A 72,089-nucleotide genomic window follows, 5' to 3' on the forward strand; every position below is an offset into this window, starting at 1 on the left:
ATCCACACGCCAGCTTGTAAACATTTTTGGGCATTTTGCCATGGCACCCCTAATCAGACCTCGTGGCACCCTGGTTTTAAAAGCTTGACCTAGATGACATCTCTCCTTGTCCAGTAGCTGTAATACACTGCACACTAGGAATGCAATTCTATAGCAGCTTTACAGACACTATCTATAATACTACATTGCAGAACAAACTTCTCTTATACAAATGTAATTCCCTCCACACACCCAGCCACTCACTCTCTACGTTCCACTTGTCCGGGAGGAGAAAAAACTTCCTGCACCCGGCGCTCTACGTCATCAGAGAGCGCCCGTGTATTATGGGCGGGGCATGATGTGTCAGCGGGTTTGTTAGCTGCACTCCTGGCCTCTCGTTAGCGATGATAAAGCAAAGGGGCGTGTCTTCTTCCAAGTTGTGATTGTTGCCCCGTGGTGAACGTGGGCTGGAAGGTTAGCTGTACCTGTGATTGGCTAGGAGCACCGCAGTGGGCGTGCCGCGAACAGTGAGATCTGTCCGTGTTTCTGGGCTGTCATCCAGAGGTCCCTTGGATTGGTGAGAGAACAGCTCTGGCATGGAGTCCGCTCAGGGTTGTCACTCCGTCCGGTTGTACGTGTACGATCTATCCCGCGGCTTGGCTCGGCGCCTCAGTCCTGTCATGCTCGGTAAAGTTGATTTCATAGAACTGTATGCTGGGAGTTATTGGTGATAGACAGGTTACACTGACATGTCAGTGCTGTATGTGTATATAGATGACTTGCTTGTCTCCTATGACTTTGTAGGCCCAATGCTGCCACCCACAAGGATCAATGATATACACTACACTCTACATACAGTGTAAGCTCATGGGAATCCATTATTATTCCCAGTAAATGTCAGTGGATTATTCTAGTAGAATGTTCAGAAGGAAGGGCCAGCTGTGGCAGAATTCTCTCAGCACAGGTTTTTATTAAAGAAGAACTAAAGGCAAAACTTTTTTATTTGGATACAGTGGAGAGCGAATTGAACCCCTGTCATGTTTTTATTTCACGGTCTGTGCCTTTGTGGGAGATTCACCCTCTCTACCCACTTGCTGACCCACCATAGAACATATACTGTGGCATGTGCAGGCGCAATCTGGTACATGGACCTTATTGTGTCTGCTCTTGTTTAGGAGGGCATTGCGCCCCCCCCTGGGCAGCAGCAGGTATGCTGTGTCCAATGAACAAAGCGGATCCCCGTACCCAGTCACCTTTGGTGGCCAGGGGATGATCAAAGCCAGAGAATAGGTGCAGGAACTCCTCCCTTCTGAGTCCCCCTTAACTCCACCCCCTACCCACCTCCGAGCACCCTTCCTTGGTTCCATCCCTTACCCACCTCCCAGTACCACCCTTTTTAGAGAATACAGAACCAAGTATCATTTTGCGGTGCTAAGTATTTTGTATGGAATTTGTTCATGATAATAAGAAAGGCAGTAAAATAGATTGAACAACAATGGACACCCCAGCGACAATAGTTCCAGCCCAGCATCAATAGACTCCCAATAGTCAGCATCAATAGACCCTTCAGCAGCCAGCAACATCAGACCCCTCCCTCAATAGTAGATCCCTTTCAGCAATAATTGACCCCCTGCAACATAAGACCCACCACCAGCAACAATAGATCACCCACCAATAACAATAGACCTCCCCAGCAACAATCGAACCCCGTGCAAAAACAGATCCAGTCCAGCAACAATAGATTCCTCAACAGCCAGCAACAAAGACTGCTCCCTCAACAGTAAATCCTCCCAAGCAATAACTGACCCCCCAACAACAAAAATCCAACCCTGGCAACAATAGATCCCACACGAGCAACAGAAGACCTTCCTAGAAACAATAGACCTCCTTCCTCCGCAAAAATAGCCTCCAGCAACAATAGATTCCCCAGCAGCCAGCATCAATAGACCCTCCAGCACCCCTTGCCAACACATACATTCAGTTCAGGAGGTGCCGGAACTGCGTTCCCCCGCGTTCCCACTGAAAAAAAGCCCTGATCAAAGCATTATAAATTCATTATAAATGAATGTCATTCATAACTGCTCTCCTTTCAATGCCAGTGAGCTGTGATTGGCCCACAGCTATCACATGGTTCTTGGGCCAATCACAGCACCCTTTTCCATGTAATTAGCTGTATTCAATCTCAGATCACTAGTGATCACAGCTGTGATGGATGTAATGCATTCGTGACAGTTGAAACCATTTCTGTTTACAATGATCATTATTTTGACAAAGAGTTAAAAAAAAAATCCCTGATAAACCCCTATAATATTACTGTGTTACTTTGAGACTTAACCGCTCTAAAAATTAGTAAGACATATTTAATGGGAAAAAAAATTAAATAGAACATTTTTATTATTTTTTATGGAACATACTGCTGTCACCAGTGTCCCTGATCACCACCACCCCAGTTATATGATGATGGTGTACTGCGCTGATGGCAGTGGGCTTCATTCACAGAACCAGATCGCATGCGGTATTTAGTGCATTTACCGCATAAAGCAAAATCGCTCAGTAAATACCGTATAAAACAGGAGTAAAATTGCATGCGATAAATAAGTTGTGGAGTGATCCCGGCATGCGATATTTAACCACTTAAGCCCCGGAGGATTTGGCTGCTAAACGACCAGAGGGTATTTTGCGATTCGGCACTGCGTGACTTTAACGGACAATTGCGCGGTCGTGCGACGCTGTACCTAAACGAATTTGGCGTCCTTTTTTTCCCACAAACAGAGCTTTCTTTTGGCGGTATTTTATCACCTGTGCGATTTTTTGATCACGCGCTATAAACAAAAAAAGAGCGTAAATTTTGCAAAAATAGCAATATTTTTCCCTTTTTTTTATATGAAATTCCCCCAAAAAAAAATGTAAAAATCAAAATTTTTTAATATTTTCGGCCAATTTGTTTTATGCTACCTATGTTTGGTAAAAAAAATCGCAAAAAGCGTATTTTGATTGGTTTGCGCAAAAGTTATTGTGTTTACTAACAAAGGGAAAGATTTTTGTCATTTTTGTTGTTTTTTTTTTTAACGCGTAATGGCGGCGATCTGCGATTTTTTTTTTGCGGTACTGCGACATTGCGGCGGACAGATCGGACCCTTGACTGACATTTTTGACACTTTTGGGGTTACCAGTGACATTTCTACAGTAATCAGTGCTATATATATGCACTGTTACTGTAAAAATACACTGGTAGTGAAGGGGTTAACTTTATTTGAGAGGGAGGGGCTGTGTGTGTCCCTAGGGGCGTGATTCTAACTGTGATTGGCTGTGGCTTCAACTGTATGCAGAGTGATCAATGGATCTACATAGTAGATCCATGTGATCATCTCTCATACAGAGAGGAGAATGACAGGCAGCTTGTTTACACAAGCTGCCTGACTTTCTCCCTCTCCCCCGCCGATCGCAGAGTGGCCGGCGGCGATCGGGTCCGCCGGTCACACGCGCGGGGGGGTCCGTGACCACGCGGGAGCGGGAGCGCGCCTCCGGCGGCGCGCGCTCGCTCCCTAAACCCTCACAGGCGAGTGACGTAGACCTACGTCACTTTGCCTGTGAGGGGCTGACCGCCGCCGTAGATAGTCGTGCGGCGGTCGGCAAGTGGTTAAGGAACCGACAGCCGCCAGCATCCTTAACAACCAGTAAACAAACTGGTTCTTAAGGAGCGAGTGGCTGAGAGCTGAACTTAAACAACAAAAAAAAACTGCCGGCAATTAAAAAAATCAGGGGGTGGGGGGGGTGGAAACTAATGTGGGGTTCTCTCCTCAAATTCATACCAGGCCCTTCGGGTATAGATTTGGAAGGGAACCCCCACGCCAAAAAAAAAAATGGTGTATGACCCTCTCCAACATCTATACCAGACCCTTATTCAAGCATGCAACCCCCCCTGTTGAACCATACCAGGCCACATGCTCTAAACATGGGGTGGTGGTTGCTTTCAGGCTGATGGTTGTGGAGGTCTGCAGGTGGGGGGAGGGTCTTATCTGAATCTGGAAACCCCCTTTAGCAAGGGGCCCCCAGATCCTGCCCCCCCCCCCCTTGCGAACGAGTAGGGTACATAGCATTTACTTACATTGTAGGAAAGTGTTTTCTCCAGCGTTGGCGCATAAAAAATATAACAAAATTTAGAGAGAGAGAGAGATCAGCCGTTACCCCAGAGAGCAGGAGAGGACCTCCGGCCGCTCTGCACGGGTCTCCCGTCCCACCGGGAGACCTGAGCAACCAGCCGGCACTTCAACCACCTGGTTGGAGTCCGATCAAAGCTGGATTCGGGGTCTCCAATGTAGTAACCCGGAAGCGGCAGGATGACATCACGTTTGGGTTACTTGACGGATAAAGGCGCCAAATTTAAAAAAGTGATAGTATTCAAGAATGCCAATTTCGGCATTTTGAATACATTGAAATCCAGTGGAGGGGTATGGGGTCTTTTAGACCCCCAATCCCTCCATAAAGAGTACCTGTCACTGCCTATTGCTGTCACAAGGGATGTTTACATTGCTTTTGACAGCAATTCAAGTGATCAGATTATTTTTTCTTTTAAACTGTGCTAAAATTAAAAAATAAATAAAATAAGTAGGGGGGGAAAAAATGTTAAAGAGCCCCCATCGCCGTGAGCTCACACACAAAAGAAAACTCCTACGGAAATCCCGCCCGCAAATCAAAGTGCTGTTTAAACCACACATGTGGGGTATCGCCGCGATCGCCAGAGCAAGAGCAATAATTCTAAAAAAACAAGCTACACTGTAACTCTAAACTGGTAACTGTTACATTTTTTTAAATCGTCGCCTATGGAGATTTTTAGTGACCGTAGTTGGTCGCCATTCCGCAGATGTGTGCAATTTTAAACGGTAACATGTTGGGTATCTATTTGCTCGGCGTGACATCATCTTTCACAATATACAAAAAAGAATGGGCTAACTTTACTGTTCAGTTTTTTTTAAGTGCAGTGAAATGTTTGTTTGTTTTTTTCCAAAAAAGTGGCGTTTGAAAGACTGCTGCGCAAATACCGTGTGACAAAAAATATTGCAACGACTGCCATTTTATTTTCCAGAGCCTTTGCTAAAAAATATATATATAATGTTTGTTTTATGTGGAAATTTTTTTTTTTTTTGTTTACCAAGGATATTTAGCAGCATACATTTTGGTCTAAATTTGATGAAATTTTATTGGATATTTATTATAACAGAAAGTAGAAAAAAATGATTATTTTCCAAAATTTTCGGTCTTTTATTTTGTTTATTTCTAAAAAGATGCTCAAATGGATGAAACAATCTACCAAGCGCGCATGGGCAGGAAGTCCTCTAATTGCTGTTACAACAAACGAAATACGGCGGCCGCTATGAAATACTCATTCAATGCAAGTGTCACAAACATTTCTACAATCTCCACAGCTCTCCGTGAGTGAAAAATGGAGTGGTGCATACACGCACACAACACTTATGGTGGTTTGTGTTCATATAAAGTCCAACATGTGTATAAAATCGCCAGTCTTTCAATGAGTAACCTCTGTGAGGTATTCACCAATGAATAAATAAGACATCCCCTAATGCGTCTTTTGTAGCCACAATTTATATAAGACCGCGTCTTCTTTTCGGGGAAACGCTGTAGTAGTCAGATGCTTCGTGACACCAGTCACCTGCACCACACCGCGTGCGTCCCACTCCCTTCAGGCTGCATTCACATGTCAGCGTATGGATCGCGGGCAGAATCGCCGCGATTCCGCCCGCGATCCGGAGATCATTGCAAATTGCGGGATGCCTGTGCGTTGCCCGTGATTTGCAAAAGCACCCCAAACGCTGAGCGATGTTGCCGCGATTTCCGCCTGCCGAATCGCGGGAACATCGCGCAAAAAAAAATCGCGGGACGCAATACGCTCCAAAGAAGCTCTTGTACTTTTTTGGGCGTAATGCGTCCCGCGATTTTTTTTTTGCGTGATGTTACCGCGATTCGGCAGGCGGAAGTTGCGGCAACATCGCTCAGCGTTTGGGGTGCTATTGCAAATCACGGGCAATGCAAAGGCATCCCGCAATTTGCAATGATCTCCAGATCGCGGGCAGAATCGCAGTGATTCTGCCCGCGATCCATACGCTGACATGTGAATGCAGCCTCAGACTCCACAGTCACCAGACTGCAGTATCAATAAGCCTATGTTCAGTGTCCTATAGAGCTTCTACCAAGACAAGGTAGATGCACTTCCAGGTACTGCATCAAGCGCTGTAAATCTTTATCAAAAGACAAAGCCACACTCCATAGCGTAATCCTGTTCAAACCGTTTATTGATTTAAAAAAGAAAAAAAACTTTCCTCTTAAAAAGGTAAACCTAGGAAGAAATCCCATTATAACAAAATCAGATAACCGCCGGATGTCTCACCCCTCACTACTAAACTCGGTAGCGGTGCTCATCACTTCTGGCTGCTTACTGACCTCCCTTCCAATCACCGTATGGTCCCTCCCTACGTGTTTCCTCATTATGACTTTGTCTGTGACCATAGGGCGCGACACACCAGCATTTGTCGGGCGCCTCTCGGAGCGCTTAACCCTCTATTGCCCACAGATTCCAATTGATCTGACTGGCTCAAGCCACAACCAACAGGAAGCTGGGCAATTTAAACATGTTTTTTTAAAAATCATTTGGTTGTACCTCACAAGATTTCCTTCTTGGGAATAAATGTTTATCTCAATCTATATCATTAATTGCAAGAATAAAAGAACTGTAATATTTCATATAAATATTTCCTACACATAAAAAAAACATTCAATTCTAATTTATATAGAATTGCAAAAACCATTCCTGTTTTGGGGGTCATCTCATTGTTGCCCATCTAGTGCACCTTTAATTTGTTAACACCAATGCAGCTGAAACTGATTAACAACCCCCTCTGCTACTTCACTGTCCAGATCAATATCCCATTAGTTTAACTGATTTTTTTTTAAAACTTACCAGGAAAGGTTAAAGGACCTTAACATGTATAGCTTGTAAGAAAGAAGAGACAGAGGGGATATGATAGAAACTTTTAAATACATAAAGGGAATCAACTCGGTAAAGGAGGAGAGCATATTTAAAAGAAGAAAAACTACCACAAGAGGACACAGTTTTAAATTAGAGGGGCAAAGGTTTAAAAGTAATATGAGGAAGTATTACTTTACTGAGAGAGTAGTGGATGCATGGAATAACCTTCCTGCAGAAGTGGTAGCTGCAAATACAGTGAAGGAGTTTAAGCATGCATGGGATAGGCATAAGGCTATCCTTCATACAAGATAGGGCCAGGGACTATTCATAGGATTCAGATATATTGGGCAGACTAGATGGGCCAAATGGTTCTTATCTGCCGACACATTCTATGTTTCTATGTGTGTGTGTGTGTGTGTGTGTGTGTGTGTGTGTGTGTGTATGTGTGTGTGTGTGTGTGTGTGTATATACACTTTTATTAGGATTTTATGTAATAGACTAACACAAAGTTTTACAAATATCTAGACTATAGGGTTATGCTCCTTCCATCAGGAATGTACTACATACATTTCATTTATGTAATTAATGATCTAGATTGAGATAAAAATGTACTCTAAGAAGGAAATCTTCTCATGTATAACCAAATTATTTTTAAAATGCATGTTAAATTGCCCAGTTTCCTGTTGGTTGCAACGGGAGTTGGATCAATTGGACTCACCGTATGGTCACACGCTCAGACAAAGTCCTAATGACAAAATGCATCGGGCGGAACCATATGGCGTTCGGAAGGGACGTCAATATGTTGCTGGAAGTGACGAGCACAACTACCGAGTTTAGCAGCAAGGGGTGAGATGCTATTGCAGACAGTTATCTGATTTTTTTATGATGATATTGCTGCCTATTGCCTCGTACACACGTACCGATCGGCCGTCTTTTGTCCAGGGCTGTCCTGTCCGCTGAAATTGCAAAAGACTGTACAAGAATTTTGTCCGCCGACTGCAGAAGTGATGTCATGTGATGGTTAACTTTCCCTGTGTTTTTTCTTCTCTGAGCATGCTCAGTCTTGCAAATCTGCTGATTGTCGGCCGAATTCTGTACTGACTGGCGAACAATCGGCTGTTCTGGTGTTGGCCAACAAAAATTTTAATGCTTGCACGACAGATTCTTTTCGGCCGAAAGTGCGCTGTCGGAAGAATCATACTAACAAGCCTACAATCGGTAGTCGGCCGAATCTTTACGGCCGACAATCGGTACGTGTGTACGGGGCTTTAGTTTACTGTTTGCAAGTGGGATTTTTAAGGGGGAGGTTATTTTTTTTTTTTTTTTTTTACAGTGAATGGGATTATGCTATGAAGCATTGTCTTTTGATAAAGATTTACAGCGCTTGACGCAATGCCCAGAAGTGTATCTACTTTCTCTTGGAGGAAGCTCTATGTTACACTGCAAACATATGCTTGTTGATACTGCAGTCTGGTGATTGTTGATTCTAAAGGGAGTGCGACTCACGCAGTGTGGTGCAGGTGACTGGTATCACGGAACATCTGCGTACTAGCTCACGGAGGTCGCTTAATTTTTTTTATTCACACGGTGGACTTTATGTGAACACAATCACCATTGGTGTTGTGCTGCTGAGATTGTTAAAAAAAGATTTCCTTTTCATTTATATCAAATATCACCAAAAAAAAAAAAAAAAGCTTTGTATGTTTCCTTTATAAATAAATAAAATATATAATAAATTTAATTTGGGTACAGTGTTGCATGATCGCACTATTGCTAGTTAAAGCAACCAATGACCTTGTCATGAAGTGGTTTTTAGGACGCCGGCTCCTTAACAACCAGTGATTCATCCCTACTGGCTGACAGCAGGGACTAGCCGCAGTAGTATAAACCCACATTAAAAACATATTAAACCTTGCACTACAAATTCTCATTGAAAACTGAATAAAAATGGCACTACACTATTCACACTACTTGTGAATTAAAGTGGCTGTGTACATCAGATATGAAATGTGAACAAAGCACCTACTTCTGTACTACGTACTTGTCTATATCCAAAACACTGGGAGTGTGATTTCTGGCCGTTTTTCTTGTTCCTCTGTTATTTGCATGAGTGACTTCTGACAGCTTTTCCTGTCTTCAAGAGATAATTGTTGCTAGGGGTGATTGACAGACACAGCTCTGCATGTTCTCACACAATCATTCTCCTCGCTGAGCTCTGCAGTGTGAGACTTCAGATCCCCGCCAAACTGCCTTCTGGAGCTCAGAAATGCCCAAAAAAGTGTAAAATGTGTGTTTTGGAAAGCTGTGCAGGACAGGTCTCTGCAGATAAATAGGTACAACTTATGTAGCAGGATTTGTTACATTTTCTGTGTATCACCTAATGTTTGCTGCTTCAATTGGTAAATGTATGTGTTTTCAACCACTTTAACCTCTTCCCGACCACCCGCCGGCTTTTTACTGCGGCAGGGTGGCTCTCCTGCGCAAACAGACGTAGCCCTACGTCGGTCGCGCGTGGGAAGCTAGGGGGCGAGCACGTGGCGGAACGCTTCCGCCCCCACTCGGCAGCGGGGAAGCTGATGCATGGGTCAGGCAGCTTCAATTGCCGTCTGACACCCACGATCGCTCCCCGCTGAGAGAGAACGGTCAGCTGTTGTAAGCACAGCTGACCATTCTTCTTCCTGGAACTATCATAGAGCCCCTGTGATCCTTCTTTATAGGATCACATGTTTCTATGGTCATTTCAGAAGCCACGCCCCCCCCCCAGTTAGAATCCCTCCCCTAGGCTCACATTTAACCCCTTGATCACCCACAAGGTTAACCCCTTCACTGCCAATGGCATTATTACAGTAATAGTGCATATTTTTAGCACTGATTACTGTAGTAATGTCGCTGATCCCCCCCCCCCAATAGTGTCAAAAATGTCAGGGGTCTGATCTGTCCGCCGCAATGTCACAGTCCCTCAAAAAATCGCAGATCGCCGCCATTACTAGTAAAAAAGAATAAACCAATAAAAATGACATAAATCTTTCCCGTAGTTAGGAGATGCAATGACTTTTGCGCAAACCAATCAAACACTTATTGCAATTTTTTTTTTTTGTCCTTTTTTTTACCAAAAATATGTAGCAGAAAACAAATTGGCCTAAAATGTTAAAATTAGATATATATTTTTTTTTTTAAATTTCATATAGCAGAATGTGAAAAATATTATTATTTATTTTTTTTATCAAAACTGTCGCTCTTTTTTTGTTTATAGCGCAAAAAATAAAAATCACACAGGTGATCAAATACCCCCAAAAGAAAGCTCTGTTTTGTGGGGAAAAAAAGGACATCAATTTTATTTGGGTACAACTTTGCACGACTGCCCAATTGTCCATTAAAGTAACACCGTACCGAATTGCAAAATAGGGCCTGGTCAGGAAGGGGACAAATCCTTTCGATCTTAGGGCTCTTTCACACGGGCGATCCGATCAGATCCACCTGTCAGTTTTTTAGGCGGATCTGATCGGATCCTCCATGCAGCTCTATGGGGCAGCGGATGTCAGCGGAGACTTGTCCGCTGACACCCGCTGCCATCCGTATCCGATCCTGTCCGTGAAATCCGGACGGATGGAAACCCTATTTTTCTATCCGTCCAGGGATCGGATCGGATGAGGGCGGACAGGCGGTCCGCTCTCATCCGTTCCCCCATAGAGAGCAGCGGGAGCTGTGACACCTCCCTCTCCGCACTGCAAGCGGAGACGGAGCTGTCATCCGCCGGCTCAGCGGGGATCGGCGGATCGATCCTCGCTGAGCAGCACAGATCCGCCTACGGAGGCGGACCGTGTGAAAGAGCCCTTAAAGTGGTTAAATTGATCCTAATTCCACTTTGAGCTGCTAATGCAAAGGAAAATGGTTATTTTAAAGTGACTGTCACTGCGGGAGCATATGCAAAAAAAGACCAGCATGTGAAAGAAAAGGCACTATGCTTTTTTAGTGGCCTGTGTCTTTAAACACCGCCACTTCAGTGATCTCCAGCTTCTGCAAGTATGTGACTGGTCGGACAGGTTGAATACCTGCTCCCCCTGCCACATATATTATATATATATTGGATTTTTCCACCATCAGTAATGACATACGAATCGGTGAGAGAAACTGCAGCATTTGTTGGTAGAGGCAGAACACACCAGAAATGTTTCCAGAAATGGGCCACCAGAAAGAAATCCTAGTACTGCTTCTTTTATAGGGCTGGTCTTTCTTTGTAAGTGATCCTGTGGTGACTGGGTCACTTTCAAATTCTAAACACTTCCATATTTATATTGTGCTTTAGTATTTCCTAATATTCACCAATGCCAAAATAACCTTGAGAACAAATCAGAGAATACAGTAATGGGTTTTCCACTGGGATAAAAACATGCCCTGCTTTTAAATTGCTACTTTATTTTTAGCATATGCAGCATGTAAAAAAAAAAATTCAAAAAGAACAACTAAATTTCTTACATTTAGCAGCAATACAAAACCAGGTGTATTTCAGCCGTTTGAAAATCACAACCTCCAACATTAAAAATCTCTACATATGGCCTGTCCATTTTATATCATTATTAGCATGCATTTTCGTTGTAAAAGACTGCCACCTACTGTATATCTTTGGTGTTACTGTCTTCAGGGTTCTCAAGTGTAGCAAACAGCAGCTACTGACTAATAGCACAGAGGAGCTCCTCCTCTTAATCCCCGTTCACATTTGAGCGTTTGTCATCTCAGGTAGAATCGCCACGATCCCAAAACGCTGTGCACAAATGACAAATTGCATCATGCCTGTTTGGGTCCTATTGATTGTCAGTGGCACCCAAACAGTTCGGTTTTGCTGTGATTGTCGCTGCAAACTGCATCGCGCAAAGCTTGTTGCCCAAAATAAGCTCCTGCTCGTTATTTTAATGACAATCTTCGCACGATGGCCGTGATTGCTGTGCAATTTATCTCGCCAGAACCACACTGTGTTTTGATGCCATTAAAAATGAATGTCACATGAAGAAGCATGGTGCAATTTGTCATTTGTACAGAGTTATGGGATCATGGGCAGAATTGGTAACAAATAGGAGCCAGTCCCAATTTGCTTCACTGATTTTTAGACCAGCACAGAATGAATTCTCATTGGTAACTCTGGGTACTGCACTTTGTATTTTTGCTGCTTCTACTCTTTCATTGAATGAGCCTATCAGTGTGCTTTACAAAGGACTGTGATTCTCTGATTTATTTACTGAAGCAAAAATGTCAGGCAAACTTCTCTTCAGTGTATTTATTAGAAATTGTGTAAAAACAATTTGATTCCCAATTGTAACTAATTGTTTTTTTTTTTATTTATTTTAACAGGCTAATGTTAAGTTCTTCCGTGCAGTAGAGTTAAAAAAAAAAAAAGAATAAAATTAGGGGCACTGTTGTATTGATAACTTGTCTAATTTGTATTATTAGGGAAATATACTTTTTAGAAGACATTTCTTATCTGAACTTTTCATGTTTTTCTTCCTCAGGTAAGCAGCTTGAAGGAATTTGGTAAGTTGTTGGTTGTTCTTTTATTTAACAGTCGTGTCGTTGATTTTATCATACTTAAACCCTGATTGGATGATATTTAGAGGGTCATTTATATCAAAGCCTGCTCTTCAGAGTGGGCCCCATTTTATGACCTATATATAAAATGCAGGCTGCAGTGGAGAGCCTCTCCAGGTTATCTCATTTGTTAGTGCACCATGATTGCATGAGAGCCGGTTATATTATTTTGACAGGTCACATGACCAGGCTTGGTTTTAAGGCCTTTGTTTTGTCTCCATTTTGCCATGTGCAACAATCTGAAACTAGAGGATCAGCCTGTTCCTTTTTCCAGTATTTGCTCCTTAAAGCGGAGTTCCACCCTGGGACATTTTCTTTTAAATAAAAATACCCCCGGGACAGTCAGGGCTAGTGCATTCCACAATGGCTAGCCTCTGATCTGTCCCGGGTCGCACTTACCTGCAAGAAGAAATAATTACTTTGAAAATTGTCCAGCGCTGCCATCTCAGGTGTGGGCAGCTTGAAGCCAGCGCAATCCCCTTCCGTCTTCTTCGGTCCCACGATGCACTGCACTGGCCCCGCCGTCACTTCCGGTGCCGCAGCGTCATCCCTGCACAGCTTCTGGGCATGCCCAGAAGCTGTTTAGAAGGGAATGACGCGCGCGCACCGGAAGTGACGTCGGGGCCGTGCAGGCGCATTGATTCCTGGGAGCGATGACGTTCAGCTCCCAGGAATCATTGCAAAGCCAGGAAGTGACGCCAAGGGGAGGAAGAGGAAGTAAGGTAAGTATATTTTCTTCTAAATCAGGTAAGTTAAAAAAAAAAAATGCGATTATCCATTTGTTTTTCAGGTGACCCGGAGCGAGAAGATGGAGGTAAGTTTAATTTTAAGGTGGAACTCCGCTTTAAGGCAGCGTGTACACTAGCCTACACTTGCAGCTCCTAAACTCGAGTTTAGGAGCTTTTTGGCGTTTTTTTTTTTTTTTTTTTTCAAAAAGCCTGTGTCAATGTACACCTAGGCTTTTAGCAACGTTTAGGCTCTGCCGCATTTGGGTGGGCTTTAACCTCCCTCTCCTGAACAAGAGAGAATCTCGTTCAGGATAGGAATCTTTTTGACTGCCGGTCGTAGGAAAACATGGGGCTTAGGTCCATGCACACTGGGCATAAATGCTACTTTTACAGGCTTTTTTTTTTTTTTTTTCTTCAGCCTGGGTAAGCAGCTCGATGTTCGTCTGTTTGTCAATGCACATTTAGGTAGTTTAGTCATTTTCATAATATTTAAATTATTTTTTATCTATTCTATGGTACCCTAAACATTAAATTCATCCCCAACCCCAATTGCTTGTCCCTCCTGGACCGTTATGGGGAGTTTAGGTCCTGGTTTTCCTTTCCCCAGTTTAACCATCAGAATCCTGTTTTTTGACAGCTGGTAAAGAAGCCCGTAAAGGGCTAATAAATAATAAGTAATATTAAATAATCCTTCACCAAAAAATGACAGTAAATAAAAATAGGTAGGTGAATAAGTAAATGAGGGGACCACAAACTCCCACCAATGGGAAATGGAGCTCAAAACTTGTATACATCTCCGACAGGTGGTAAGCGCTCATCTGTCACAAACAGCCAGTAGAATCCCTGCAGCCTAAAATGTGCTAGAAAATAAACACATATAAAAATAAGAAAATGTGCTGGAAGTAAGCTAGGACAAAAAGCACAAGAAAACATTGTTCATACTGGCAAAATAGCGGGTCAGAGTACTCACCTTTTGGATAACAATAAACCATGGTCAGCCAGTCCATTCATGTGACTCCATAGTCCCCAATAAAAAGCAACTGCATCTAGACTAAAAATATTCCCTATAGGGGACAAAAAGATGGCCGCCACAAATAGGCCCTTCCCCAAGCCTGCCACGTTAATGTAAGACATTGGCAGGAAGTGGGCGGGTATCTCCGGGCATGCGTGGCCTCGCTCATGTCTGGAAATGGTGGGGTGGAGCTCCAAAACTCCACGGCCAAGCACCCGCATGGACTGGCAAGAAACCGGAAGTGACGCATGCGGATGTGCGCGCACTACCCTCCACCCCAAAAAAATCTGGACGAAGGGAAAGGCTGCAAAAGAGGGACCCTGTTCCACCAAGGACTGGTTTTGCTACAATTTCTGGAGGTGGTAGGGGTTATCCTGTGCTGGACTGCAGTTTGCCAATGTTCAATTCTCCTGTAGATGGCAGTATAACCTAATTTTCTCTAAATCCTTCCTCCCACAATGGGCTCCAAAAAATAGATTTTTTTGGAGGGTGCAAGATCCGGTATATTTCCGCAGGATTTTCTTTTATTTCCTGGATGAAAACTTGTTGTTAGGATGTTTACGAAGTCTAAAATGTAAACTGACAATGAAATATAGACCTTAACAAAAGCATTTACTATAAATTGTGAAGGCTTTTTAATGCGTTTTTTAATTTTGGGCATCCTAGTGTGAGAAGTGGGAGCTGGGTACCTGTAAAAAAAAAAACTAGGTACCCCCCCCAAAAAAAAAAAGTGTAATGTAAGAGAATGAGGAGTCCTTAAAGCGTAACTTCACTTTTTGGGTGGAATTCCGCTTTATCCAAAGATCTATAATTGTTGACATTATTGAGAAATATCATTGGTGGAAGCTGTATTAAAGCAAGCATTTATCCAGAGCAGTGTCTCACTAATACTGGAGGTGTGTTACTAGCCAGATCACCAAGAGAAAACAGGGAAAGAAGCCACATAAATAAATAAAAAAAAACAATGCTGCAATAGAATACACTTTTGGTTTGGAGTTTAATACTGCTTTAATTCTTCATCTTATGAGATAAAACAGATGTTTTTTTTTTTTTTTTTTTTTTTAAAGATGTTATATGTAAGTGTTTTACAAAGTTCATACCATATTTTTAAACATGCCTTAATTCTATCATTTTATTTTTTTACGCTCTTCCCACTCGCCTCCATCAGATAAATTATCTAGTACTTTGGGTTCGATTCACAAAGCTTTTCCGCATACGATAAGGGTATCCTGTTACTCATCTGCATGAATAATTGCATGCGGTAAATTAAGCCCAATTCACAACAAAACGCGGTAATCGCAGGGGGAAAAAATTTGCCGGTAAATATTTCTTAAAGCTCTTAAGCCCAATTCAGACAGACCAGAGAATAAAAAAGCAAGCAAGAATTACCACCAGTATTTTGCTGGCTGTATCACATGCAGTATTTGTCAAAAAAAAAAATAAAATGCCTGGGGGTCAGGGCTGTTTTTTTAGACAAATAGGTTTACAGGTTGAACTGGATGGATTATTGTCTTTATTCAAACTCAACTACTATGTAACCATGTATGTAGCTAGTTGCTAAGCTGTGGGCCGGAAAGGCGACCACGATTCCTTAATAACCGATGACTCCTCAGCTGTCAGCAGGCTTCCCCGCTAACCGATAATTGTAAAAAATAAAACAGCAGACCATTACCGATTGAGAAAAAAAAAACTGCCAAAGTAAAAAAAACGGCGTGATCCCCCAACCCCACCAAAATCTATACCAGACCCTTATCTGAGCATGCAGGTCAGGAAAGGGGGGGATGCTTGCTCCAGAACCATACCAGGCCACATGTCTTCAATATGGGGGGGTGTTGGGGTGGGTATTTGAATCTTGTAGCCCCCTTTAGCCCCCAGATCCTGCCCCCCATGTTAATGAGTTTGGAAGAACCCAACGACCGTTTTTGACAAATCCTTTTATTAAAAATTTAAATAGAAAAAGTGTCCCTGATGTAAATCCATCGTACATCACAATGCCCCCGCACCGTTCGAACCCGGGGGAAAAAAAAAAATATCTCCGCTCCAGAGGACGGCTGCCTGCAGAATGCCTCCTTCGCTCTTCACAGTTCCTATAGAAGTAAGGGTGGGGCCACCTGGTTGACACTGCCTCTGGGCCTTGTGATGCCCTTACCTCTATAAGAACACTTAAGAGGCGAAGGAGGCATTCGGCAGCCAGCCGTCCTCAGTAGCTTAGCTCTTTTTTTTAATTTGTTTTTTGGGTTTCCGGCGGTGCGGCAGGCATCGTGATTGACAATGGATTTACATTGGGGTACACTTTTAAGATTCTGATAAGCCCCCCCCCCCCCCCTTGCCCGCAGACCCACCTACAATCCCGGCCACCATTGAGGATGAGGCCTTGTCCCCATCAACATGAAGACAAGGTGCTTTGGGGTGGCCTGGTATTCAGGAGGGGGGGGGGCGCTCCTTTCACCCCACCCCCCCTTTCTGACCTTTTTGGAAGGGGACCCCAGGCTGTGTTGTGTCTTTTCTCTCTCTCCCCCCCCCCCCCCCTCTTTTCATAATTATTTATTTATTTTTTACAATCGGCTGCTAGCAGGAAACCCCGCTGACAGCTGATGTTATCGGTTGTTAAGGACGCAACACCCGGCTTCCCTGTTTGCTTCTTAGCAGCCAACATTGTCAAAAGAAAAATCCCTGCCAACTCCGTAGCTTAGCTCCTTAAATATTGTGGTAATTACTGCTGAATCTAACAAATCCTGCATCTGGTATTTAACGGTGAATTTAACTTTTACAACCGATTTACCGCATGTGGTATTTTACCGCATTTTATTTAACGCTTAGTGAATCAACCCCTACGTGCGTCCTAAGTGTAGTTATGAAATCCAATAGAGCTCACGTAAATGAGAACCACTCAGCCCTAGAGTACTGTGAACTGTACACCTACAGTCGGCGATTGTGAAATTTTTGGCTTGGAGGAATAGGGTAGAATAGCAGAAGAGGAGGAAGCTGTGGACAATGTTGGAGGAAGATGCCAAAAATAATATATACTAGAGACTTTAGAGCTGGTTTATTGCTTGGCAAACAATCATAGCCAAAAATATTGGCACCCCTGCATTTCTGTCAGATAATGCACTGTTTCGCCCAGGAAATTGTTGCAATTACAAATGTTTTGGCATTCCCATGTTTATTCTTTCTTTTTTTTGTTTGTATTGGTATGAAACAAAAAGCCAAATCTGACAAATTCTCGCAAAGCTTAAAAAATTGACCAAAATTATTGGCACCTTCTCAAAATTGTTAGAAATAATTGATACAGGCGAGCTTAATTTAAAAATTACAGGAGCTTCAGAAACATGGAATGCAATCAACAGGTGCAGACAAAATAGAAATCACACCAGCAACCAGTTAAAATGGTGAAACATTCACTCAACCTTTCTGTTGTGTGTCTGTGTGCCACACAGAGCATGGAGAAGAGAAAGAGCAGCAAATAATAGTCTGAGGATTTGAGAACAAAAATTGTGGAAAAGCATGAGCAAGCTCAAATTTACAAGCCAGTCTCCAGAGATCCTTCCTGTGTCCAGTGTGCGCAACATTGTAAAGAAGTTTACAGCCCATGGCACTGGAGCTAATCTCCCTGGATGTGGAGGAAAGAAAAACTCATCAAAGATTGCAACCAAGGATTGTTCGAATGGTGGATAAAGAGAGAACCTCGATCAACTTCCAGACAAATTCAAGCTGACCCTCAGGCACAGGGTACAATGTGTCATCTCACAATGGAACGCTATGGTAGGAGACCCAAGATGACCCCACTGCTGACACAGAAACATAAAGCCAGATTGGAGTTTGCCAAAACATACCTAAGGAAGTTTTGGGAGAAAGTGCTGTGGACAGACAAAACAAAAAAATGTAGCTTTTTGTTTAAAGCCCATCGTTCTACTTTTTTCAGAAAAAGAGGCCTTTAACCACTGGCTTACAGGGCACTTTCCTACTCAGGCCAATTTTCAGCTTTCAGCGCTGTCTCACTTTGACAATTGCACAGTCATGCAGCGATGTACTAAAATAAATTTTTTATCAACTAGAGCTTTATTTTGGCTTTTTATTTTTTTGCTAAAAAGATTTAAAAAAAGACCAAAAACTTTGAAGAAAAAAAAAAAGTTTTTCTGTCAAAATATTTGTAAAGTAATTTTCTCACTGATGTGTGCTGAGGCAGCACAGATGGGCATTGATAGGTGGCACTGATAAACAGGCACTGACTTCATTAATGATGGGCACAAATTGGTGTCACTGATGGGTACAGACTGGCATCACTGCTGGGCACTGTTGGTGCTGCAGTGATAATCAGTGCCCTGATTATCTGTATAGGTCTCCCCTGTTAGATGCTGCTGATCAGCTCTCCTCACATGGTCAGTGTGAGGCAAGGAGAGCCGATAAATGGCACTTCCTTGTTTACATGTGATCAGCTGTGATTGAACACAGCTGATCACATGGGTAATGAGCCGCGACATCAGCTCTTTACCGAGATTGGGGTTGCGCCGTGTCCCAGGGATGCAGTGCCCCTGCAATTGCCGTGGTTGCGGTGAGACTGGGTGATGTCATATGACGTTAGCCCAGAACAAGAAGATCCCACCCGCCGTCATTTGTCTATACGGCAGGCAGGAAGCGGTTAAAGAAAAGAATACAGTCAAACATGTTGGAGATTCAATGATATTTTGGGGTTGTTTTGCTGCTTCAGGCACTGGATGTTTTGACCATGTGCATGGCATTATGAAATCTGAAGACTACCAAAGAATTCTGGGGTGCAATGAAGGGTCCACTGTCAGAAAGCTGGGCCTCCGTCAGAGGTCATGGGTCTTAGAGAAGGAGAACCCAAAACACCCAGAAATGGTTTAAGACAAGGCGCTGGAGAATACTGAACTTGCCAGCAATGAGTCCAGATCTAATGTAAATTCCATAAAGCACCCGTGGAGAGATCTCAAAACAGTAGCTGGGAAAAGGAACCCTTCCAATCCTGTGGAGAGACCGGGAGCAGTTGGCGAAAGAAGAGTGGTCCAGAATTCCAATAGAAACTCATTCCTAGTTACAGGAAGCAATTGATTTCAGTTATTTTTTTACAAGGGTTATGCTACCAAATATTAAATCCGAAGGTGGCAATTTTTGTCCAGTCCATTTCTTTAGAGTTTTTTGTGTGGTTTTGTGTTTCTCCACTACTTCCTTTATTTCTTTGTCAAACAAACCAGGAGAATGCCTAAATAAAATATTTGTTAATTGCAACAATTTTCTGGGTGAAGTAGTGCATATCTAACAGAAATACAAGGGTACCAATATTTTTACAATATATACAGGCGAACTATTTAAGCGTGATATTACCTTATTTGCTAAATGGGTTTGTGTATGTACAGCTTAGCTATAAGGTAACTACTTGGCAGTTAGTTTGTGAATGAATACACGTTTGGTAGCTCGTGCATTACGTCTTTTTTTTTTTTTTCTTTTTTTTTTACTATACAGTATATGATTCTAATATGCCACTTACCATCAAGAATTTAAATTGCCATCATTTTGCATTCCTTTTGAACATATTCCTTTTTTGCTAACATATTTTGTTTACTCTATGATTTCAGGCATACTTCTATTATTGTATTTGACGAAGAATTCTTCTATGGAGGAGGTGGCATCACTAGCTGTCCACCGGTAAATACAATGATTTCAAGCTCTCTAGGTCATTTTTTGTTTTTGAGCAACTCTAATTTACTGTTAGAAATTGAATCACTTGGAGAGTCCAAAAGATATTAATCAATCTGGTAGACTGTCTCATGTTTAATGATCCTTTCACTTTTCTAAAGGAACACTGATGTGCTCACTGCTGTGCACTCTAGTGTTCGGTTATAACTGAAGGGTAAGTATTCATGAATGGCATGTTTTTATTATCTCTACTGTTTTTCTTATCATTGCTGAGTATTCACCACTTCCATATTCGGTATGGGCAGCAGGGGAAAAGGAGCTTGTGCCCGCAAGCTTTTTATATTTCAAATGGGGAACATTGGGGGCAATTTTAAGACCCCCTGATAATTTCCTAAAGCAATCACTGGTAAAAATGAATAGTAATAAAAAATAAAAACCAGAACAACACACACTACACATAAAGACCGCACTTCGCACGCGCACTTCCCACGTGTACTTCATATTTTACATGGGTTCAGAGGATTCACACCACCAGAATTCAGTGTAGTTCTGCACCCATGAGTGACAGGTGTTTGCATACAGTTGCAGCCAGCATGTCAAGTTGATAGACATTGCTGCTGTGCAGATGTGACCCCCACATCGGAGCAGTTACATGGGTACCGGTATAGATGACCCGTCCTTGATCCAGAGCCATTTGCCTGTCCCTGTATGCAGGTAACCTCTTGGACGTGCATACAGCCATGTTGTTTGTCATTGATCTGTACAGACTGCTGGCCACGGCTGTATGCAAACACTTGTGACTCCCAGGTGCAAACTTGTGCTGAATTCTATAGTGTATGGCCCTCTGTCCCCATGTGAATGAGCACAAAACATCTGTATGTGCACTACACACATTGTGGTAATGCACTTTACGTGTGTTGGTGCACTCCACACTTATGGCTTGTTCACACAGCTGGCATGTCTTAGGTGTGCATAACTCACACATGATTGCGTGAATTGTGCACTTCAGTGCCTTGTTTCAATGCATTGCAGTGCTCTTCTTTTTTTTTTTTTTTTTTTTCCCTTTTTAATTAATAAAAAAATAATTTCTCTATCGTCCATTGACAGACGCAGCTCTCATGCTAATCCATTGGGTTATGCTACCCCCTGAAGGAGTAGTACTAGAAAGGAAAAAAAAATTCACCACTGCCATGGGGCTGTCCCTATAGACATAACCCCACACACCCTGCTCCAGCCAAACAGTTAGTTTCTACCTAGTGAAGGAATAGGACCTAGGTTTCCTGCTGGGACTTCAGTCTGTTTTTTTTTTCTTCTTTTAAGAATATTTTTTTTTAATCTATCTTTACTTACTTTGCTAGTTAGTGTTCAGGGGGATCCTTCTGGTGATCTACAAGCAATGCCGGCTGTGGTTTTGCACTGCATAATCTAGATCCTTAAGGTCTCCCAGCCTGGCCTAAGAGTGTGAGCAGGTTCTAGTCCCGCACTAGGCCTCGCCACGATGGAGCTCCTTTTTGGATGGGGCGAGCCTGCAAGTGGATGTCTCGCCGGGACGCGTTGACCTGGAACGTCCTGAGTCGCAGCATACCCCTCAGCTGGCAACACCCCCACTCTGGGTGGGAGGTGGTCTGTCCGGAACAGAGCCCATACAGTCCATGGTATGATGAGTAAATGCAGCCCCCCTTGTCTCTTGGTGGTCTTGGGAGGGATGTGGGCCCTCTCCTGGCCTGTCGGGCTACCCGGTCCTGTACCCTGCCCCCTGGGGGGCGCTATTGTTGCGGCGCCCTGGGGGGGGGGGTTGTAAGTGGTACCTTTTTCCTCCTGAGTCTGGTTGTAGATCCCTTGTGTTCTTCATATTGGGGGTCCCTGACCACATAACGCCGTGGGCGCCACCATCTTTAGTATGGGCAATAGAACTTTTTTTTTTTTTCCCATTGACTTGTGACTTGTATGAGGCAGCCGTTTTTCCTGTGCTTCCCATAGACTTGCATTGGCAGCCATTGTTGTGTAGCCCTATGGAGCTACACAGGCAGCGTGACCTTTCACATACCAGGCTGATGTCATATCCTGTGTCTCTCACTTGCCTGCTGCATGGACTGATTTCAGGAGGTTTTCTCTGAAGGTGGAAAAGTACTGGGGTCTCTTGTAGGCATATCTCTGCGCACTCTATCTGTGTATATTTAAAGGGGACTCCGCAGTCCGAAGTGATAGGCGCTTTTAAAGTGACAGTACTACTTTTTTTATTTTTTATTTTTTTCTGTTGAATTACTATGAAGTCCCAGGTAGTGATTTCACCCTCAGACCCCCTTAGTGCGACTACCGATTTCAGCAGCGCTGGAAAGCCTGGCGACCAAGGTCGATTTTGTTATCAAAAAGGTTACTAGCCGCAAACGGGCGCTGCCTTCACCATCATTGGTGGGGTCCTCTGATTCAGAGGCTGACATGGTCACCACAGACGCCCCCCTACCTGAGGGGTCGCAGTCCTCCCAATCGGATGGGGTGTGGGGAATGCCTGCGCTTCTTTCAGGAACCCTGGATTTCTTTCGTTCAAGACAAATGGCTTCACAAACTGATTTGTGCCGGGTACAAGATCGAATTTCGGTCCCAGCCAGCGGACAGGTTCTTTCAGTCAAATCTTCGCCTGTCTCCAGATCGTGTGCAGGATCTCCTTGCTCAAGGAGTGATTGTGTCAGTTCCTCCGCAGGAACGCTTTCAAGGTTTCTATTCAAACCTGTTTGCGGTGCCCAGAAAGGAGGGCAAGGTGTGTCCAATCCTGGATCTCAAGGCTCTGAACCGCTTTGTGCGGGTGCAGAAGTTTCAAATGGAGTCCATTCGGTCGGTGGTGACATCTTTGAATCAGGGGGATTTTCTGGCCTCCATTGATATCAAGAATGCGTATTTGCACGTTCCCATCTTCGAGGGACACCAGCGTTTCCCTCGCTTTGTGGTGGCATAGGAGCATTTTCAATTTGTGGCATTACCCTTTGGTCTCGCCTCCCACAGTTTTTACCAAGGTCCTGGCCCCAGTGTTGGCCTTGTTATGTCCTCCTGTTACGAGCACACTCTCGCTCAAATCTGTTGGGTGACCTCTCAATTACGGTTCAGACCCTTCAGGAATTCGAGTTGACGATCAATTTCAAAAAGTCTGCTCCAACACCAGCTGTACGGGTGACTTATCTGGGGCTGACTCTAGACTCCGCCTTGGCGAAGGTCTTTCTTCCATTGGAAAAACTTCAGAAGTTGCAAGGGGCGATCAGGTTGTTGTTGGAAACCGATCGATCTTCCCTACCGACGTGCATGAGGGCCCTGGGTCTGATGGTATCCACCTTTTTGAGGCGGTCCCATTTGCTTAGTCTCACTCGAGGCCTCTGCAAAAAGAGATTCTTGCAAAATGGAACAGGGACCCTCGGTCATTGGACCAGAAGATACGTTTGAGCCATCTCACAAGGTCAGCTCTATCCTCGTGGCTCCAGTCACCAGCTTTGTGTCAGGGCATGTCCTTCCTGCCGCTGTTCTGGACGGTGGTCACCACGAAAGCCAGCCTGTCAGGCTGGGGTGTAGTGCTGGAGAAGCTCTGTGCCCAGGGGACTTGGTCGACAGTGGAGTCTTCCTTGCCGATCAATACTCTGGAGCTCAGAGCGATCAAGCTTTGCCTGTTCCACTGCACGAGTCGGATACAATCGGACGATGCCACGGCCGTGGCTTTCATCAAGGGGGCACCAACAGTGTCTTGGAGGCCAAGGAGGTGGCCGAAATTCTGGTATGGGCGAAAGACCATGTTCCGGCTCTTTCCGCAGTCCACATTCCGGGTGCAGAGAATTGGCAAGCGGATTACCTAAGCCGTCAGGTGCTGGATCAAGGCGAATGGTCCCTTCATCCAGAGGTGTTTCATCTCCTGTGTGCCCGGTGGGGGTCTCCGGAGGAGGATCTGTTTGCGTATCGCCTCAACAGAAAAGTCCAGAGGTTTGTGGCCAGGTCTCGGGATCCTCTGGCCGATGCCACAGATGCTTTGGTGGCTCCATGGAGCCAGTATTGGCTGATTTTATGCCTTTCCTCCGCTCAAACTCCTGCCAAGGTTTCTTCGCAGGTGGCGGTGAAAGGAATTCTGATCGTTCTGGTGGCCCCAGACTGGCCTTGTCAGTCTTGGTACGCAGACCTAGTAAGAATGGTCGTCGATCCTCCGTGGAGACTTCCTCTGCTGGAAGATCTGCTGTCCCAGGGATCGATCTTCCATCCTGCTTTACGGTCGCTGGTTTTTATTGGCATGGCTGTTGAAAGCAAGGTGTTGAGGGTTAGAGGTCTTTCTGACTCTGTGATTCCTACACTTTTGAAGGCCAGGAAGTTGAAGTCCAGGAAGATCTATGATCGTACATGAAAATCGTAAATTTCATGGTGTGAATCGCTGCTGCTGCACTCTTGCATGTTTTTCTTTAGCTAAAGTTGTTTTGGCCTTTTTTACAAAAAGGGGTTGAGCAGCAGTTGGCTTTGGGCACTATTAAGGGCCAAGTGTCGGCCTTGGCCATTTACTTCCAACGTCCGTTGGCTGCTAATGCCTTGATTCACACTTTTATTCAGGGGGTGCGTCATCTGGCTCTCCCACGGAGATCCTTGTTGCCTCCGTGGGACCTCAATTTGGTTTTGTCCATTCTTCAAAAGCCTCCTTTTGAGAACATTAGGGAGATTTCTCTGCTTTCTTTATTCAAGAAGGTTGCCTTTCTGGTAGCAATTACTTCTGCCCGCAGAGTGTCTGAGTTGGAGGCTCTGTCCTGTCGTTCGCCTTATTTGGTGGTCCACAGAGATAAAGTGGTACTCCGCCCTAATCCATCTTTTCTTCCTAAGGTGGTGTCTAATTTTAATCTCAATGAAGACATTGTGTTGCCTTCTTTATGTCCTAAGCCTCAGCATCCCTGGGAAGTTGCCTTGTATTCTCTGAATGTGGTTCGGGCGATAAGGGTTTATCTGGCGGTAACTGAGTCTTTTAGAAAATCAGACTCTCTCTGTTCTTACCAAAGGACCCCAGAAAGGTTTGGCTGCTTCTGCTGCGACCATTTCCAGATGGATCAGGCAGACGGTTGTTCAGGCTTATTCACTCAAGGGTCAGGTTCCTTCTTTCCCTGTGAAGGCGCATTCTACTAGAGCGCTGAGTGCCTCTTGGGCTTTTCGCCATCAGACCTCCGTAATGCAAGTTTGTAAAGCAGTGACTTGGTCGTCTGTGCACACTTTTTCAAAATTCTACAAGGTAGATTTGTTGGCATTTTCGGATGCTTCCTTTGGCCGCAAGGTTTTGCAGGCTGCTGTTTCATAAGAGAATTGTTTGTTTCTCTTTTTTAGGATTTTTTTTTTTTCTTTCATGGGTGAGCTCCTGTTCCTGGTTGAGCTTCTTGTTACCTAGTTGGCTAAGTTTAGCCTTTGGAGTTTGTTTACTATCTGGTTGCGTTCTCCCCACCCCTCATGCCTACACTGCTTTGGGACGTCCCAATGGATAAGAAGTATGAGAGCTGTGTCTGTCAATGGACGATAGAGAAAACTGGATTTTTGTAAGAACTTGCCTTTAAAATCGTTTTTTCTCTTGAGTCCATTGAAAGATGCAGCATCCACCCCTCTGATATGGGGATGGTTTTGCCGTCTTTCACTGCTTGCAACAAAACTGTTTTTTACTGGAGCTATGCCTATAGGGACAGCCCCGTGGGCGTGGTGAATTGATTTTTTTTTCCTGCCTAGTACTACTCTGGTAGGGGGCAGCATGACCCAATGGATAAGAAATATGAGAGCTGCGTCTGTCAATGGACTCAAGAGAAAAGGATTTTAAGGAAAGTTCTTTCAAAAATCCAGTTTTCCTGACAGACTCCATGGCAGCATACGTTTGGGTAGTCCCGCCTCCACTCCTACCCTATAGGACCCCACTCCCATAAATCCTTGCTCCCTTTCAGCATTCGTGTTCTTTTTTTGTCCTCCTCCATGCACCTGTTTGGTGCCGAATTCCTACAAGTATGGTCGTTTTAAATGACGCAGGGTCATTGAGAGTCGGCAGGACCTGGTTTCCCAATAAGCCCTTGCTGCTGCGGGGTATGGGATGGGCAAGTTGAAGAGGAGCCGAGAAAATGCCTGGCAAAGCAGGCTAATTAAGGCATGGCCGATGACCCAGCTGCGGTAGGGGGCCTCATTGTATTGCCCCAACGCTGGATTGGATGTCCTGGTGTCTGGCTCTAAATGTGTCCCTGGTGTCTAGTGGGAAGGGTAAGTGTGTTTTTCCTTTCCTTATTGTTCTTTTATGTACCTGGTGGTCTAGCGTTCCATGGTGGTCCAGTGTGCGGCTCTCCGTTGCGTCCATACTCTTCCTGGTGGTCCGGGAGGCTCTGTGGACGCAGTGGAACGCTCTGCGTTCCATCTTCGGCGTCCTCGGTCGCTCTGCGCATGCGCGCCGGCTGACCGAGAACGAGGCTTGGCTCGCGCATGCGCAGTAGCGGCGATTGCCGATACTCGCGCATGCGCAGTACGCCGCGGCCGTGACGTCACGGCCGGCGCCGAATTTAAACGGCTGTCAGTTCCACAGGCGGTGGAACTGACTGTAGTATACGGCGGTCCCAAGAGCTGGCACTTCTTTCACAAGTGGTCATTGCTGCTTCCCTATGGATGCGTCACCTCTCCCCTGTGACCAGCCCTCTCTTAGCTCCTCCTCTAGGTCAGAACAGCCTAAGGGCACGCGGGAAGACCACCATGCTAACCCCCAGCATCACCGTTCTTCCTCCAAACACGGCTCTTCATCTAAGTCCAGATACCGTAGTAAAGACCGGTCACCTCCCAGGTCTTCACGCCAATCCAGCGAGACTAAGTGCTGGGGCTGTGGTATCCGTCTACTGGATGGTAGATCGCTGTGCGACTCCTGTTATTCCCGGGCAGCGGGTGAAAGGGGAAGCTCTGACCAACATCTTGAGTCCATGGTCAAACGCATAGTCAAGGACTCCCTGGCTGATTTCAATAGACGGCAATCCCCAGCGCCAGAGCCATCTGTATCTCCAGTTAGAGAGACCACTAGCGGAAGAGCACTTGAATCCTCTGAGCCTAGCCATCCCTCGGTATTCGAGTCTGATAGCGATTCGGATCAGGATGAACCAAATTTGGGATTCTCTTTTAATCTGGTCCCACCTTTAGTAAAGGCTGTAAGAGAAACTTTAAACTGGGAAGATCCAGTAGTCTCGGCTCCGAAGCAGAGAAAACTCTTTAAGCAGCTGAGCAAGGAGCGGCTGAATTTCCCATTCATTCCTGAATTAGGGGAAATCATAACGGAAGAATGGGGCAAGGTGGAGAAAAAGAATTCTATGGTTTCAAAATTGGCCAAGCTCTATCCATTCAAAGAAGAGGAAGTTAGACATCTGGAAACTCCTCCTCTGGTAGATGCGGCTGTCATGAGGCTAGTGAAGCATGTTACTTTGCCTCTTGAGGATACTGTTTCCTTCAAGGACCCTCTTGACAGAAAAATCGACACGGACCTGAAGCGTGTCTATCTTTCAGTTGGTGCTGCCTGTAAACCAGCCTTGGCCCTGGCTTCTCTGTCCAAAGCAATGGAAGTATGGGTGGATAATGTGGATGATTCCCTCAGAAGCTTCTCCGAAGATGCAGCTAAGAACTCTCCTATCCAAGAGTTGAAACTGGCCTCAGCTTTTCTGGGGGAGGCGTCTATTGATGTTATTCGCCTGTTAGCCCGGGGAATGCTATCTTCTGTTACGGCGAAGCGTGCACTTTGGTTGCGCCCTTGGTTGGCTGATCCTGCTTCTAAGCAGGTGTGGTGCCGCATTCCCTTTGAGGGTTCGTCCCTCTTTGGGAATAAGTTAGATAGCGCTATTTCCAAGGCTACTGGTGGTAAATCGGGCTTTCTCCCCCAGGATAGGCGTCTTCTGGGTCAAAAAAGGCCACCTCTTAGAAGACAAAATTCTGATCGTGCCAGGGAGGCACGTAGTTATAGGCCAGGAAGGGAGTTTGGGAGAAACTGGAAATCCAGGCAGTCTTCCTTTCGGAAAGGCCCCAAGAGCAATCCGTCTGGGGATAGAGATACGACGAAGTCCTTTTGAGATCGGGCCCGCTCAGGCCAGTTAGGTGGGAGGTCGTCTCTTTCACTTTCGACGGGTCTGGGCGGCCTCAATCCGGGATACTTGGGTCGTCAACACGGTCTCTGCAGGTCATTCTTGGACCTTCACCAGTATTCCCGGAGACAGATTTTTTCCTACCTCCCTTCCTCAGTCAGGCGACAAAAGAGAGATTCTCTTGTCTTACGTAGACTCGCTAGTCACTCAAGGAGCAGTGGTTCCAGTGCCAGAATCCGAAAGAGGATTCGGAGTGTATTCTCCTCTGTTCATGGTGCGCAAGAAGAGCGGTGCCTGGAGACCAGTGATAGATCTGACGCACTTGAATCGCTTCATCAAAGGAGAAAAATTCAAGATGGAGACTCTATTCTCCATTCAGCAAGCCGTTCAACCAGGAGATTGGATGGTCTCAGTAGACCTGAAGGATGCATATTTCCACGTGCCAGTGGCAACAGAGTTTCAACGATATCTGAGATTCTCGGTCGGCCAGCGTCATCTACAATTTGTATGTCTCCCCTTCGGGCTTTCCACGTCGCCTCGTACCTTTTCGAAGGTCTTATTAGCGGTGGTAGCCTTGATAAGGCTGAGAGAGGTCCGTCTTTATCATTACCTGGACGACCTCCTTCTTCTGGCCCAAGACAAGTCTGTCATCCTGGAACATCTAGGTCTGGTCATCTCGTCTCTAGAGAGGTTCGGCTGGATCCTGAACAGGGAAAAGAGCCATCTGATTCCCACTCAGTCCCTGGTCTTTTTGGGTGCGCTGTTCAACACCAAGAACAGTACCATCTCTCTGCCAGAAGAAAAGATTCCGGTAATCAGGGACAGAGTGTCTCTAGCTTTGTCAGCATCACGTCTCACAGCAAAACAATGCCTAAGGGTAATTGGCACCATGGTGTCGGCAGCCCCTATGGTGAAGTGGGCTCTCTGGAGGATGAGGCCTTTTCAGAGGGGTTTCCTTCAGCAGTGGAACGGAGTCAGCAATTCCCAACGAATTGTGATAACCGCAAAAATTAAGAGCTGGCTTCCGTGGTGGCTACAGCTGAGGAATTTGAGCAATTGTCACTCCATAGCCCCCATATCTTGGGTGATAGTGACATCAGACGCCAGCAACACCGGATGGGGCGGTCATTGCGGAACAGAGATGGCACAAGGGAAATGGGACTTTCGGTCTCGCCAGACGGTGTCCAACATCTTGGAACTACGAGCGGCCTTTCAAGTGTTACTAGCCTTCAGCCGCCTCATTCGGGGCACCTCAGTCATGCTGAGGTTAGACAACACGACTGCAGTAGCCTATGTGAGGAAACAAGGCGGAACTCGCAGCGCATCCCTGCTTCGGGAAGTAGAGCCAATAATGACCTGGGCTCAGGAAAACCTGGTCAATCTGTCGGCAGTTTACATACCAGGGGCTCAGAACAAACAAGCAGATTTCCTCTCGAGAACACAACTCAACAACAACGAGTGGTCTCTTCACGAGGATGTGTTCAGCTGGATCCTGTCCTTGAAGTTCATCCCAGAGGTGGATCTATTTGCCTCCTTCAACAACAGGAAGTTGCAGAAGTTTTACTCGAGGGACAGAGATCCCAGAGCATCCGGGGTGGATGCCCTGACAGATTGCTGGAGGTTTCACAAGGCTTATGCCTTTCCCCCAGTACCAGTCATCTTTCAATTCCTGCGGAGAGTCCAGATGGAGTCAGTCAAAGTGGTTGCAGTAATCCCGTTCTGGCCCAACAGACCGTGGTTTCCCCTACTGTTTCAACTGAGCTATCGCGACCCAGTCCCTCTTCCTCTCAGGGCGGATCTGCTGTCCCAGGGCTCCATCCTTCACCCATGCCCAGCCCGTCTGCACCTTCGGGTCTGGTTTTTGAAAGGGGAAGGCTGGAAGCGTTAGGATGTCCGGAAGTAGCCATACCAACTCTTTTGAGTGCTAGAAGACAAAGCACGAACAAAACCTATGAAAGGATTTGGGCTAGGTTTACTTCCTTCCTAGAGTCCAAAGGAAAGTCCTGGTCATCTCCTTCTGTGCAAGATATTCTTTCTTTTCTTCAATCGGGATTGGAGTTGCCTCTTTCAGTAAGCGCCCTACGAGTACAAGTCTCAGCCATATCTGCGTTCACAGGAATTTCCTGGGCTGCACATCCTTTGATCAGACAATTCTTCAAAGGGGCAGTAAGGCTAAGGCCACAGAAGAAGCTGAGATTCCCCAAGTGGGACATGCCTCTGGTCCTTGACTTCTTATCATCGGTTGGCTCAAGTCTTGAAAATCCTATATCATTGAAACATCTCACCCTCAAAACGGTCTTTCTGGTGGCCATCACATCTGCTAAAAGGGTGTCAGAAATCCAAAGTCTGGGAAGTAAGGAACCTTTTCTGACTTTTTTTCCGGATAGAGTTGTCCTCATTCCAATGCTGGGAGCAAGGCCTAAAGTCACGTCGGTCTTTCATGAGAACCAAGAAATTGTTCTCCCTACTTTCAATTCATCGGCCGAACCTCCGGAAGTCCATCCGCTGGATGTGGGCAACACGCTCAGACAGTACTTGGAAGCTACAGCCTCTGTCCGGAAGACGGATTATCTCTTCATCCTTTTGTCTGGGAAGAACAAAGGTTTGCGTGCCTCTTCAAGATCAATTGCCTCCTGGATAGTAGAGGCGATTCAGTGGGCTTATAGAGAGAAGGGCTTGGTTCCTCCTAAAGCGGTGACTGCGCATTCTACTCGTGGTGTCGCTACTTCTTGGGCAGCTTCAAGACATGTCGCTCCGGATGTGGTCTGCAGAGCAGCGTCTTGGTCGTCCATTCATACATTTATGACACATTATTGTGTTGAGCCGGCGGCTCTTTCTTCTGTTGGTTTTGGTGCTCAAGTGTTATCTGTTGCAGGTGTTAATTAAAATTTATCAGCATCTGCCCACCCAATTGTGTTTTGGCGAGTTATTTCCCAAACGTATGCTGCCATGGAGTCTGTCAGGAAAACGGAAAATTTATATCAAATACTTACCGTAATTTTCCTTTCCTGATGGACTCCATGGCAGCAGGAGTCCCCTCCCAGTTCCTGAGTAGGCTAGTTACAGAACACGAATGCTGAAAGGGAGCAAGGATTTATGGGAGTGGGGTCCTATAGGGTAGGAGTGGAGGCGGGACTACCCAAACGTATGCTGCCATGGAGTCCATCAGGAAAGGAAAATTACGGTAAGTATTTGATATAAATTTTCCGTTTTTTAGATGCTTGTGTAAGTGGGCCCTTTGATCTGCTTCATAATAAACGGGTCCATCAAAAGAGCGATTTGAAAAGTCTCTTACAGGTTGTTTATATGTTTTCTTTTGAAAGCAGTTGTAGCATTTGCAGTAAAGCCTATCATGCTATAGAGAGGGACAATTGCTGTCCGACTCTGATGAGCCTGGGCTAAAGCTCTGTAGTCAACAGGGAGCATAACTTTCTTCTTTAAAAAAAAAAAAAAAAATCTTTTTTTTTTTTTAATGTGGCTTACTTTTTGACTGAAGAACTATTTCTTATAAAAGGTGAATACACAAATAATTATTTGACATAGAGCACAGCCCCTCTTTCTCTACTGAATTGTGGATCCCACAGCATCAGCAGAGTATACATACATAGAAGTAGATTATCTAGCTCTAATTTTTTTTTTTTTTTTTTTTCTGGACCCTGCCCTGTTTTAGTAGTCAGTTGTCTAAATTAGTAAGTTTATAGCAGCATCATTGCTGTAAAGGATTATTTAACGGTGTATATCATGTAACTCCAAATGCATAGTCAATCTAAATAAGGTTTATGAAGCCTTTGGGTTGCATAAACAGCCTTTGACAATAGTTGTGGGAGGTGACACCTACCCAGATTTTTAAAGTTGGAATTTTGTTTGTCTTTATTCTAGAGTGGAACACTGCTTGGTGATCCAGACACTGTGGTGGATCTGGGCAACACTGAGGTGACTGAAGAGATCTTCCTGGAGTACCTGTCCTCACTGGGGGAATCTGGTTTCAGGTGGGGCTGAAAAGTGTTTTTGCAAGTAATGAGAGATGAAACCATATTTTGACCTTTCACCTGATCTGTCTCCTTCAGTTACAGAATATAGGAATTTACCTTCAAAATGTATTAGTTTGGGTTTATATTGGAGTAGAAACACCCATCTAGATTGTATGCTGTTTGTTCACACTTTACGCGCCTGTGTGTACAGGTACATTGTAAACCATGGGCTGCATTTTAGATCGGGGAAAAAAAACCCGCTGTACCGAGCTTCTTCAAGCTGCAGTGTGCAAGAGGCCTTACGGATATCCAAAATCATTTTATATTCAATGTTTACTATTTTACAATTTTTGTATCGGTTTTTTTTTTTTCTATGAAAGTTTTTCATTCATCTAGGTAATGGTATAGCTAGTATTAGTCACATTTTAACTGGACCTATTTTCGCAACTTGTCCAAGCCACTTTAAACTTTCCGTTTAAATTGGTATCTCAAATACCCCAGCATTTATATCCAAACCGTTAGCACCAACACCTTAATCCAACTACTATGAAAAGGCAGATTTGTCCAAGGACACCTCCTAGGTTATTTATCTCTACAAAAAAAAGTGTTTTAGTAGCGGTGTCCCTAGCATTTTCAAAAGGAGGTCTGAATGGTTGCAGTTGCAGCCTCCATATTGTCTCTCAGCCTGACTATTTTTTTATTTTAAGCTGTCCAAAACATTACATGGTGGTCAGTCTTGCATACGCCTCTGAATAATCTCTCTACCTGTATTAGTTTATTAAAATGTAAGCTCAGCAAAAACTTTTCTCAGTTTGGAATAGTGCAGAAAGGAGTTCGAATTTGTCAGTTTTCACTGCTCTCTCTAGCCTATCCACGTAGCTATCACCAAAGGGTGGATCATTGTATACTGACATGAAGTGAAACAGTGAGTATTCAGTTATCTGTTCACCTGGTTCATCATGGCAACCTACGTAAATATCTCTCAGACCAGGAAGGAAAATATTGCAACAAAACCCATTTATTGTGACGTAACAGAAGTTGAGGAATGCTCTACTATGGAACCTCCAAATTTGACTGTCAACAAGCAAGCCAAATCTTTTCTGTAGTGCATAATGACTATGCTCAGTAAAGGGGTTTTGCAGAAGATATTCTTACACACTGGGTCTGCCTGCCAGGGATTAAGCCAAATAGCCCTTCTAGGCATCCCATCCTAAATCATGGCCCTAGTGGAATACATAATGACCTCTTCCAATGATTCTGCTGCAAAATTCCCCTGCGAGGTACAGTTCTTGTAATGCAGGGATGGTCCTTTCTGTCACAATGCTAGGACATTTGGCTGAACTGCACGTTGCGTCTACTGCTATGAACGTTCTTTTGAGATCCATATATCGATTTGACTGGCCAGAACATCATGGAATGTAACTGCATCTTCTGTGGGAAGCATGACATGCCTTTCAAGCCTCATAAGAGAGGCATGTGCAAGAGGAGTGGAAGCAAGAGAATTTTTTTTTCAATTCTTTCAGAGGATAGAGCTTGTTTGCCCTATTATTTTCTGTCTCTTGTTACCCCCAGTTCCAACTTTTCAATATATGGAATAGTAACGGTTTTAAATTGTTTAGTAAACTGTTAGTTATAAAAAACCAATGAGCTACCAAAATTATGATGGAAGAAAAGGGAGGGACTGAAGTAAAAAAACGACCAGATGACCCTATAAAACAGCAATCAATCCCTATAGTGTCTCCACATATAAATCAATAAAGGTACAATAATGGATAGGCGCTATCACAAAGAGGTCTACATCTGTGTACTAGCACTGATAAAGTGAAATAAAAAAAGTGATATATATATATATATATATAGAGAGAGAGAGAGAGAGACGTAATATACAAACTAAAATTCACATTAATATATCACACCTGTGCTAAAGTGCATAAAATATTGTGAAGCAATAAAAATGAATCAAAAATCTTTTAATGAGAATCATGCTGAGTGTAGATTAAAGTTCATTAAAAAAACGTGCATAACAAATACAATGCAGAAATGCGTTTCAAATTAGGACTAAACAAAAGTATCCTCCAAAATCTATGTGCAAAAATAGCTTGAACCACATTTCTGCATTGTATTTATTATGCACATTTTTCATATGACTTTTTATCTACACTCAGCATGATTTTTGATTCATATTTATTGCTTCAAAATATTTTATGTACTTTTGCACAGGTGTGATATATCATTGTGATTTTTAGTTTATATAAAGATTTATATATATTTTATCACTTTGCACTTTTTTGATTTTCACTTTATCAGTGCTAGTACACAGATGTAGACCTCTTTGTGATAGCGCCTATCCATTATTGTACCTTTTTTTTTTTTTTTTTTTTTTTTAACTTGTTTAGGAAATATTTTCTAACTCTGCGTGGAACTTCTTCAGATTTCTGCCAAGCTATGGCTTCCTTAACCACCATAACAAAAGACCTCTTCATTGCATTGCTCGAGCATATGCAGAAGCAACCAGAGAGCTTGACCACCATCTTGGACAAAGAAAAAAAAGAGAATAGCAGAAGAAAATACCCACAGAGGGGGAAGTTGGCACAATTGTAAACCATTGTAAATGGGTTTTCTCATTCCTGTAATTGCTACATCTGCAAGTGAGCGTACTTTTTGAAACACAGACTGACTTGCCAGATCACCTAGTGAAAATAAGGGGGAAGTGCCTAAAGAGAACTAATGCAGCCACCACATTTAAGAATTGGTAAGCTGCAATATAATGTTTGCTTTTAGATTTTAACTGAAAAAAACTGAGGAACTAGCTTTCCCCTACTTTGAGTGTTTATCCATGCTGTCTTTTCTTTGGGGTTTTTCCCCTCACTTCCTGTTACCGATGAGAACAGTACACACTGATGGAGCTTTTAACATTTTCCCTACACTGAACAAAATGGGGAAAAAAAATTAAAAGGTAAACTAGTGAGCTTAAAGTATATGTTTGCTTTTGTACTAAAAACCCTATGTGTGCCCCAACCACCCTCCTAACTAGTATGCCTCCAGTCAGAACTCCGATGCACCACCGACCTGTCCTTGCTGCCCAGCCCTCTTCCAGCCAGGCAGCGTCCCTGCAGGTTTTATAGCGATGAACATGGGAGAACTTTGTTGGGCTGGCCGGAGGAGGGCATCTGAGGTCTGTTTGGGAGCATACTAGATAGGAGAGGAGGTGGGAAAACTTGTACAGTAAAAAATTAACTTTACTGTAAAGGACCGTGCTTCTGGAAAACATTGTATTCTGATATCTGTATGTGGCTAATACATGCAGTGAATAATGTAGAATTCCCTTTTTTAGTATTTCTGCATGTCAAGCTGTCCAGTATATATGGCCTTGAAATTAAATGATAGTGACAGGGTTTGGTACAAACTATAACAATGACAGAAGGGCTTAAGTTGAAGCAAAAACATTTTGAGCCTGTGCAAACAGGTATGTGTTAGAGCCGGTTCACATACAGGCGACCCGACTTCCCGGGGCAACCTGTGAAGTCGCGGTGCACAGCTCGCACTGCGACCTCGGAGCGGCATGCACGGACTTCATATCATTGAAGTCACTGCAGGTGGCTCCAGGTCGCCCCAAAGTAGTACAGGACCCTTTTTCTAAGTCGGAGCGACTATTAGAACGGGTCCTGTGCTACTCTATGGCAGGCGACTTGTCAGGCGACCAGGTCGCCTGACAAGTCGTCCCAGTGTGAACGGGGTCTAAATGTCAGAATATATTCCAACCATCCCCCCCTTTCCCCAACCCTGTTTTCCCTGAGCTAAGGAAGGATATTGCCAGAGTGTTAAGTTTACTATATAAACACCCAGTCCTGTTTTTAATGAAAAATGTAATTTTTGGTGGCTTCCAGACAGATGTAATTTCCTGTGTTTTCTTCTTTCTTTCACCACAGTGGGGAATCGTACAACTTGTTTGATCACAACTGTAATACCTTCTCGAATGAAGTTGCTCAATTCCTAACTGGGAGGAAAATCCCCTCTTACATAACAGAACTGCCATCTGAGGTCCTGTCTACGTAAGTGTTTTCTTTGTCCCTAGTATATGAGACCTAATATGTAGATCCGGTTATTTGATGCTCCAGAATAACTATGGTTATCTGAAAAGGAATTATTTACTTAGGTTATAATTTTATTTCTATTATCTCAACAATAACAATTCCAATTTCCAAGTTGCTTACCAAGGGGGTTTGCTTTCTCTACAAAAGTGGTACAAAGTTAAAAGTTCCATCTGCAAAATTCATATTCAACAGCTTATTCACTGTCATAATTAAGGCACTACATAAATGAAGGCACTACATAAATGAAAGAAGGATGTCTAGGCAGCTCTCAGAGGTAAACAAAATCCAAACATTTAGCTCTCAACTGAAAAAAAGGATTTTTTTTGTTTATTGACGGACACAGTTCTTCATCTTCATGACTGTAGGGTTATACTGCCCCTACAGGAGTAGGACTCTAGGCAGAGATAAAAGCTTGAGCACGCCTATGTGGCAGTCCCTGGGGGTATACTCCCACTTCCTGCTATAGGTATACAGTTTTTTTTTTTTTTTTTTGTTTTTTTCTGCCTAGTCAGGAGTAAGGACCTAGTTCCTTGCTGGGATCTCTTTTCTTTTTAAATGGAATTTTTTTTCCTCCCTTTTTATTATTTTGTTTCTGTGAGAATCTACAACCAAGTGCTGGACTGGGCAACAAACTGGATAATCTAGATCATTGGGGTCCCCCCAGTCTGGCCAGTGAGCACGTGCAGACCGCAGCTCTGCACTACGGCCATAACATAGCCCCACTGAATGGGGTCTGGCCTGCAATTTAAACGTCACGCGAGGGCGCATATGAACTGGCTGCGGCCTGAGTCGGTGTTTCCTCCTGGCCTACAGCACCCACATTACAATGGAGCGGTGTCCTGTCCAGGACAGTGCCCACCCTGTTTTCGGTTTCGTAAGTAGCTGCCCCCCCCCTACACCCCCTGGAGGCTTTTGGGGCAGACCGGAGCCCCTCCCTGAAATGATCGGACCCCCGGCTCCCCTCCCTCCCAGTTTGTGGGGGGGGGGGGAGTGTGCCACCGGCGACCGAACAATTGCTGCTCGATTGGGGCATGGGCCTGATGGGGGCGCCTGCCAGGGCCCCCCTTTCTATTGGGATAGTTTTTACCACCCTGGGAGCCGCGTGGCACTGCTGGCTGTGTGCTGACCGGTGGTGGTGAGTTTCTTGTGGGGTTTTCTCTCCCTCCTTTCTGCTATGACAGCGGTATTGCTGTGCTGGACCTTGTTGTGCCGACAGCGCGGTGGGGTGTCCCTTGCAGTGTTTTTACACTTTTTCGGGTTTTTTTTTTTTTGTATGGGTTCCCCTCTCCTTGTCCTTGGTGATCAAAGTGGACTTAGTCCTGGGTAAACGGGCTAGCAAAAAGCGTCCCTCGCCTTCACCTGCTTCCTCTGTCTCCTCAGATTCAGAGTCTGATTCGGCCGTCGCAGATGCCAGTTACCCTTCGGGGTCTCTGTCCATGCACCCTGCATGTTTAGATAGTGAGGATGATTCCTCTGTTCCTCTTGCCGCACATGAAAAGGTGCTAGTGGATGCACTGATTGTATCGTGCGGGAAACCTTACATATGGAAGATGCGACCAACACAGCATCTGAGGCGTGGGTCACCTTTGGCACCCACAGGTCCTCCAAAGCAGCGAAGGGGTTCCCCTTTCCTGCCTTCTTTGACAATGTTGTCTCTGAACAGTGGGGGTCCCCAAAATACACCTTTGCAATCCGTAAAGCGTTTTGCAATGCGATACCCTTATGAGGAGTCCCTCTTTAAAAAATGGACGTTACCTAGCTGCCAGGGGGGCAGAGACTCAGGAAAGGTTAGACAGGTAGTGGTAGTAGGACTCAATTATTAAGAAGACAGAGAGGGCTATCTGTCAAAAACGACCGTGAGCGCCGAACAGTATGTTGTTTACTGGGCGCTCGGGTTCGACACGTTGCGGATCGGATAGACGGATTGTTGGGCGGGGCTGGGGATGGTGCATGTAGGCACTAATAACAAAGTAAGAAGGTTTAGGATCCTAAAAAATTATTTCATGGATTTAAGGAATAGATGAGGAAAAGGACCTCCCAGGGTGGTTTTCTCTGAAATACTGCCTGTACCTCGAGCCACATCAGAGAGGCAGAAGGAGCTTAGGGAGCTGAGGAACTGGTGTAGAAGGAGGGGGTTGGGTTCCTGGAGAACTTGGGCTGACTTCCAGTCGGTTACCGACTCTTTAAGGATGGGCTGTATCTTAATGGGGATGGTACAGCTCTATTGGGAAGAAAGATGGCCTCAAAGTTGGAGGGGGTTTTAAACTAGATGTTGGGGGGTGGAGGGGGTTTTAAACTAGGTGTTAGGGGGGGGAGCAGGGGGCTCAGAAGTAGTGTCAGTTAATAGTGAACAAAGGACAGAAGCTACTATGGGGGGGCAGCAGTGACTATATAACCGTAACGACAACTACTGGGGGGAATGAGCGGACAATCGACAAACCAAGTAGGAATAAACGTAGTAATAAATCGGTATCAACTCCAACATCACTAAGAGGGGTATGCACAAATGCCAGGAGCCTAGCAAACAAAATGGAGGACTTGGAACTTTTATTTTCAATGATTTTTATTGAATGTTTTGTGGAGAAGCACATCAAAGGTACAAAAATGAACACCGTTTAACATAGGCATATCAGTCCCAATTATCCCACCGCAATTACAGAATAAAAAGTAGAAAAAAAACAAGCAGCGTAAGCCACTATGCTCCTGGAAAGAGTGAAAAGTCTGTAAACTGTTTAACATGAAACAGGGTAACCTCAACCAAAAACAAGTATTAGTGAATACAAGCAACAAATTACCACGAGCAATAGGGGCTAGAAATGTGGAAAATAATAAAAAAAACACAATATCAGCCACCTATTCGGCCCATCCCAGCTCCAGGGCAGCTAATGTAAGCTCACTTAGGTATCGTAATTGGGAATGCTCAATTGGGCTTTTGTGACACATCAATGAAGTCAAAGAGATAGAAGTAAAGAATAGCAGGAGAGAAGAAAGGGAAGAAGTAGAAGGAAGAGTAGGACCCAGCCCCCGCTAATCACTACCAGTAAGATAGCGGAGCCACGGCTCCCACATTTTATCAAACCGTTTCATTTTATCATTCAGCATGGCCAACATACGTTCATTGAGCATAATCCAGGTAAGCTTATGGCGGAGCTGCTCGAACGGCAGGACCGGAGACCTCCAAGATCGTGCTATCGTTATTTTCGCAGCCATGAAAATAAATGTAATAAGCCTTCTCTGCGCCCTCGTGGCGGTATCCACCTTCAATGTCTGTCTTGTCCGAATACCCCTATGATCGCAAAAGTCCGCTATTCCTATGAGCCCCTTGTTTGTCCACCACATGAAAGATCTGGGGGAGAGACCCGGGGAGAACCCGCTATTGTTGAGCACAGGAGCTAGGGGGGTGTGGAGCGATTTAAAGTTGTGAGCCCTAGACAACCTATCCTAAATAGCCAAAGAATGGAATAGGGCCGGGCATAATATGGGGGGGGCGCTCTTTAGGCAGGATGATCCGACTTGTGGTTCGACTTGCACTCGGAGGATCTTGAGGGGGAGCTCTGCACCCCCCCACCCCAAAGCACCTTGTCCCCATGTTGATGAGGTGGTTGTGGTGTTCTGCGGGCAGGGGGCTTATCGGAATCTGGACGCCCCCTGTAACAAGGGGGCGCCCCAGATCCCGGTCCATTTTGAGAAGTCCTTTATTAAAAATCTTCCTCTGGTCTTCTTCTTCCTCTTATCTTCCTCCCACAATTTCATTGGTGATTACGCCGACTCCAGTCTATGCAGCTTGCTATATAGCCATTAGGGCCGTGGCCTCCCGGTGACATCACCCGGAGGCCCCGCCCCCTTATGCCACCACATACGGGGCGGGCCCTCGAGTGACGTCACCGGGAGGCCACGCCCCTAATGGCTATATAACAAGCTGCATAGACTGAAGCCGGCATAATCACCGCAGACATAGTCGGAGGAGGACCGGAGGAAGGAGAAGACCAGAGGAAGATTTTTAATAAGGACTTCTCAAAACGTCTCCTGTCATTATTTACATACACTGCCTTTTATGGGGTGAATGGTTAGGGGTACAATGTACCCCATACCCATTCACATAGGAAGGGGGTCAGGGATCTGGGAGACCCCCTTGTTACAGGGGGTGTCCAGATTCCGATAAGCCCCCTGCCCGCAGACCCCCACAACCACTGCCCAGGGTTGTCGGGAAGAGGCCCTTCTCCTCATCTACATGGGGAAAATGTGCTTTGGGGTGGGGGGTGCAGAGCTCCCCCTGCCCCAAAGTACCCACCCCCCCATGTTGAAGGCGAGTGGCCTGGTATGGTCCGGGGGGGTGGGGCAGCTCGCTCATCTCCCCTCCCCTTTCCTGACCTGCCGGGTTGCATGCTCGGATAAGGGCCTGGTTTGGAACCTAGGGGGGGACCCCAACGCCGTGTTTTTTTTTTTTTTTCTTTTTTTTGTCCCCCCCTATTTCGGCATGGAGTTCCCCTCAAGATCCTCCAGAGCGCAAGTCGCACCACAAGTTGGATCATTCTGATCCGACTTGTGATGTGACTTCCATTCAAATCAGTAGGCTCCCATAGGGAACCATTGATTTTCACATAAAAAAAAAAAAAAAAACAAACATATAAAGTGGCTTAACGCTGTATAAGCAACGTTAATCAGCCTTTAGCAGTGTCAGATGTTTTTAACAGCTGACGCTGGTCATCAGAACGCACAGGCCCTGTGGTTTTTTTTTTGCAGCTTAAAAACGCCTATGCCACTTAGAGCTCCTAAAAGCCTGTGTGTGCATGAGGCCATAGAATAACATGGAGGGACGTTTTTAAGCTGCAAAAAAAAAAAACGTCTGAAGCTCCTAAAAGCAGCTGCAAAAACGCCCTGTGTGCATGTGGCCTTAATGTAGAGAAATATAAGGTATTGCGCTTGGGGGCTAAAAACATAAATGCAAATTATGCTCTAGGAGGGGAACCTCTGGGGGTTCTAGTAGAAGATAGACTAAGCAAAAGCATGCAATGTCAAGCTGCAGCTGCCAAAGCCGGCATAATTATTAGCATGCATAAGGAAGGGGATATATAATTATTATTATTATTATTATTATACAGGATTTGTATAGCGCCAACAGTTTGCGCAGCGCTTAACAAAATGAAGGCAGACATTACAGTTACAATACAATTTGGAACAAGAGGAATCAGAGGGCCCTGCTCGTTAATTCCTTTATAAGCTATAATCCTGCCACTTTATAAAACCCTGGTTTGCCCACATCTGGAATATTCTGTCCAGTTCTGGTCGCCAATCCTCAGAAGGGATGTGCTGGAACTGGAGAGAGTCCAAAGAAGGGCAACTAAACGAATTAGGGGATTGGAGGATCTTCATTACGAGGAGCGATTTACAAGCACTTATTCTCCCTGGCGAGGAGACGCCTGAGAGGGGACATGATAACGCTATACAAATACCTCAGTGGTCATCCCAGCATAGGTAAAAAAGGATTTAGTCTCAAGGAGTGTGAGGACACGTGGCCACACAATGAGATTAGAGGAGAGGCGGTTTAAGGAGACCTTAAGCTGCGTAAGGGGTTTTTCACTGTAAGGGCGATGAGAATGTGGAACTCTCTTCCACAATTGGTGGTAGCTGCGGGGAGTATGGGAAATTATCATCTCACTGACACACACACACCTGCACAGGTTAAACTGGATGGACAGTTGCCTTTATTCAACCTCAACTACTATGTAACTATAATAAATAAAATGCAGCGCTTAATAAATAAACTCTCAATAGAGTCCATATAGTGTTTGAACACACAGAGTAGAATTGGTCCACGTTCTTGACACCTTAGTATGTGACAGCAGGAAGACACTTGGTGAACAGAAAGGTCATGCACCTCCACCACATGAATTTGCAAGCCTCTAACCAGAATGTATAGATCACTGCTCTCACAGTGATCTAAAGAGCCTTCAAATTCCAAAAGAAATCTTTTTTGGGGGACACCCGGCTCCATATCCTCACAAAGGGCTGAATGGTGCAGTGTGTTTAATCCTTACAGGCATCCAATGCGGTAAGTGGTACCATAAGAATAGAAAAGACCGATGGTGCAGTACGTTTCAAAACCTATACTTTTATTAAAAGTGATGCACTCACCATACACGAGTCTTAAATCCGCTTTAAAAACAGCTCAAAAAGCTCCGGATCTCCAATGTAGTTGTAATCTGCGCTGGACTCTTCCATACCATGGCATAATGGAAGCACTGCCACTTTAGATGCCTTTACTTTTTTTTTTCTATTTTTGCAGCTCAGATTTTGCACTGATTTAACTATGTTCTCTGAGATCCCGTGGTTGCATCTGCTTGTGATATTATGTAACCATACTTTTCTACTTTTTCATATTTTGGTTATGTTCTTGGTTTTACTTGTTCTTAAAACCCAATAAAAAAACGTATTAAAAAGCTCCGGATCAGTATAACAAAGCCACCGCAGCGGCAACGGACATCCTCCGGCTTGTAATGTCAAATGCAGGGCGGAGGACATCACAAGCCCGGAGGATGTCCGTTGCAGTTTGTAACTATGATTTGGGTCCGTTAACCCTTCCTTTAGCGGGCCTGTTTTCTATGTTGTCGCCCCCTCAATCTGGGACATCCCATGGTCTATAATTTGCTGTTCTGTACTGTATGATGATCTTGGAGTACAGTAAAGAACACAAGTCCACCCTCGTCCTCTTTCTTCATAATGCATGCTACCTAACTGGAATCCCATGGAATTACCAGGGTTATTTAAGGATGCACTGGGGGCATTCTCGGCAAAGCTTTTGCCAGTGTCCAATTCCCTTAACCACTTCTGGACCCAAAGGTTCTACCCCCTTAATGACCAGGCCATTTTTTTTTTTTTTTTTGCAATACGGCACTGCATTACTTTGACAGTTGCGTGGTCGTGCAACGCTGTACCCAAATTAAAATGCATGTCCTTTTTTCGCACAAATAGAGACCGAACAACATGCTGCAGTCAAAAATCCCTGTATAACCTAAGAAAACCCTGCCGAAATGGAAATGTAGATTTATAGAATATTGTGTACATTCTTGATATGGCCATCAAGGCTCCCTTTTGAATTTGTTACTTTATACCATCCTAGCCCATGATTACACCATGTTATTGATATTGCAGATCTGCTGTCCTCAGATTTCTGTCTTCTAAATGCAGATAAACTGTTTCTGCTTTATTTCTTACATTTGTTTTTCTTTTTCAGGCCCTTTGGACAAGCACTCCGCCCTTTCTTGGATTCCATTCAAATTCAGCCACCTGGGGGTAACAATTTTAACAGGCAAAGTGGTCCAAGTTAATGGAGCAGAAATAGCTTCAGCGTGGGCAGTGCCCCACTTTTTAACTTAAAATATTTTTATCACCTGTTTTAGACCCATACATATTCTTTGTTTCATTCCATTTACCTTTTTATTGCAAGGACCTGAAACCGTACTAAGAAGGCTTGTGGTTTTTCGATCTTATCACAAAAAGCGTTTTCCACTTTAACTGAATAGAAATGTTCCCTTCTTGAGACCCTTCGGTTAGGTATCTCTGAAGTATGCACACCTGCTTTAAGTCAATAGCAGGACCCTGACATTGCTGCTTTTGGGCATGTCCATGAGCCATTGTATCTGAATGGACAAGCTGCTATACCTGTATTCACCTGCTGTATGATCTCTAGGATTGTATACCTTCAAAACTAGGGGGTGAGGGAGGTGTCTGAAGCAGTTAAAGTGGATAACCCCTTTCAGATATTTGTGTCTGTTCCCTACTAAGAATTGAAAGTATTTTTTATTTTATTTTCATATATAACTGGCCAGACTAACTTAAAGAATAATTTATGTTCTGAAAAGTATGTACTGTTTGTTACCTCTTCTATAGTGTTACAATCATCTGTATGCCTTCACTAGATTGTAAAAAATGAGCGCAAACTACTACTAATCTTGTTCTTGTAATGGTTGTAAACATGAGATAAGTAACTGGTTTATATCGGTTATCTGACCTAGCCCAAATAGTACAGCTGTAAATATTACATGTGTAATGTAAGCCTACACCTAATGCAGTGACCGTATACCACATGCAGTATAAAGGTTGCCATGGGCGGTGGTGTTCTTAAAAGCATAGTGTTTGAACTTTGCACCTCCTTTGTTGAGTAATTTAAAGTACTTCAAAACAGTGCTTTAGGCTGTTTTTTTGTCTGTACCAAGGTTGTTTTTCTGCAGGTTAACCTTTATCCTGTTATCTTGTTCACTGGCTCGGATTCATTGGCCAGAAGCTTTACCATAGTTTTTTGATATTGCTTTTCTTTGGATGTCCATACATAGACAGATCTAAAAGGCTAAGAAATTCTGCTCTTCCCCAAAATACAGTGACTTGAAAAAGTATTTATACCCCTTAAAGCGGAGTTCCACCCAAAAGTGGAACTTCCACTTATCTGTTTGCTCCCTGCCCTCCGGTACCACATTCGGCACCTTTCGGGGGGGGGGGGGGGGGGGAGCGGGTACCTGTTTTTGACAGATACCCGTCCCTATTTCCGGTGGAGCTGCAGCGAAGTATGTCATAAGCCTGGCTCCCTTCTGCTTCGGCCGGCGCAGCACCATCCCGAATGTGCAGTACGGAAACCGACTGTGAAGCCGCAAGGCTTCACTGCTGCGCTTTTTCTGGCAATGGCGACGGCAGCACCCGACAGCCGATAAAAATATCTGCTGGGGTTGATTCCAGGACAGGTAGGTGTCCTAATATTAAAAGTCAGCAGCTACAGTATGTTTAGCTGCTGACTTTTAATATTTTTTTTCTGGGGGCAGAACTCCGCTTTCTAAAAATGTTTTTTCTACATTTTGTCATGCTACAGCCAAAAGCATAAATCTATATTATTGAGATTTTTTGTGATGGACCAACGCACAGTGGCTCATAATTGTGAAGTGGAAGAAAAATGATAAATCATTTTTAAAGTTTTTTACAAATATGTGAAAAGTGTGGCGTGCATTTGTATTCAGCCCCCATGAGTCAATACTTTGTAGAACCACCTTTCTCTGCAATTACAGCTGCAAGTCTTTTTGGGTATGTCTCTACCAGCTTTGCACATCTAGAGAGTAAATTTTTTGCCCATTCTTCTTTGCAAAATGGCTCAAGCTCTGTCAGATTGGATGGGGGGCATCTGTGAACAGCAATTTTGAAGTCTTGCCACAGATTCATCTTCCACTCAACTCTGACCAGCTTCTCTGTCCCTGCTGAAGAAAAGCATCCCCACAACATGATGCTACCACCATCTTTCACAGTGGGGATGGTATGTTCAGGGTGATGTGCAGTGTTAGTTTTCCGCCACACTTCGCATTTTGCTTTTAGGCCAAAAATTTAAATTTTGGTCTCATCTGACTAGAGCACTTTCTTCCACATATTTGTGGTGTCCCCCACATGGCTTCTTGCAAACGGGACTTCTTATGGCTTTCTTTCAACAATGACTTTCTTCTTGCCACTCTTCCATAAAAGCCCAATTTGTTTGGTGCATGACTAATAGTTGTCCAGTGGACAGATTCTCCCACCTGAGCTGTGGTTCTCTGCAGCTCCACCAGAGTTACCATGGGCCTCTTGGATGCTTCTCTGAATAATGCTCTCCTTGCTCAGCCTGTCAGTTTAGGTGGATGGCCATGTCTTGGTAGGTTTGCAGTTCTAATTTAATTTTGATGGATTGAACATTGCTCCGTGAGATGTTCAAAGCTTGGAAATTTTTTTATAACCTAACCCTGCTTTAAACTTCTTCCCATCTTTATCGCTGGCCTGTCTGTGTGTTCCTTCATGATGCTGTATGTTCACTAAGGTTCTCTAACAAACCTCCTGAGGGCTCCACAGAACATCTGAATTTATACTGAGATTCAATTGCATACAGATGGACTCTATTTACTAATTAGGTGACTTCTGAAGGCAAATGGTTCCGCTAGATTTTAGTTGGGGGTATAAGAATAAAGAGAGCTGAATACAAATGCATGCCACACAGATATTTATTTGTAAAAAATGTTGAAAACCATTTATAGTTTTCCTTTCACTTCACAATTATGTGCCACTTTGTGTTGGTCTATCACATAAAATTCGAGTAAAATACACTTACGTTTTGGGTTGTAACATGAAAAAATGTGGAAAATTTTAAGGGGTAGAAGTATTCTTTTTCAAGGCACTGTATACATACCTCTGATGCCACAGTATTTGCTACCTGTTTGTGCAACATATTTAGTACATGCCCCAAGCCTCTTTACATTTTACCATGAGCAAAAAATTATGCCAGCCACGGTGCTGTCTGCATAAGCTGTTATGAGACTCTCTGGGCATTTTTGACATGATCGTGTGCCCTTAGCTGTGTAATTCCTCATGGGCCCTTTACATTCTGATGCTGACTTGGGGATGCTTTTAATATCAGATTGAATTTTACATCCGATCGCAGTATTGTCACACTTTTTTTTGCTTAGAAGAAAAATTGTCTATCTCTAAAGGAATAGAGGGTGCATTTGGCTCTAGATCTTTAGTAAGAAAAATGAAATGTATAATAAACTAAATATGTAATATAGTCACAAAATGGCACAAAGAGTATTTACTTTGTGTCTGGATACCAGGTTCCTAGATAAATAATCCGATACCCGTGCTTCACTTTATGTACGTATTCCAGAAGGAAACAGTGCCCTAGATCTAACAATTAACACAAGTGTTAGCTCAGCAGAATTGAGATAGGATACAGAATAACTTCACCCAGAATGTCCGATTTGGGTGAAATGAGCTTAAGTTTTTTTATGACCCATGTTGTGCCTACTGTTGATAAAAGAGGGAAGGAGGAGATCCATCACTACTGCTCCAGCCTTGATAGATGTTGGCCTGAGCCAACCCCCTTCCGCCCTAACCCTCTCCTTTAAAATTAATTTCAGTGGGATCAGTGGAAAGCTAGTGTCTTATTGGGCCCTCTGTTACATTTTTTTGAAGTCCCCAGACTAACATGAGGTTCACTTGATAAGATTGTTTGGGTCTTGGTATAATTGGTAACAGACAGATGGGGAACCCCAATATCACAGTCCCTAGAAAAAAATAAACTCATACATTTGTAGCCACGCCATAAAAAAACATGCACCTCCGTTGTACATGCACCATCAGTTTAGTTTATTATGCATGAGCAGATCACTCCTATTTTGCTAAAAGGTATTTATGACCTTAAAATGTGTATTTAATGAAAATCCACTGCTATTTTGTCTTGGTGTAAAGCTCATATGAGAGTAACTTCTGATATCTAATTTTTACTCACTTTCTATTCCATATTTCAAGGGAGCTTTCCATATGCAGTATTTTACAGAAGCCACATTAGACATGTTGTATGTAGTCAGTCTGTTGAAGCATGAGCTGCTGGGACCTCTAATAATTCAAGTTTGTTTCAGTAAGTAATTTCCACATATTATAGAATTGCACATATAGGAGATGGTTGGTCATGCTTTAGGGGGAGTCTGATGGGGAAAACTACCCTGGTGGATTTATCAATCACTACATTATCAAACGTCCCATAACTATATTCCATCTGAAACTGCAATACAATTACTCAATAATGCAAAGACTGAAAAGTCCCTGTTTCTGGCAGGAAGTTGTTCACCCCCAAAGGGATTTTGTGCCTCTGCGGGTAATTTTTATTTTTTTTTCCCTCTATAATGGATGGACATGTTGGAATGTGTAGTTCATCGGGGTTGCTGGCTTTAATACTTGTAAATGTTGAACTGCTGGTGCTCTTGGTTCCTCTTCCTTTTCTGTGCCTGCCACCATAGCAAGCACTTGCTATGGCGGCAGATGTGCAAGCTCATTCCTGAGCTGGGCTCTGTGTCTAACCGGCCCCTGCATCCTCTTGGCAGGTTTTGATTGACAGCAGCAGATCAAAAGAGGAGCCAGGTACATATTTTTGGGTGGGTGAGGTTGTAAGGGATACAGGGTGGTTTTTCACCTTAATGCATAGCAGTTTAGCGTTCTAGTTTAACGTTTTTTCTTTTTAAAGCAGCCTCTGCGCAAAAGCCTCTTCCCTGCCAACAGTAGACAGATGCTTTCTCGCTCGCTGATGAAGCAGCATTCTCATTGCAGAAGTCCAACACACGCCCCTTTAGAGTCAGACCTATTGTATAGCTCTTCAATTGGCAACGTTTATGCTTGTGGTGCTGGTGGGAGAGCTCTGACTCAGTAGGGGGAAGCCAGACCTCTTCAAAGAGATTACTGCTTACCAACAGAGCACTGTCTGCAGCATGCTGGCAGGACACAGGCTTTTCTACTCAAGCTGTGGCTGATTTTAAAAAAAAACTAAAATTATGCAAACCTTTTCATGCATCTGTAATGTATGTAGCTATTTTGAATTGATAAATGTACAATTTTAGGCTGCTTGGAGCTAAAGAGTAACCAGGGTCAGAATTCTGCATAGCAAACAATAGCCTGTGGCCTGGGTTAGCCAGGCTACCAGTGGCTGACCACGCACCCACCCTTCATTCTGCAAACTGTCAGTAACTCATGCCTTTTTGTAATCTATGGTACATATATTCTACATAGGTATAGCAAATGTCACATATGTGTCACCCTCCCTCTCAGTGAAAAATAGCAAGGCCCTCATTAATGCTGTACCTGCATTTGGCAGTTTGTTTATGGAAAAGTATACTGACAGTTGACCTCCTTAGGGTCTGTATACCTAGAAATGAACTACCTAGAAATTAACTGCTGACAGAATAGAGCACCAGTTTGAGTGGGCAGTCTATATCTTTTAATCTTCACCCACAAACTCTCAAATAGGATTTGAGGAGAGAGGGGGGGGGGAGTACAAAACAGTTGGTCTAGAAGGACAGGAAGTAAAAATCCAGCCCTAACATTATATCTGGACATTGTCACATAAAAATTGGAGAATTTGTAGACTCGTTTTATGGTAATTCATTTACTATCGGAGTCATGAACTTGGAACATGCATGCCAACCAGGGATGTCAGAAAAGTCTGAATTCAATTTATTATGCATTGTGTTTAAGGTCATGATTTAGGAAGAATTGAAGCCATTACAACTGCAAGAATGTAAAGTAATTTTGTATTTTGAGAAGAGGTCAGAAATGGCAGCCTCCATATTCTCACAACACAGGTTTTCGTTGAGGTATATAATATGCTCACTTAGAAAAGTGAAGCTGTGTTAAGTTTGAATACCAAAGTATGTGTAGGTGAGTTGGGGGGAAGAAATCTGGCTTTGCTTTGCACACACTTAAAAATTCTGGAAATAAATAGTAATTTCCTTCTCTAGTCAACCAACCATTTAAGTGAAGCCATTTGTATTTGTTTTTTGGCTTCTTAGGTGAATTTTTATATATATATATATATATATATATATATATATATATATATATATATATATATATATATATATATATATATAATAAATTCTGTATTGCTGTGCATGTCAATATATTGTTACAGTTCATACAGATTTATTCTGTACAGAAAGCCTTCTTTGGGTCTGATGCGCAAGAGCAACACATTTTGCCCTAATTATTTAAAATGCAGTTTTCGAGTCCTCAGAACAATGACCTACCATTACGTTTACAGATTACTGCACTTGACAAGGTGCTCTTTCCCTTTTTAAACAAACTGGATGGTCTTAAATTTTTATCTGTATGGAAACTTTATTGCCAAATGTAACATCATTTTGCATTTTAAAGTCTGAAATAAGTTGTCACAATACTGTATTGTTTCAGGGTGACAACGCAATATACCTCAGTTTGGATTTTCAAATTGTTTTTGAAGTATTGCTGATTGTGCTCATAGGATTTTATATTTTATTCTCAGACTTTAGCACATTTTTGGAAGTTGTCAAGAAATGTTGAGAGACAAACTATAAAACTTGTGAGATGAGCTTTATCATTTTTACAGAGTTTGTGATTTTATACTCAGGAAATTTAAATGTATCAAATGGTAAATAAATGCACTTTAATGCCCCAAATTTCATCTTTTTGATAAAGGGTCAGTTCGCCCAAAACTGATATTTCAGTTTTTTGTAGATGTAGAATTTTTACCTGCAGTATCTCCATGGAACATCAGTGGTGATCTGCGTACCTGCTTAGGCAATGACAAGGGTGTCTAACTCTATGTCCATATAGTGTTGTTGTTGTGTTTTATACCATGTGTACAAACAACGTGATAAGTGGAAACACTCCAAACATGGACAGGGCACCCAAAATGTAAAGGTCATTGGAAACTGAGTCAGAAACGCGTAGGATCTTGCTGCTGAAATTCCTAAGAAACTAGAAGACAGTTTTTGACTCAGCCCACAGGACTTCCTATGAATGAAATATTAATTTTAGGTTGACTAATCCTTTAAAGTTAACACACCCACAATTTTTTTAGTAATGGGGTGGGGAGGAGGTAAATATGTCAGGTTTTTACTGCTGCATGTGATAGCATTAAAGATTTTCCTCACTTCTTGTCCTTAAAATGCCTATACAATAATTTGGGGGAGTAGTCAAAGGTTTCCTCACTCCACTAAAAAGGTGTTTTGGTGTGTGTCCCTTTTTGGAAAGCATGTCCTATATAACTCTTTCCCACTGTATCCAAAGTGAATAAAACGTTTTGGTTGGAGTAGGGCTTTAAAGCATAACTAGGTACCTGACATGAATTCATTATAGGATTCCATAACATCCCATTTGCTACATTGAATAGAACTGTTCAATGTGTAAAAATGAAATACATGATATATGGTAGCTTACCAATTAATTCCTACTACAAATGTTCAATTACCTACATTAACCAAAAGGTTAACCCTTTGAATTTATGGACAACGTTTTCCAGTACTCTGTATATTTTATTATTTATTGTCTTTTATTTGTACTGTATTGTAAATCGAAATGTAATCCAGTTCACTAAAGAAGGTCTACCACCAAAAAGCTTTTTAAATCCCCCAGGGGATCCTGTGGACATAGAACTTTTCCCCATTAAATCTTTTGTTTCGGTCATTGCTGGCTGTAGCTCCGCCTCCTGTGGGGCTTGTTTGGTAATAATTGCAGCTCAGAGCGCTTTCATGAACAAAAACGCAAAGGGCAACTGCACACATTTCACTACACTTATCCTGTCACAAATATTTTATTCTATCTTTTCATGTGACAACACTGGAAAAAGGGACACTTTGTTATACAAGCTGTACACTCACTACTTTACATTGTAGCAGTGTGAATTTGCTGTCCCCTCAGAATAGCTCGACACCCAGCCATTAATGTCTATACTGATGAATACAAAAGTGAGTACACCCCTAAGTGAAAACGTCCAAATTGGGTCCAATTGGCCATTTTCCCTCCCCGGTGTCATGGGACTCATTAGAGTTACAAGGTATCAGGTGTGTTAAATTTGGTGTTATCGCTCTCACTCTCTCATACTGGTCACTGGAAGTTCCTCATGGCAAAGAACTCTCTCTGAAGATCTGAAAAAAAAGTTTTTGCTCTGACATCGGGGAGGGAAAATGGCTAATTGGACCCGATTTGGACATTTTCACCTAGGGGTGTACTCCCTTTTGTAGCCAGCCGTTTAGACATTAATGGCTGTGTGTTGAGTTATTTTGAGGGGACAGCAAATTTACACTGTTATACAAGCTGTACACTCACTACTTTACATTGTAGCAAAGTGTCATTTCTTCAGTGTTGTCACATGAAAAGATATAATAAAATATTTACAAAAATGTAAGGGGTGTACTCACTTTTGTGAGATACTGTAGATGGAAACAGGTTCTATGTGCACAGGATTCCATGCGTGTTGAAAAAAAGCTCTATTTTCTTTAAGCGCCTAGCATATAATCATATACCCAAAATTTGAATACGCTGTTAATGGTGTAGTTTTTTTTTTTTTTACATACAGTATAACATTTTTTTTTGTACATCTGTATTAAAATCTATTTCTGTGTAATTTTCCATTAAAATAAAATTTGAATGTGTAATAAAATGTGTTGTAATATCTCTATATGCTTATGTTATAGTTCCAATTACTTATGACAGGTCTCACTATAAACAGGTATGTATAACTTTTTTCCATTTAGGTTTCATGTACACAGGTGTGAAGAACACCGCATTCAGGGATGCCTGTCTTCTTCTTCTTTTTTGGCATTCTAGTAACGAGAATAATGAATTAAAAATGGGTGTACTTGCGCGCTGCTATGTCGTGCTATAGGACTACAAAATGAAAAACTTGCAAAGCGGATTGCTCACACCTATACACTTTCTAAACGTGTATCAATGTGCAAAATTATATTTAAAGTGGTGCCACACTCCCAAATGCTAATGTACTAGTATCCCTTTAAATCTGCATATCATATCAAACCATATGTAACATTAACAAAACAAACAATGCATCAGTCCATAAGGTTTCCTTTGGTATGAATTTGCTTGCATATGTTCAATCTTTCATAATAAAACAGGCTTGTGTTCACATATTCAAACAACTGCTTCCTTAGTTAGTGTTCACCAGTATGTGCTCCAGTCATTCACATAATTAGTTATAATCCCCTCATCCAATGTTGCTTAACCTCGGGGATAAGGCCAACCAATGGTCCATATGCATTTTTGTACCTCTCTGGGGATCTGTTTAATGCTGTATCACTCCTTTGGCAATCTTGAGTTCAGAATCTTCCTCTTACACGTATCTCCATACACCCAAATCATAACGAGAGAAAGCTGGACATAGTGCCTTATCTTTTCAAAACAACCAGTTAATCAACCTCTTGGAGCCTAAGCATTTTTCTGACATTTGTTGCTTACAAGTAAAAATCAGTATTTGTTAAAGCTGGAAAATTATTAAGAACCCCTCAACATTATATATATATATATATATATATATATATATATATATATATATATATATATATATATATATATATATATATATATATATATATATATATATAAATATATAAATTTTTTTTTTTTTTTTTTTTTTGCAGAGACCCTAGGGAATAAAATGGCAGTTATTGCAATATTTTGTCACGCGGTATTTGTGCAGCGGTCTTTTTAAATGCTATTTTTTGGGAAGAAATACACTTTCATTAACTATCTCAATACTGGGCACTTGAACCCCCTTCCTTCCCAGACCAATTTTCAGCTTTTAGCGCTGTTGCATTTTGAATGACAATTGCGCAGTCATGCAACACTGTACCTGAATCAAATTTGTGTCATTTTTTTCCCCACAAATAGAGCTTTCTTTTGATGGTATTTTTCTTTTTTGGTGCACAAATAAAAAAAGGCCGAAAAGTTTGAAAAAAAAAAAAAAGTTTTATTTTATGTTATAAAATTTTGTAAATATGTTTGTTTTTTTTCCTGCACTGATGGGGTGGCACTGATATGCAGCACTGAAAGGTAGCACTGATATGCAGCATTGGTGGGCACTGATCGGCGGCACTGATAGGCAGCACTGGTGAGCGGCACTGGTAGATGGCAATAATGGGCACTGGTGGGCAGCACTGATAGATGGCATCGGTGGGCAGCACTGATAGGGAGGGCACCACTGGCAGGCTCTCTGAGCCCTGATTGCCATCCCTGGTGGCCATGGTGGGCATCCCTGGTGGCACCCCCCCCCCCCAGGGCTGCACTGGTAATCAATGTTCTGATTACCAGCACAGACCAACCCTGTGATCAGTGAGTAATTAGAAAAACTCACTGATCCCCTGGCTGCAGCACAGATCGTCTCCTTCTCCTCACTGACAGGATCTGTGTGAGGAGAAGAAGAGATCAAAGCCGTTAACAACGGCTGTATTTACATTACATGACGGCTGTGATTGGAAACAGCCGTCATGTGATCAGGAGGGCCAATCATAGTGCCCTCCTGACAAAACTTGTTGCTCTGTGTCCGAGGGACACAGGCACATCGAGATCGCGCCGCTGCCCGTGCCCACGGCGGCGCGATCTCGCGCCTTCTGCATGACGATCCGGAACGTCCGATCAGAAGGACGAGACTCCCACCCGGCCGTATATATGTACAGTGGCCAGGTGGGAGGTGGTTAATTAAAAAAAAAACAAGAATAAGGTTAGCCCAATTTGTTGTATATTGTGAAATATGATGTTGCCCTAAGTAAATAGATACATAACATGTCATTCTTTAAAATTGCACACACGTTTGGAATGGCGACAAACTACAGTACTTAAATATCTCCATAGGCGACGCTTTAAAAAATAAAAAGCTACCGGTTATCTGTTTTGAGTTACAGAGGAGATCTATTGCTCTGGCTTGAACGATCACAGCGATACCTCACATGTGGTTTGAACACCGTTTTTACATATGCGGTCACTTCTCGCGCGAGCACGGAGGGACAGGGAGCTTTTAATTTTTTTATTTTTTTTATTGTATTTATTTTTTTATTTTTACACTGTCTATTTGAAAAAAAAATTTGATCACTTTTTTATTGCTTTAAGGCTCCAGTACCCGGAAGTCATGTCATGACATTGCTTCCAGGTTACTACTTTAGAGACTTAATCAAAGCCGAATGCAGCTTTGTTCGGGACTTCGGGCAGCTGGCGGACATGCCGGCTGGTACCTTGGGGTCTTCTCATCGGCTCTAAGTAACAGCATCGGGGTGATGCCTCTAGCTGCAGGCATCACCCCGGTACAACTCCCTGAAGCCGAGGCCACATATTTGTGTTCCGCCTGCATGAAGGGGGTTAAACACTAAATTTAAAAACACTCGCTTTTCCACGGTATGCTCACAATGCATGCCTCAACGTGGTGAACGATTGGCCCCTCCCCTACGTGTTAACGCTACAGGGTCATGTGGCTTCCTCAGGGGGATATACCTGGCATCACGCCATGCCAACATTTATAAATAAATAAAAATATATAGCTATAACCCGATTAGGTGCCATTTTCCTGAAGCTCCGATTCTACAGCAGCATAAGGTGTCATTTTTGCCTTAGTCCCCGGACCTCTAGTGGCCAGTGTTGGCACCATTTTGCCATGGATCCTGAAGCTCTATATACTGCTTTATTTGCAACACATGGTGAGATCCGATGTACAAGGTCATCATCCGTGTTGCATATGTGTCCCCAAGAGAGAACCTGCCATTTTCTCAATCCAAAAATGACATACAATGAACATTATTCCATCCATTTCATAATTAACCATGTGTGGTTTTCTTTTGATGTTATAGAAATGATGCTATTCTATACTAACACTTGCTTATACAGATAAATAAGCACAAATGAAACACAAAATAATAAAATATTTTAAAATAACTCCAGTAGAGTCTACTTTTATTTATATATGTATTGTGTGTGTGTGTGTGTGTGTATATACACGAATAATAAATTGTGATTTTGTTTTAAAAAAAAAAAAAAAATCAAAATGTGTTTTTTTTTTTTTTTTAAAATGCAATTTCTCATTCGTTCACTGAGAGACACCGCTTCAAGTGTTCAGACCATTGGGCTTATGCTTTGCTCTGTAGGACTAGGTGGAAACCTTTATGGTTACGCCCCTGGGGTAGTCCCAGAGGGTATACTGTCACTTCCTGCTGTAGGACCCCAGTTTTCTTCTGCCTAGTTAGGAGTAAGGACCTGGCTCTCTGCTGGGATCTGCGGTCCTGGCATTTTTTCCTATTTGAATGAAATTTTTTACTTTATTTTGTTCCTGTGTGAACTACAATCAACAGCCGCACTGGGCCACCAACTGGATATTCTAGATCTGTAGTAGTGCCCCCCCCCCTCCTTTTCTGCGGAACTGTTGGGGTGGTCGCGGTTCCCCCCTGGGGATGGTAGGCCCCTGTGTCCTTCCTCCCCCTTGTGCTTCCCCCTCCTCCTTGCAGGGTTCCCCCTTAAATTTGGTTACCCTCCCCTGTCCCCATCCCGTTGGCCACTGTTTGGGTCCATGGGTGAAATTGGGTAGGGGCTACATGGTGCTGGACTGGAGGAGCAGTGGGTGATGCTGCTGTCTGTCCCGGTTAGGGTTGTCTGTACCTGGGTACAGCGGGGGGTCCCTAGGGGATCCTCTGCTGGCGTCTGTAAATTTTATTTTTCGTGGGGTCCAGGGTCCTGTGCAGCGCCGCATGGTACTGCCATTTTTCCATGGTCTCTCATTCCCGGATCGGTGGTTCATGTTTCTGTAGTTCAGCAGCCATGTTTTTGGTTTCCCCATAGACTTGCATTGGTGGCCATTTTCCTGGAGTCAGCGCTGAGGCTGTGGGGGCCTCTAGTGTCAGGTTGGCACAGCAATACACATAAACCAGATCACAGCGCCATGCAGAGGGAGGACGGTCCTTTGGATTGTGCGGCAGTACACCTAAAAGAGGCAAAGATTTGATAGTCCTAATGGTAGGTAGGTAGGGTTGTCCATGCTGGCTAGTGGCCTCGATTTGTACGATCAGGAAAAAAGGAATTGGAGATGGGGCTCACGTGTTCACGTGCAATATGTAACACTTGCATGGGTGCTTGCATGCTGTCTGCTGTAACATGCAGGTAGCTTCTCTAGTCTATTGCATGATAGTGAAGACCCAAAAGTAGTTAATGATTGTTGGTAGCAACTAACTGGTTGGTGCATGAAGGAATCGCTCTTCGAGTCGATCAGAACTGTTGGCTTGGCAACAGTGTTAATTTTGGCAGCAAATTTCAATTTCGTTTTAGTCCTTTGACTAGAATGCCATTTTAGTTTTAATCCCATTTTGTCATCTGCAATTGTTTTTAGTCCTATTTTGTTTACTAAAATTAAATGGGTTTAGTTAAATTTGTAATGCATTTTTTTAAGCTTTTCTCGAATTTCCAAACTTCTATACTCCTGAAGTAAAAAATTCTAATATGTCATTATTTATGGTATTAAGGTTTGAACAAACTCAGATGCAGATTTAGCCCCTCTGCATGGTCTGAGGAGGCCTGTAAAGCTACACAGTGCTTTGGATGGTGGTCTGATGAGGCCTGTAATGCACACAATGCTCTGGATGGTGGTCTTAGGAGGCCTGTAATACACAGTGCTCTGGATGGTGGTCTTAGGAGGCCTGTAATGCACACAGTGCTCTGGATGGTGGTCTTAGGAGGCCTGTAATACACAGTGCTCTGGATGGTGGTCTTAGGAGGCCTGTAATACACAGTGCTCTGGATGGTTGTCTTAGGAGGCCTGTAATACACAGTGCTCTGGATGGTGGTCTGAGGAGGCCTGTAATGCACACAGTGCTCTGGATGGTGGTCTGAGGAGGCCTGTAATGCACACAGTGCTCTGGATGGTTGTCTTAGGAGGCCTGTAATACACAGTGCTCAGGATGGTTGTCTTAGGAGGCCTGTAATACACAGTGCTCTGGATGGTGGTCTGAGGAGGCCTGTAATGCACACAGTGCTCTGGATGGTGGTCTGAGGAGGCCTGTAATACACAGTGCTCTGGATGGTGGTCTTAGGAGGCCTGTAATACACAGTGCTCTGGACCGTGTTATTAGAGGCCTGTAATGCTGGTCTGAGGGGAGGCCTGTAGTGCTCTGTGCTTTGGATGCCGGTGGTAAGAGGAGGCCTGTAATACACACAGTGCTCTGAGCGGTGGTCTGAGGGGAAGTTTGTGATGTACACACTCACAGTTCTCTGCTCTGAAAGGTCGAGGGTTGGGACCCTCGTTGAGATACCTGTTTTGCACAGTGCGGCTCTGGACGGTCATTTGAGGAGGCCTGTGATGCGGCACAGTGCTAACTGCTAAGCATGGAGGTCCGTGGAAACCAGAAGTTCATCAGGGTAAACGTCCCTCCCTCGCATTTTTGTTTCATTTTCTATGTAAACAAGGCAGACCGTCGTTCTGTCAGAGATGAACACAGGGATCTTGTGTTCCTCCTATTTAGGAACACAGGTCTCTGTGTTCACCTAGTGAGTCCACCCCCCACACAGTTAGAAAGCACCCCTAGGGACACTCAGAACCCTTTGATTGCCCCTGGTGTTAACTCCTTCCCTGCCAGTTTCAGTTAGTACAGTAACTGCATATTTTTAGCACTGATTACTAGGTAATGTCACTGGTCCCCTCAAAAGTGCCAGTTAGGTGTCCGATCTGTCTGTCGCAGTCCCACTAAAAATTGCTGATCGCTGCCATTACTGGTAAACAAATAAAATAAATAAAAATGCCATAAATCTATCCCTTAGTTTGTAGACATGATAACTTTTGCGCAAACCAGTCGATATACACTTGCTGGGATTTTATTTACCAAAAATATGTGGCAGAATACATGTTGGCCTTAAATTATGAAAAAATTTGATTTTTATTTTTTATATTGGTTGTGTTTTATAACAGAATGTGTAAAATATATGTGTTTTTTTTTTTGTCTCTATGGTCATTTCAGAAGCCCCCCCCCCCCCCCCCCGCAGTTAGAATCACTCCCCTAGGCTCACAGTTAACCCCTTCCCTGCCAATGGCATTATTACAGTAACCGTGCATATTTTTAGCACTGATTACTGTAGTAATGTCACTGGTCCCCCCTGGAAGTGTCAAAAATGTCAGTTAGGGGTCTGATCTGTCTGCCGCAATGTCACAGTCCCACAAAAAATCGCAAATCGCCGCCATTACTAGTAAAAAAAAAAAAAAAAAAATGACATAACTCTTTCCCCTAGTTAGTAAATGCAATAACTTTTGCGCAAACCAATCAAATGCTTATTGCAATGTTTTTTTTTTTTTTTACCAAAAATATGTAGCAGAAAACAAATTGGCCTAAAATGTTAAAAAAAAATAGATTTTTTTTTTGAAAATGTCATATAGCAGAATGTGAAAAATATTATAATTTTTCAAAATTGTCGCTTTTTTTGTTTCTAGTGAAAAAATAAAAACCAGAGGTGATCAAATACCACCAAAAGAAAGCTCTATTTGTGGGGAAAAAGGACATACATTTTTTTTTTTTTTTTGGGGTACAGCGTCACACGACCACGCAATTGTTAAAGTAATGTGGTGCCTTATCACAAAAATTGGCCTGGTCATTAAGGGGTTAAAACCTTTCTGGTCCAGAAGTGGTTAAAATATAATTACTCAAATAAAAATGATAGATGTTACTATTAAAAAAAAAAAAAAAAAGAGCTTTCCAGTAAGAGGTTGTTCCCATTTGTGTCTGGGTGTGGGGGGGAGAAGAGGTTGAGCCAAGCTTTTACTGCCCCATTTACTCAAGATCATGACCAGCCAACGTTGTGCCTATGCTGCAAGGCTCTGCATGCAGCTGCAGTGCAGTGAGGCAGGCTTTCTAGGGCTAAAAGCCAGTGAGGAGGCAATTTATCCCCAGACAAACCGCCCTCTTAAGGTTTTCCACTGTGGATTGCTCTTCTAGCAGAGCAGCAACAATGGCTGCCACTAGTGTAAAGAAGCCATAAACTCTAACAGCTAGGGATAAAAATTGCATACATTTTCTTTTCAAGGAATTCTGGGAAACAAGCTGCATCATCTCAGTCATGAGTTTTTTTTTTTTTTTGCTATTCAGAGCATGTTTGGCCTTCTTACAGTATCTCACAAAAGTGAGTACACCCCTCACAGTTTTTGTAAATATTTTATTATATCTTTTTCATGTGACAACGCTGAAGAAATTACACTTTGCTATAATGTAAAGTAGTTAGTGTACAGCTTGTATAACAGTGTAAATTTGCTGTCCCCTCAAAATAACTCAAAACACTGCCATTGATGTCTAAACCGCTGGCAACAAAAGTGAGTACACCCCTAAGTCAAAATGCCCAAATTGGGCCCAAAGTGTCAATATTGTGTATAGCCACCTTTTATTTCCCAGCACTGTTTTAACCCAGGTTGCCACTGGAGTCCTCTTCCACTCCTCCTTGATGACATAACCGAGCTGGTGGATGTTAGAGACCTTGAGGATGCCCCACAGAGGCTCAATAGGGTTTAGAGCTGGAGACATGCTTGGCCAGTCCATCACCTTTTACCCTCCACTTCTTTAGCAAGGCAGTGATCGTCTTGGAGGTGTGTTTAGAGTCGTTATGTTGGAATAATGCTCGGCAGCCCAGTCTCCAAAGAGAGGGGATTATGCTCTGCTTCAGTATGTCACCGTACATGTTGGCATTCAGGGTTCCCTAAATGAACTGTAGCTCCCCAGTGGCGGCAGCACTCATGCAGCCCCAGACCATGACACTCCCACCACCAAGCTTCACTGGAGGCAAGACACACTTGTCTTCGTACTCCTCATGTGGTTGCCACCACACACGCTTGACACCATCTGAGCCAAATTAAGTTTATCTTGGTCTCATCAGACCACAGGACATGGTTTCAGTAATCCATGGCCTTAGTCTGCTTGTCTTCAGCAAACTGTTTGCGTTCTTTCTTGTGCATCATCTTTAGAAGAGGCTTCCTTCTGGGTCGACAGCCATGCAGACCAATTTGATGCAGTGTGCGGCGTATGGTCTGAGCACTGACAGGCTGACCCCCCACCTCTTCAACCTCTGCAGCAATGCTGGCAGTACTGATACGTCTATTTCCCAAAGACAACCTCTGGATATGACGCTGAGCACATGCACTCAACCTCTTTGGTCGACCATGGCGAGGCCTGTTCTGAGTGAAACCTGTCCTGTTTAACTGCTGTATGGTCTTGGCCAGCCTACTGCAGCTCTGTTTCAGGGTCTTGGCACTCTTCTTAAAACCTAGGCCATCTTTATGTAGAGCAAAATTTTTTTTCCAGATCCTCAAGGAGTTCATTGCCATGAGGTGTCATGTTGACCTTCCAGTGACCAGTATGAGAGAGTGAGAGCGATAACACCAAATTTAACACACCTGCTCCCCCTTCACACCTGAGACCTTGTAACTATAACAAGCCACATGACACCGGGGAGGCTAATTGGCTAATTCTGCCCAATTTGGACATGTTCACCTAGGGTGTACTCACTTTTGTTACCAGCGGCTTAGACATTAAAGGCTGTGTGTTGGGTTATTTTGAGGGAATAGCAAATTTACACTGTTGTTATACAAGCTATCCACCACTAGTTTATATTGTAGCATAGTGTAATTTCTTTAGTGTTCTCACATGAATAGATCTAATAAAACATTTGAAAAAAAATGTGAGGGGTGTACTCAATATTGTGGGATACTGTGTGTGTGTTAGTGTGTGTATCTATCTATATATATATATATATATATATATATATATATACAGGTCCCTCTCAAAAAATTAGCATATTGTGATTCATTATTTTCTGTAATGTACTGATAAACATTAGACTTTCATATATTTTAGATTCATTACACACAACTGAAGTAGTGCAAGCCTTTTATTGTTTTAATATTGATGATTTTGGCATACAGCTCATGAAAAAACAAAATTCCTATCTCAAAAAATTAGCATATCATGAAAAGGTTCTCTAAACGAGCTATTAACCTAATCATCTGAATCAACTAATTAACTCTAAACACCTGCAAAAGATTCCTGAGGCTTTTAAAAACTCCCAGCCTGGTTCATTACTCAAAACCGCAATCATGGGTAAGACTGCCGACCTGACTGCTGTCCAGAAGGCCATCATTGACACCCTCAAGCAAGAGGGTAAGACACAGAAAGACATTTCTGAATGAATAGGCTGTTCCCAGAGTGCTGTATCAAGGCACCTCAGTGGGAAGTCTGTGGGAAGGAAAAAGTGTGGCAGAAAACGCTGCACAGCGAGAAGAGGTGACCAGACCCTGAGGAAGATTGTGGAGAAGGACCGATTCCAGACCTTGGGGGACCTGCGGAAGCAGTGGACTGAGTCTGGAGTAGAAACATCTAGAGCCACCGTGTACAGGCGTGTGCAGGAAATGGGCTACAGGTGCCGCATTCCCCAGGTCAAGCCACTTTTGAACCAGAAACAGTGGCAGAAGCGCCTGACCTGGGCTACAGAGAAGCAGCACTGGACTGTTGCTCAGTGGTCCAAAGTACTTTTTTCAGATGAAAGCAAATTTTGCATGTCATTCGGAAATCAAGGTGCCAGAGTCTGGAGGAAGACTGGGGAGAGGGAAATGCCAAAATGTCTGAAGTCCAGTGTCAAGTAGCCACAGTCAGTGATGGTGTTGGTCCACTGTGTTTTATCAAGGGCAGGGTCAATGCAGCTAGCTATCAGGAGATTTTTGAGCACTTCATGCTTCCATCTGCTGAAAAGCATTATGGAGATGAAGATGAAGATTTCATTTTTCAGCACGACCTGGCACCTGCTCACAGTGCCAAAACCACTGGTAAATGGTTTACTGACCATGGTATTACTGTCCTCAATTGGCCTGCCAACTCTCCTGACCTGAACCCCATAGAGAATCTGTGGGATGTTGTGAAGAGAAAGTTGAGAGATGCAAGACCCAACACTCTGGATGAGCTCAAGGCCGCTATCGAAGCATCCTGGGCCTCCATAACACCTCAGCAGTGCCACAGGCTGATTGCCTCCATGCCACGCCGCAATGAAGCAGTCATTTCTGCAAAAGGATTCCCGACCAAGTATTGAGTGCATAACTGAACATAATTATTTGAAGGTTGACTTTTTTTGTATTAAAAACACTTTTTTTTTATTGGTCGGATGAAATATGCTAATTTTTTGAGATAGGAATTTTGGTTTTTCATGAACTGTATGCCAAAATCATCAATATTAAAACAATAAAAGGCTTGCACTACTTCAGTTGTGTGTAATGAATCTAAAATATATGAAAGTCTAATGTTTATCAGTACATTACAGAAAATAATGAACTTTTATCACAATATGCTAATTTTTTGAGAGGGACCTGTATATATATATATATATAACACACACACAGTGGGGAAAATAATTATTTGATTCCCTGTTGATTTTGTAAGTTTGCCCACTACCAGAAAAATGAAGGATCTATAATTTTTATCATAGGTGTATTTTAAATGATAGAGACAGAATATCAACCAAAAATCCAGAATAAAGACATAATACAAATGTTATAAACTGAGTTGCAGATCAGTGAGTAAAATAAGTATTTGATCCCCTACCAACTAATATTAATTCTGGCTCCCACAGACTGCCTACAGTATGTGCTCAAATGGTACACAGATTAGTCCTGTCAATTTAAGAAGGTGCTCCTAACGTCGTTATGTGTAGAAGACCCCTGTCCACAAAATTGTATTGGTCCATTCAAACGTCACCATCAGGGGCAAGACCAAAGAGCTTTTAAAGAACGTAAGGAACAAGTTTAAAGACCTGCACAAGACTGGAATAAGCTACACGACCATCAGCAAGAAATTTGGTGAGAAGGAGGCAACTGTTGGGGCGATTATTCACAAATGGAAGAAATACAGATTAACCCTCAATTGTCCTCGGTTTATAGCTCCATGCAATATTTTGCTTCATGGGGTACGGTTGATCATGAGAAAAGGGAGGTATCAGCCCAGAACCACACAGGGGATGCTTGTGAATGATCTCAAGGCAGTTGAAACCACAGTCACCAAACAAACCAATCGGTAACACGATACGCCATCATGGATTGAAATCCTGCAGCGCCCGCAAGGTCCCCCTCCTCAATAAGGCATATTTACAGGTCTGTCTGAAGTTTGCCAATGAACATCTAAATGTTTTACAGAAGGATTGGAAGAAAGCGCTTTTGTCAGGTGAGACCAGAATTGAGCTCTTTGTCATTAACTCAACTCGCCCCGCCGTGTTTTGAGGAATAACGCTGACTATGACCTTAAGAACACCATTCCCACAATCAAGCACGGAGGTGGAAGATTATGCTTTGGGGCTGTTTCTCTACTAAAGGTACAGGCTTGCTTTGATCTGAACAGCCTATACAGGCATCAATTCATTTAAAATTTTTCCTTCTATTAGTTTCAAAAAATAGATGAAACGAGCAAGCCTGTGTAAAAGTATATACAGACATGAAGCAGTATGAGCAAACAGGCAAATTTACTTTGCTTACTGTATATTACATTTTTGTATAAGAAATGTATTTGTATGAACGTTCGCTCATGGATGACCCTTGATACGCTGTATAGCTGAAATAATGGTTAACAATTTTATCATGTACATCCGCTATAGCTCCCAGGCCTAAGGGCAAATCATGTTACCTCCTTTTTGATGTGGTGCATACCATCTTAAAAAAATAAAAGAACAAGCGTCTACTACCACTGCTTCTAATTTGGTTTCCTATAGATCCCCAAGATTTCAGAAACTTCAAGAGCACACCCTACTCCAAGACATTCTGTACAGAAACTGGGAAACTGTTAATAAACAAATTACACCGTGTGACCTAATATCCTCTTTAGTAATCCTTTTATTAAAATGTGGGCCTATCTCACTGTTAATCTGACAGTCAAGTTTTAATAAAGTGCTGACAATTCCTGTCGAGGCTGCAGCAGTGTTTTTAATGATCCCATACATAATTATTAAGGCTGCGTTCACATTGGGTGGTGCTTGCGGTGATACACGCCAAAACGGAGGAGACGTGGCGGCCATCTTTTTGGTGGTATATGGAACAAGTGTGACATACGAGGGGAACACCAATTGCCTGCTGAGATGCCTGATTTTATCTACCTTTTGTAAGTGTTCTTAATCCATTATGCTTTAAATAAATGTGTGACGGTCTGCGCTATAATAGTGTCCTGCTCTTTGTTTCATACCAATCAATGGTGGAATCTGTGAATCCTGGCACATCGTGAAAAAGATCGCCCTGGGCTTCTATATCATTTGGGCTTGTTGGATCTCAGTGATGGGGATCATCTCTATTTCGTAAGAGGCTGTGTGATCAGGGTGTCTGGTGGTGGTTCTTCGGATCTACAGTCTTGCACCTTTCTCTGATTGAAACGACACTATATAGACTTTCTCGTACAGTCACTCTCGGACGTTTTTTATGATTAGCGCCACATTAGTTACAACAATGCTATTTTGATCTGTTATTATTCCAGATTTTGTGTGGCTGCTTTTAGAAACATAGAATGTGTCGGCAGATAAGAACCATTTGGCCCATCTAGTCTGCCCAATATATCTGAATCCTATGAATAGTCCCTGGCCCTATCTTATATGAAGGATAGCCTTATGCCTATCCCATGCATGCTTAAACTCCTTCACTGTATTTGCAGCTACCACTTCTGCAGGAAGGTTATATTGTATTTTTCATATTATAGGTTTTCATTTTATATTGTATTTTTCATATTATTTACATATTTATGTCATTAGTTAGCGCAGCAATATTGTCATTTACATTCACATGTAGGCGTTTTGGGGCGTTTTTCAGCTCTAAGGATCAGCTCAAAAAACACCCAACAAGACAAATCCTATTCATTTCAATGGCCCCTGTTCACATCTGAGCGTTCCGACGCCTTGAACAAAACGCCCGATGCTCCAAAAAGTACATGAGCTTCTTTTTGGGCAGATTACAGACGTTTTTGTTAGATGTCAATGCCTTCATCCAAACACCTGCAAAAAATGCCTATAAAAACGCTTGTGAAAACGCCTATAAAATAGCAACGCCTAGATGTGAACGTAGCCTTAGAGATTCTTTCAAAAACTTTGTTTTCTCTAGCAGACTCTGCATTCCAACCTACCATGGCTGTGTGGTTAGTTGGTTAAACATTAAGGAAAGAGATTAAAATCATGAAAAGGGATCCAGTTTTCATTCACACTAATCCCCTATTTGTAGAACATTTAGAGCTAATGCTGACTACCCTGCACTGGTGTGTAGATGGGTAAGTGAATGTTTATCAGTGAACAAGATGCAAACCTTTTGGTTGAAATGTTGGTGTGCGGAGCAGGCATACAAAAAAGGATTTCTGTACATGCAATTAAAGAGTCAATGTTGCTTCATAGCTGCATTGGGCACTCTGATCAAGGATGTCACTGGTGGTAAGAGTACCTATTTATCCCAGCAAAAGTAGCCTAGGCCCCTAGCTGGGAAGCCTCTCCTCCCCCCACCTTTCGTTCGTTCCAGGCTTCCACATCTAAGGCCATACCCAAGCCAACAGCCTGGTTTAACCACAAACATTGAACTTCTAAGTACCCGAAACTTACAGACAATTCTCTTAGGCATGAGGGATTACCTCTACTTTCCATAGTGAGGGGAAAATCAATTAGGCCGGCCATAGATGTTTTGAATCTCAGCCAGTTCAGCAGTAACTGGCCAAGATTCAAACCAGGTATGGGCAGGCTGACTGTACCAACTTGGATGACTTCCACCCCCCCTTACGGTAGAATACAATGGCTTGGCAGGAGGGATTCACCTGTCAGCACTGACTGTGTTGATGGGTTGATCAAGCTAGATTCTTTCCTGCAACCCATGGTTGCAGGAACAAATTCGCTCAGTGTAGGGCTTGCTTTAGTTTTTGTGTAGTCCTTGTTTGTTACATTTCTTTAATATTTATTGCGGCGTTATCGCACATATAAGATCTGGAAAGACAGTATCTTAGATGACTGGTTAAGGGAAGTTGTATCCAAGGGCTATAAGTTCTGCACTCAGCCCCCTCCCTGCTTCATGGCTTCCAGGCCTCCTGTGTCGCCACACAGGTTAGAAGACCTTCATGTAGTCCTTTCAGGTTTTCTAGACAGTTGCCTGGTTGTTGCTAGCCTCAATACTTTTTCAGTCTGACCTGGAACATGCATGCTGTAAAATCTAAGGGAAGTTAGAACCCTTGATGTGCTTGTTCAATATCAATGATTTGTAAAAGTACTAAAGCAAGAGGTTCAGTGTAAGAAAAGCCCAGTACATATCGAAACAAGAAGACTCGTGCTCATAACTCCAAGCAAAGTCTTAATGCAAGACAGGTATTAGCATGAATAAATGTATTAGCGAGCAAGCCTGGTACTGGCATTGGCAGCAAATGTCCTATTTTAGCTGAATTGTGACATAAACGGATTCCTGAGTGCTCTTAAGCTAGTTCCTGCTTTACCTATGCCTTAACCTGTTGTTATATTTGCCTTCCCATGCATGACCCGGCTTGCCTCTGACCTGTCTTTGGATTCCTGGCTACCAGTTGTGACCTTGACTCCACTTCTGCATTATGTTCCTGTCCTCGCTGCCTGGCTGTGAACCGACCCTGGCTTTTATCCTGATTCTGCCTGATGTTCCTGTACTTTACTGCCCATCTGTTGATGACCTTATGGCTTGTATCCTGGCTTCACTCTTGTCCACTGATCAAGCGTCACCATGTACTGGTGTCTGGTTCCTGTCTGGTGATCCGCAGTCATCCAGATTCTGCAACCAACAGCTGTCGCTGCCTGCTACTTTGGCCCTTGGTCACTCCTTGTCACACCTCCTGTCACCACCACCAGGAGTGTTGGACAAGAGGTGCAAGGGAAGCCCCCTCTTTAATAATCTCCACCAGGTTTATGACAGCACGGTAGCCAAAGAACTCAAAGGAAATCAGCAATGGATGCCCACTTACAGCTCTCACAGGTTACCCTTCAGTGTTGTTTAGAGGTTTCTTTGGCTGTTCTAAAATCCCTGTACCTCCATACAGTATATGTACAGAGTAATCTGTCAAAGGTTCAACAAATGCATTGTAAGGTGGTTTTAAATTTAAGTTACATTTAAGAATTGTGTTTATCAAATAGATAAAACCTGTTTTATAATGCAGCAGCAGAAACAAATCTTTTAATAGTGCAAATCCTTTCATATCAAGATATGAAAAATTACGGATACCAATAACAGTATATTTTCATATCTTGACATATCAGGGTTCATATTTTTTATGATGGAAAATAGCTTTCAAGGTTTGTGTGAAACAAATGCTGTGTACTTCTGTTTCTTACATTGGTTCTTACAGCTTCTTTATAAAATTAAATATATCATTTAACACATTAACCGCTAACATCTTAAGTACATTTTAATATACTGAACAATTATGCTTGCATAAAAAATTATAAAAACAATGTAGCAGGAAATGATCTCATCTTTAATGCTTAGTTTTGTACTCCTATTTTGTATCAGAGTCTTCAATAAACTGGTGCCTGGCTTGTAATATTTGTCAGTATCACATTAGACAATCTTCTCAGTTTAACTGATGTTTTGCCAGTGAAATACAGTAGGTGTAAGGTCAGTCTTTTCCACAGAGTGAACTTTAACCTAATTGGCTTCAGTGTTATTGTAACATGCTGGAGGAAGAGAATCATGATACGTGACCAGCACCTTGTTTGTCACTACCAGCTGACTACGAAGAAGTGCTGCAATTGGCCAATGAGCCCAACACACCTCCCTCCCCCCCAGACCAGCCCCCAACACTCCCTTCTTCCATTCATTGCACAGACAGCAGCCTCTGCAGATGGAGAAGCAATGGCAGAGACACAGTTCCCAAAGCACAGGGACACATTGTGCCTTTTTGATGTGGACGGGACGTTAACCCCTCCAAGAATGGTACGTGGACTCTCTTTACATTGCATTGAACATTTTATTCTTCTTTATCGTATATGTGTTTACCATACGTATTTACATTCAAGGTTTAAAGCATCATGCATAAACTTTAAATGTAAACTCAATCTAAGCCATATCACAGTCTGTAGAAGTATGAGTATTGTTTTCATTTAAAGTGATATCATTTAATTGTTACCTGAAAATAGAGAAAACGCAAGCTTTTAGGGCTCATATGGCTTTAAAGTGATACTAAACTAATGTTGTAAAGCGCTGCACAAACTGGTGGCCCTATTTTAAATCCTGTATAATAATAAACTATATCTGTATTCTCCAAAAATAATCTATATACATCCACTACCTAAATGGCCCTTTTAATCTGTTTTTTATATACTGTTTATCGGTTTATCTGCCTCTTTGTAACATCCTCTGTGATATCCCGGTCCTCTCTATTTGCCCCTCGCTTTCATGTATTTGATTTATTTGGAACTAGCATTACATGTCATTTGCGGTCATGTGCACAGCTGTATGCACACTACAAATCCCATAGTCCCTGGGCCATCTCAGGAGAAAGTTAAAGAAGATGGGTATGTTCCTACATACAGAGGGACCATGGAGAAAGAAGGTAGCCACCCACCCATAGTCCCTGAGCCATCTCAGGAGCAAGTTAAAGAAGATGGGTATGTTCCTACATACAGAGAGACCATAGAGAAAGAACGTAGCCAACGTAGAGGTTGAGAGAAATAGAAGGTATTTTTTTGAGTGAAGAGGGCATGTCCCCCATAGACTCGGGTCAAGTTATATAAGACAAGAGCATTACAAAGCTCCCAAACTGGAAGCATTTAAAGAAGGCAGCGCATAGTTAAGCCATGTTTCCTAAACGTTTCGGAATATGGGTTGCGAGCCATTGATAGTTTCTCACTGATTAACTTTAGGTTCAAATGATCCTTAGAGGAGAAGTATGGCAAAAGCTTTTTTGGCTATACATCTCCTGTAGGTCACAGGAGTGCAGTGCGTTTTGCACTCCTGTAACTCATTTTTCAAGTACACTATATTGTCAAAAGTATTGGGATGCCTGCCTTTACACGCACATGAACTTTAATGGCATCCCAGTCTTAGTCCATAGGGTTCCTTATTGAGTTGGCCCACCCTTTGCAGCTACAACAGCTTAATTTTTTTTAAGTTTCAATGGTTTTTATTGAGTTTTTATAAAAGGCATAACAGTGCAAAATGAGCCAACACGGCTCAACCATGCCGTTAGAAAATGGTACATCATATGTAAAACATGAAGTATAAAGATACATATACAGATATCTGCAAGATCAGAAATCAGGAATCAGAAAAAACAAAAAATATTAGCAGTAGAATTAGCTAGGCATCTACTAAATCAAGGTGGACACATTGCCCCCACTCTATAAAACTAAAGGTCAGGTGGTCCGGGCCCGACCCCCCCCCCCCCCCCCGTGCCCCATACGGGAACACACTGCACCCTCGGGAGGAGGAGGCGGCCCCCAACCCCCGACGCCAATACTTAGCACTCGATTAGAGGAGGCAGCATCCAGCTATCAGTGCACTGAAAGGGAGAAAAAAAAAAGAGAAGAAAGAAATAAAGAAGGAAGAAAGAAGAGGCAAGACAAGAGAAAGGTGTGGAAAATTAGAAAAAGGTAGCAGGAATGGAATGGGGGGAGGGAGGAAAAGAACAATAGCGGCTGGTAAGAAAGGAAAGGGTCGACATCCAGGTCCAGCACCCCCCAGTGGGGTAGGCCCCTAGAACTCACTGTCTAAGGAGACCAAGGCTCCCGATCCCCCCCTAAGGGGGGCCGGCCAAATACCTGATCCAGGGGTCCCAGGTCTTGTCAAACATGCGCATCTTATCATCAATAGCGCCACCATCCGTTTGTTTATCATGATCCAGGTCAGTTTGGCTTTTAGTAGCTCGAACGGCACTAAAGGGGTGCACCAGGAACGGGCTATAGCAATCTTAGCGGCCGTGAACACAAAGGCTATAAGGCGTTTGGCGTGTTTGGATGCCCCCTCAACCGGTTTACCCAAAAGCGCTTGTTGGGGATCTTTCACCAGGTTGACCTGCGTCAGGGAATAAATAAAGTTATAGACACGGATCCAAAAGCGTCTAACCTTCGAGCAAGTCCACCATGTGTGGAACACAGTGCCCAACTGTCCGCATCCCCGGAAACAGTTGGGTGATGCAGTGCGAACCGCTGCCGCCAGCCTGACCGGGACCATGTGCCAACGTAAAAACAAGCTTAATTTTTTTTTTTTTTTGAAAGGCTGTCCACAAGGTTAGGGAGTGTATAGGAATGTTTGACCATTCTTCCAGAAGCACATTTGCACATTTGTCAGGCACTGATGTTGGAGAGAAGGCCTGGCTTGCAGTCTCTGCTCTAACTCATCCCAAAGGTGTTCAGTCGAGTTGAGGTCAGGACACCCCAAACCCGTTCATCTGTGTCTTCATGAACCTTGCTTTGGGTACTGTCCAAATCAATTGATGTGGGGGGGGGGGATTATTGTGGGAGGTTGTTTTTCAGGGGTTAGGCTTGGCCCCTTAGTTCCAATGAAGGGAACTCCTAAGGCAGTGATAGCGAACCTATAGCACGCGTGCCACAGCTGAGAGCCACTGCCCGCACTGTGACAAGGGGAGAAGTTAACGCAGGCTGTCAGTTTATTCCCCCCCCCTCGCCCCCCTTCTTCTATCAAGCAGCACGCATGGGACAGGGACAGAGAGGCTCTTGCAAGGATCGCCGGCCACTCTGATTCCTCCTGCCTCCCCATTGGCTGAAGCCAGGGCCAATAAGGAGCCAGGACAAGTGCACTATAAAAAATGTAGTCCCAGAAGACTATGGTTCCATTTTAATCAAAGAACAACTACAGCCCCAGCATGCCGTGAGAAAATAAGAGGAGGGACAGCTTGGAGCCCAAGGGAAAAAAAAGGGCTGAGAGCGAAGGGAGAGCAAGGGTGAGAGGAGTGTGGGGACAAGAGTGAGAGGAGGCTGAAGTGGTTCAGGAGGGAGAGAGAGCCCAAGCCACAAGAGCCCCTGGAGTTGAACAAGCCAGACAGGAGCAAGGACACCTACCCTGGATGCCGGAGCCGGGTAAGTGCTGAATTGACTACGATATCTCTTGGAGTGTGCGATCATCACCTTGGTGGCTGCAGTTTAATTGCAGTGTTGGCACTTTGAAAAAAGTAAGTTGGTTTTGTGATGAATTTTGGGCACTTGGGATAAAAAAGGTTCGCCATCACTGTCCTAAGGCATCAGCATACCAAGAAATTTTGCACAATTTCATGCTCCCAACTTTGAAGAAATAGTTTGGGGATGGCCCCCTTCCTGTTCCAACATGACTGTGCTCTAGTACACAAACAAGGTCCATAAAGACATGGATGAGCAAGTTTAGGGTGGTGGAACTTGACTGGCCTGCACGGAGTCCTGACCTCAACCCGATAGAACACCTTTGGGATGAATTAAAGCGGAGACTGTGAATCAGGCCTTCTTGTCCACATCAGTGCCTGACCTCACAAATGCGCTTCGGAAAGAATGGCAAAACATTCCCATGGATACACTCCTAAACCTTGTGGACAGCCTTCTCAGAAGAGTTGAAGCTGTTATAGCTAAAAAGGGTGGGCCAACTCAATCTTGGACCCTATGGACTAAGACTGGGATGCCATTGAAGTTCATGTGCGTGTAAAGGCAGGCGTCACAATACTTTTGGTAATATAGTGTATATGCAAATCAG

General features: G+C 43.4%; 2 protein-coding genes across 2 annotated transcripts in view; both read left to right on the top strand.

Annotated features, from left to right (window-relative positions):
• Positions 1 to 396: 396 nt before the first annotated feature.
• Positions 397 to 43,844, top strand: DESI1 (desumoylating isopeptidase 1). The gene is made up of 5 exons (XM_082265117.1): positions 397 to 688; positions 19,879 to 19,948; positions 31,897 to 32,006; positions 35,918 to 36,040; positions 43,317 to 43,844. The coding sequence occupies exons 1-5, from the start codon at positions 576 to 578 to the stop codon at positions 43,408 to 43,410; spliced, it is 510 nt and encodes a 169-aa protein (XP_082121243.1). The 5' UTR covers positions 397 to 575; the 3' UTR covers positions 43,411 to 43,844.
• Positions 43,845 to 68,206: 24,362 nt separating this feature from the next.
• The window catches only part of PMM1 (phosphomannomutase 1), an 89,510-nt gene continuing 85,627 nt past the window's right edge, over positions 68,207 to 72,089 (top strand). The window contains exon 1 of the mRNA XM_082265113.1: positions 68,207 to 68,345. Coding sequence (XP_082121239.1) covers positions 68,265 to 68,345 — 81 coding nt within the window. The 5' untranslated portion in view covers positions 68,207 to 68,264. The remainder of the gene's footprint in view (positions 68,346 to 72,089) is intronic.

This window comes from Pelophylax lessonae, assembly GCF_965119305.1.
Source record: "Pelophylax lessonae genome assembly, chromosome: 8".
Lineage (NCBI taxonomy): Eukaryota > Metazoa > Chordata > Amphibia > Anura > Ranidae > Pelophylax > Pelophylax lessonae.

Coding starts and splice junctions, on each gene's coding strand:
- DESI1 (XM_082265117.1), top strand. CDS start 576: ATGGAGTCCGCTCAGGGTTGTCACTCCGTCCGGTTGTACGTGTACGAT. Junction 689..19,878: donor AAAGTTGATTTCATAGAACT/GTATGCTGGGAG, acceptor CTATGATTTCAG/GCATACTTCTATTATTGTAT. Junction 19,949..31,896: donor GCATCACTAGCTGTCCACCG/GTAAATACAATG, acceptor TCTTTATTCTAG/AGTGGAACACTGCTTGGTGA.